Below are 72,089 nucleotides of genomic sequence, written 5' to 3'. Positions count from 1 at the left end.
ATGGTCAGTCCGCCCCTGGGCTGAATGAACATTTTCCTGGAAGATGGTTGGGTCGACGGGGTCCGCATGAGTGGCTGGCCAGAAGTTTACTCTACGAAACCAAAGACTTTAGAAGAACTTGAAGGGCGACTACGAGAAGTTATTTCTGCCATCCCACAAGAGTTCCTGCGAAGATCAGTTGATGCGATTTCCGAGCGGCTTCAGAAGCTGCAGGCGAATGCTGGTGCACATATCGAATTTTAAATAAAACTCCATGTTATGTGTGTTCTTCTCTTATTAATTTTTTGTAAAAATAATGATTGAAAAATAAATTATAAGATTTTTAAAATAAGGAGTTACTTTTCAATAACCCTGTATATCTGTTGATAAAGCAAAGCTAAACAAACACTTGCAATAACAAAGGGGTTGCCCACATGTGCCAAATAATGGATGTCCAAATTAAGTGAGAGAAGCATCATTTGAGTGTTTGCTGTGAACAATAACATTGGTTTGAATATGATCAGCTTAAGTCTTGGGGTCCATTGTAGGACTTTCTGGTAGATTTAATGAACATCATTGAAACTGAGTAGCTGATATTGCAGTATTAAACCCAAAAGCAGATATTCTTTGTATTGCAACTTACGAATCCTACAAATGTGGAGGCTGCATTTGTTTTCTTTATTTAGGCTTTCTCCCTGGTGATCTTCTTGACCGCAACACATTTCCTGTCTTAGGGTGTTGCAAAGAAGACACCTTTGGACAGCAACATTGGCAATTTGGGGAGAGGGTACTGTTAGCAAATATAGATAGGCTTGACTAACAAATTAAAGCTGAACATCTACTAAAATGTTTTAAGCAGATAAAGCAACATTTTTTTACCCTTTTGGATAAAGGTTTTACATGAATTAATAAAAACTGACCATTATAAGGATACAGTATTTATCTCTAACCCTCTAACTGGCACTTCTAATAGAGCGCTTCGTCTGTTTTGGAAAGATGAAAAATAACAGCAGGATCACCAAGTAAAAGTAAAAATATGTCACCAGTTGGTAACCCTGATCACTGCTAGTCATATAATGATGCTGTACTGAACTGGAAACAGTATGTTAAAAAAAAAATTGTGAAAAAAAAAATTATTTAATTTCTTCTTGTGACAAAAAATGACAACTGCAAAAAACTCTCCATGAAACTTACTATATACCTTTGACTGTCTACTTTAAAAAAGGGATCATTTGGAGGGTATATGTCTTGGCATTTTAGGGCCTCAAGAAATGAGATAGACCACTAGGTACCTCGAGATTAATCAATTTTCAAATATATATATATATACCATAGTTTGTAGACTCTGGTAGAAACTGGATTATTTTTACCAAAGAAATTTATCAGGATACATTTTGACCTAAATGTTTGAAGAAAGAGTATTTGTTTGAAAAATTATATAACAAACTAAGAAAAACATGTTTTTTTTCACAATTTTGGATATTTTTTCATTTTTACAGAAAAAATTTTTAAAACCCAGTGGTGATTAAATACCACCAAAAGAAAGTTCTATTTGTGTGAAAAAAATGATACAAATGTCATTTATAGCAGGTTATCAGTTTACAGTTAACCATCTAGATTTTTAGAATTATTGCATTCACTCCAGTGTTCACAGCGTTATGTAACATGTGTGTCACAGTTGCCATATGCGCTTATGTTCTTCTGTGTGTGTACTTGAGGGGGAGGGAGCTTTAAAATATATATTTTTTTATACATGTTACTTTTTGTTATTTTTCTTTACTTTTTTTTTATTTTATTGCTATGGAGCCTAGGTGCTAGCATACAGTAATGGCAGATTCTCTGTCTCACATTAGGGATCCATTAGAACTCTGATGTCTCTCCTGCCCTTCACTGAAGCTAATGAAACATAAATTGTGTTATATTGGTTTATTCTGCAATAACAGCAGCTGGGGAAAGTGACATCCAAACCTAGAATTAATGAACACTTCCATGTTCATTCACTGGAGGGTAGATCAGCAAATGGAAGTTTACGGGTCCCCTCCATTCCACCTACCATTCTAATCCTGGGTCCGCAATTTAGACAGCAAAGCCAGGAATACATGGCTGGGGCAGTTGGGGGGCAGTACTTTCAGTGGGCTGTGAAAGTGACATCACAGTGACTTTCACATGAAATCCCATCACTAGCTCTAAAAATTTAAACAAAGCCTAAAGCAGCAGGAAACTCCTGTCCACCAGCCACCTCAACTACATGTGTACACAAGCCCGAATACAAATAGCTAACAACTCTACTGCTGAACTTACAGTATGTTTATGTGTGAACTGTACTCACATCTGTTGAATTTAAAGTTTCATAAAAATGTTCTTTTGCATTCCATAAAAGATCAATAGAGTTTATACTATATGCATTATACTTAGAGATGAGCGAATTATTCAAAAATTCGATTCGGCTGATTCGCCGAATTTGCGGAATAAATTCGATTCGATGCGAATTTATTCGCTGCAAATTTAACTTATTAAAAGGGTTTCTAGGCTTCAGAGAGCCTTTATATTAGTGCAGAACACTGTACCTTTAATTTAAATGCCCTTGGAGTCTGCTGGGGAAGAGAAATAATACTGTCAGTCAGTATGACATGCAGATGAGTGCCGTCGATCTTAGAATCACCCCACACTTCACTCATTTGGGCAGTCACGGGGCCAAAACCAGAGTGTGGAGCCACAGTGTGGCGGTGGAGGCAGCAGCAATGGGAGGCCATACAGCACCCTATGACAAAATGGAACCCACCAGCAGTGTGAGGAGACCTGAAAGTGGCACATGGCAGAGTGTGGCGATGGAGACAGCAGCAATGGGAGGCCGTACAGGGACCCATGACACACTCTGGACCTGGCAGCAGCATGAGGAGGCGGTACAGGGGCCCATGGCAGAGTGGCGAAGCGTAAGCAGCTTAAATTGAAGGCCATACAGAGGCCTATGTTAAAAAGTCCCCCCAGCAGCAGTGTGGGGAGACGACTATCAAGAGTCCAATGGCAGAGTGGCGGAGCAGAAGCAGCTTCAATTGAAGGCCATACACAGGCCTAGATTAAAAAGTCCCCCCAGCAGCAGCGTGGGGAGACGACTATCAAGAGTCCAATGGCAGAGTGGCGGAGCGGAAGCAGCTTCAATTGAAGGCCAATAGTGGTTGTGAAGCAGAAAGTCAGTTTATTGTACACAATCGGTCAATTGCAGCTTGCCGTTGGCTGGAAACTGTACGTTTGTGTCACTGGAATGCACTAATCACCCAAAAAATATTACCGCCAGCCGGCGTGTAAATGGATTTAACTCTTTGAACGTACAATAGTGGTTGTGAAGCAGAAAGTCAGTTTATTTTGCACAATCGGCAAACTGCAGCACCAACTGTGCACGACAGCCACAAAAAAAAAAAGGGTGTATGTCACTTTAAATTTTCGATTCTTTGATAGCTGTGGCCCTAAGTAACGATTCTGTGTCCCTGAGTAACGATTCTGTGTCCCTGAGTAACGATTCTGTGTCCCTGAGTAACGATTCTGTGGCCCTAAAGTCTCTGTGGCCCTAATGCAGGCCATAGATGGGTCGAAAATCCGCCGATTTTTCGGCCGAAAATAAAATCGGCCTATTTTCGGATCGTTAGTGGGCTATTTGGTCGGCCGTTTTTCGGTATTTTGGCCGGTTTTTTTTTCTGTAAAGTTGGAAAAAAAATCGGCCGATTTTGCCGATCGGCCGATTTTCGCGGCAATAGTGGGCAAATCGGACGATTTTTTGCCGATAAAAAATCTGCGCATGAGCAGTGACCTGCAAGAGGAAGACAAAAAGAAGAAGAGGAAGAGGATGAAGAAGAGGATGAAGAAGAAGAAGATGAAAAAGAAGAGGATGAGGAAGAGGAAGAAGAAGAAGAAGAAGAAGAGGATGAGGATGAGGATGAAGAAGAAGAAGAAGAAGAAGAAGAGGATGAGGATGAAGAAGAAGAAGAAGAAGAGGATGAGGATGAAGAAGAGGATGAGGAAGAAGAAGAAGAAGAGGATGATGGTGAGGAAGAAGAAGAAGAAGAAGAAGAAGAGCATGAGGATGATGAAGAAGAAGAAGAAGAAGAAGAAGAAGAAGAAGAGGAGGATGAGGAAGAAGAAGAAGAAGAAGAAGAAGAGGATGAGGATGAAGAAGAAGAAGAGGATGAGGATGAAGAAGAAGAAGAGGAGGATGAGGATGAAGAAGAAGAGGATGAGGATGATGAAGAAGAAGAAGAGGATGAGGATGAGGAAGAAGAGGATGAGGAAGAAGAGGATGAGGATTAGGAAGAAGAAGAAGAGGATGAGGATGAGGAAGAAGAAGAAGAAGAAGAAGAAGAAGAGGATGAGGATGAAGAAGAAGAAGAAGAAGAGGATGAGGATGAAGAAGAGGATGAGGATGAAGAAGAAGAAGAGGATGATGGTGAGGATGATGAAGAAGAAGAAGAGGAGGATGAGGATGAAGAAGAAGAGGATGAGGATGAAGAAGAAGAGGATGAGGATGATGAAGAAGAAGAAGAGGATGAGGAAGAAGAAGAAAAAGAGGATGAGGATGAAGAAGAAGAAGAAGAGGATGAGGATGAAGAAGAAGAGGATGAGGATGAAGAGGAAGAAGAAGATGAGGATGAAGAAGAAGAAGAAGAAGAAGAAGAAGAGGATGAAGAAGAGGATGAAGAAGAGGAAGAAGAAGAAGAAGAAGAAGAGGATGAGGAAGAAGAAGAAGAAGAAGAAGAAGAAGAAGAGGATGAGGATGAAGAAGAAGAAGAAGAAGAAGAAGAAGAAGAGGATGAGGATGAAGAAGAAGATGAGGATGAAGAAGAAGAAGAAGAGGATGAGGATGAGGAAGAAGAAGAAGAAGAAGAAGAGGATGAGGATGAGGATGAAGAAGAAGAAAGAAGAGGATGAGGATGAAGAAGAGGATGAGAATGAAGAAGAAGAAGAAGAAGAAGAAGAGGATGATGGTGAGGATGAGGATGATGATGAAGAAGAAGAAGAAGAGGAGGAGGATGAAGAAGAAGAAGAAGAGGATGATGGTGAGGATGATGAAGAAGAAGAAGAGGAGGATGAGGATGAAGAAGAAGAGGATGAGGATGAAGAAGAAGAGGATGAGGATGAAGAAGAAGAAGAAGAAGAAGAGGATGAGGAAGAAGAAGAAGAAGAGGATGAGGATGAAGAAGAAGAGGATGAGGATGAAGAAGAAGAAGAAGATGAGGAAGAAGAAGAAGAGGATGAGGATGAAGAAGAAGAAGAAGAAGAAGAGGATGAGGATGAGGAAGAAGAAGAGGATGAGGAAGAAGAAGAAGAGGATGAGGATGAAGAAGAAGAAGAAGATGAGGATGAAGAAGAAGAAGAAGAAGAGGATGAGGATGAAGAAGAAGAAGAAGAAGAAGAGGATGAGGATGAGGATGAAGAAGAAGAAGAAGAGGATGAGGATGATGAAGAAGAAGAAGAAGAAGAAGAAGAAGAAGATGAGGATGAAGAAGAGGATGAGGATGAAGAAGAAGAGGATGATGGTGAGGAAGAAGAAGAAGAAGAAGAGGATGAGGATGATGAAGAAGAAGAAGAAGAGGAGGATGAGGATGAAGAAGAAGAAGAAGAAGAGGATGAGGATGAAGAAGAAGAGGATGAGGATGAAGAAGAAGAGAATGAGGATGAAGAAGAGGATGAGGATGAAGAAGAAGAAGAAGAGGATGAGGATGAAGAAGAAGAAGAAGAAGAGGATGAGGATGAAGAAGAAGAAGAAGAAGAAGAAGAAGAGGATGAGGATGATGAAGAAGAAGAAGAAGAATAAGAAGTAGGATGAAAATAAGAAGAATTCCAGTCCAGTAAAAAGTGTATCTGCAGAGAGCTCCGCTATTTCTGACAGTTCTCTGACAGTTCCTTCACATTTACAGCGGTTGAAACATTGTATCTATTTGTTTCCGAATAAAAACATCTGTATCCTAAATGGAAACAAATAGATACAATGTTTCAACCGCTGTAAATGTGAAGGAACTGTCAGAGAACTGTCAGAAATAGCGGAGCTCTCTGCAGGGACACTTTTTGCCGGCTGTAGAAGGGATGAAAATCGGCCGATTGGGGAAAATTCGATTCGTGCATCCGAAGTTTGCTAATTTTCGGATTCGGCGCGAATCAAATTTTTCCTAATATTCGAAACGAATTCCACTTCGCCAATTTCGATTCGCTCATCTCTAATTATACTAGACAAAATTAAGTATTAATGAAGTAAATTTGATATTAGATAGCAGGTTCTTCTACGTACAATATAGAGTCACTTCTCGAGGCAAATTGTGTTACAGCTATGTAACATTGTCCATTTCATATTCATGTTTATCTCAACTGCTCTGTTCCTAAAACTATTTATTTGAGAGCTAGCTCCATTTGTTATATTTACATATTTGTACATCAGATTACATATGCCTCATTGTCTATTCTAAAAACAGCATTAAGTTCTTAAAATCATTTGAAGTTTCCTTTTATTTTAGGCTTTGAATTGATTTTCTGCTCTATTATGTGCTCTTTATTGGACTTTTATGTGTTTTATGGTATGAATTTTTATATAGTGAAAGCTTTTGTGCAAAGTCAAAGAAAGCATCCATCCCTGTTAAATAACGTTGAATATAAAAGTGATAATTTGCTGATGAAAACAGTATCATTAGTAGTAACCAGTATGGATTTGTTATTTTTGTTCTTGCCAGACAAACCTGTTACCATTCTATGAGGAAGTGAGCTGTAATCTGCATAAAGGAAGGCATGTGGATGTAATGTATGTAGACTTTTCCAAAACGTTTGACACGGTACCATATAAACGCTTAATTTGCAAATTGAGGTCTGATGGCATTGATGATCGTGTGTGTATCTGGATAGAATATTGGTTGCAGGGGCACATCCAAAGGGTGGTGATAAATGGCATAGCTTCAGAATGGTCTGAAGTTGTGAGTGGGGTGCCCCAAGGCTCTGTCCTGGGACCAATTCTGTTTAACCTGTCGATATAGAGGTTGGTATAAACAGCTCAATCTCAATATTTTCTGACAATACATATCTAAGCAGGACCATAACTTCACAGCTGGATATTGAAATGAAACTTTACAAGGAGACATGAATAAAATAGAGGGGCAACTACATGGCAAATAAGGTTCAATGTAGGGAAATGTAAAGTAGTGCACTTGGGGGCTAAAAATATGATTGCAGGCTACACACTAGGGGGAGAACCTCTGGGGGAATCAAGGATGGAAAAGGATTTGGGGGTCCTAGTTGATGATTGACTCTGCAAGAGCATGCAATGCCAAACTACATGGCAAATAAGGTTCAATGTAGGGAAATGTAAAGTAGTGCACTTGGGGGCTAAAAATATGATTGCAGGCTACAAACTAGGGGGAGAACCTCTGGGGGAATCAAGGATGGAAAAGGATTTGCTACACACTAGGGGGAGAACCTCTGGGGAAATCAAGGATAGGAAAGGATTTGGGGGTTCTAGTTGATGATTAACTCAGCAAGAGCATGCAATGCCAAGCTGCAGCAAGCAAGGCCAGAAAAATATTAGCATGCATTAAAAAGGGGATATACTCAAGAGATAAATCTATAATTCTGCCATTCTACAAAACTCTGGTTCTTCCACATTTTGAGTATGCTGTCTAGTTTTGGTCACCAGTCCCCAGCAAGGATGTGTTGGAACTGGACAGAGTCTAAAGAAGGGCAACTAAAGTAATAAAGGGCTGAAGGATCTCAGTTATGAGGAAAAGCTACAGACATTAAAGTGGAACTTTGCTCTCTAAGTCAACAGTGACTATTTTTAATCCTTATGCTGCTAACATTAGTAAATAGGAAAGTATATCATATTTATCTGTTTTAAACAGTTTTTTGCATTTCTTCCATTACTTCTTGGTTTTCATGCCTAGGCAAATTATGTCATACATCCCAGGAGTCTTCAGAAGTGGAGGAGGAGTTTTCTCAGATAAACACGCCCTCCTGCCTGCATGCCTGAGCAAGGGCAGATGGTTTCCAGGAAATAAATACTACATGTGTCATCTGCGCTTACTCAAGATGGCTACATCCACAAATGCTAGGAGGTGTTTTTCTGAGCAAAATAAAGCTTGGAGACATGGATGGATGGCAGGTTTCATGCACACTAGAGCTCCTAGAAGCTGTTATTATCAATTTTTCTGCTATGAGAAGCAAAGTAGTGTTATTCTATGTGTCGATGCACACTACTTTAGGCTATTTGCATTTTGCATTACTAATTTTGTACAATAATTTAGTTGTTAAGTTATTTCTTGAGATTTATTGCATATTCTTTACTAATAACCTAAAGATAATTCTCCCTCTATCAGAAAAAAAATGTAAAGACCTTAAATGGTCATTGCACAACACAGTATGAGACTTGTAAAAACAAGGGGTATGCGAGTGCTACAAACACAACAGCTGCTGGGACACCAAAGGTAACCATAAATCTCCTAAAATGGATGTCAATGTAAACAGGTGCAGAGCTGGTATTTATAAGGATATTGTAAGGATAAACTTTAGTATTCAACCAACCGTATAAATGATATAAGATGCCAGATATATATCTATACAACGGCATAAATGTCATAAATAAGCGCAATAAAAACAATATATATATATATATATATATATATATATATATGTAAATATATCAAGTGCCAAGTAATTATAACCACATTAAAGTGGTAATAGTGATAAGTAAGTCCAAACAAATAAACGTGGGGATCACGGCAGACAACAGCTAAAGTGCTCAAATTCCTTATCCAGGAGTGACTAATGATGTGACTTAATAATAAGTGAAGGGCGCACTCACCAGAAGCGTGCTAAAAACACGCATTTGAGATTAATCCTGTCTCATCAGGTTTGTTCAGGTCGTCTATTCCAAGGTATGGTCAGGTTCCTATTCCCTTCAGGGTGCCTTTATGGGTATCACTGCATTGGGTCACCTCTGAAATAGGCTCTGTCAATGATGGCACTCACTTCTTGTGAAAAACCTTCTGTGTGCACAAACCTGATGACCTTGGCTTGGTATCAAGAGATCCCCGAACTTTCCACTTCTTAATAGGTGATTTAACAGTACTGATTGGCATATTCAAGGCTTTGGACATCATTATATGTCCTTTTCTATCTTTATAAAGTTCCATTACCTTGTTACGCAGGACTTTTGACAGTTCTTTTCTGATCCCCATGGCTCAGTATCTAGCCCAGTAAGTGCTTCCATGTAAGAGTTAACAAACTCATTGACTATATATACACTGACACTAATTGCAATTTAAAAAGCCACAGATGTGGGACATTAATCTCTAATTGGCATTTTAACCCGTGTGTGTCACCTTGTGTGTCTATACCAAGGCCAAACATTCCAGGGTATGTAAACTTTTGATCATAGCCATTTGGGTGATTTCTGTTATCATTATGATTTAAAAAGGAGCCAAACAATTATTTGATAATAAATGGCTTCATATGATCATCATCCTTCAATAAAAGAACATTTTTTGGCATGATCAGTCATATTTTCAATATCAATTCCAAAATTTCATGATTTCTGCCAGGGTATGTAAACTTTTGAGCACAACTGTATATGCATGTACAAGATAAATTGAGCTTTAAATGTAATACCTTCAAGATACACAAGAACCTTCATTAACCTTGCCACCCATATAACGCATATGTGTGGCGGCAAAGAGGGTGGAAGTTAATGCCCACACACTGTACATATACATGTATGAGTGACTCAGGTTTCAGTGCTAAGAGCACACTTCCTTGGCCTTTGTATTCCAGGCTCTAGAACATGACACATTCCATAAGGTATCTAAACCTAAAAATAAACATTTTAAGTGATGTTAAACCTTAATTTTATTAATTTGAATAAAAAAGATGTTATATTTACCTGTCCTGTGCAAGGATATAGCACAGAATAGTGGCTTACCTTTTATTTTTCAGTACCCCCATCACCACCGTCCACTCCTCCTCTCTTACGAGACAACCCATAGCAAAAGCTGTGCTATAGGGGGCACCCATGAAAGAGGGTGTACAATCCAAACGCACACGTTCCTGCGTTAAAAATGGCTGTGTGTATAAGTGGGTGCTGCAGCGACCGTCAGCTGGAACTGAACAGAATCAGCAAGGGAATATGTCACCAGCACACTGAGGATCACCAATATGGGTCCAAAAGTTTTAATGAACGATCACACAGTTACAGCAAGGCAACATTTTGGAGTCTGGCAGGACCCCTTCATCAGGCACATCAGGTCACATGCCTGACGAAGGGGTCCTGCGAGACTCCGAAACGTTGCCTTGCTGTAACTATGTGATCGTTCATTAAAACTTTTGGACCCATATTAGTGATCCTTGGTGTGCTGGTGACATATTCCCTTACCCATGAAAGTGGGACACCCAGCACACAGAGTGGCTCCGCCATACCTCCCACTCCTTCCTCACAGGATTTGACTGACAGCAACAGGAGTCTATGGCTTCCATTTCTCTTAAGTGTTTCCTGTGAGACTAGGAAAAGAGGAGAGTGGTGCGGCATATGGGACTGTACTAGATCGATGGAAGAGTTAGGAAAGTGTTGCGTGGCACAAGTTGTGGGACATTTTTTAACTTAGTGCAGGGAATGCATTAAGGTAAACAAACATTTTACTGTTAGAACCACTAAAATTGAAGTTTAGGCATGGTAATTTTTATATACAGTAGTTACATTGGTCCAGCATGGAACAATGTTGGAATATATATGCCATACCTGTGGGATCCACATGGAAGCTGGAAATCACTGTAGTATGTACCATGACTACAGTAATCTCCAGTTCTCCACATGCTACCAGATCCCTTGCCAAGTGACTGCCGTGCTGCCTACTGAACACAGGAGGTTGCCCACTTAACACAGCCATCATTCAAAGAAAACTTTGCATTTTCTCAATGTATGCGACATGTAATCAGATTGGACAGGGTGAAGATTGTGAAATCACTGATCCACCGTTCCACTCTGTCCAATCAGAGAATTCTTTGCATTCTTTGGCAAAATGCAAAATGTTCCTGAATAGTGCCTGTGTTAAGTGAGAGACCTGTTTTTTTCACAATGCAGCAGGGCAGAAGCTTGAGACCGAAAAGCTAGTGAAAATTACAGTAGTAGAGGCAACTACTACAATGATTTCCAGCTTCCACAGGGATCCCACAGATATGCTACATACATACCTGTACTTACAGACATACCTAGATTGGTCAGTGGTTTTAATAATATGTTTAACAGACCAAAAAGGTGCAAAAATAATAAGTTCATTGTTACAGTTTACATACTCTTTATAGTACCGGACAGTCTTTTCATTTATTTTTTAACAGAAATTCAGTGGAATGAGTTTTGTTGGAGGGTCTGCTCTTCTACAAATCAGGATTGATGTACCGGTAACCATTCATCTTTTCACTACATGCTTCCTTTATGTGCTTGGTCTCAAATTCTAACATTTGTTTTTTTCTTTTAGCTTGTTGAATCCAGAAGTACATGGTTCCCTGCATTTTTATTCAAAGATATCTTCAATTACTATGAATCTGTTGGATCATCTCTTGCAAGTGTACTGGCTTTGTCTTTGACTGGCTTTGCGTCTATGTATATACCTTGGTGATTGAACATCTAGCAAATGCAACATGGCAGAATCCGACCATCCAGGGTATTAATATTGGAGAATATACTAATAAGATAGGACTGTTTCCTGTTTATCTGTTAATATACTTGTTTAATCTAAGAATAGGTCTCTCTTCCCTTTTGCAGGTTTGGTGCTAGAGTTATCGCCCATGATCTGTTTGTGTGCGTGTGGGACACGTGCATTTTCCTTTGCACACAAGCATGGGGGAACGGGGACACTTACATTTTTTTAATTATTTATTTTACACTGTCACTTTAATTTTTTTTTTATCTTTTTTTTGCTGTCACAAGGCATGTGACAAATACTCTTTATGGAGAGATCTAGGGTCTATAAGACCCCAAATCCCTGTTCTGCCCATAACAGCATTTAATCACATCAAGATCGGTGAGAGAAAATGATTTTCATTTTTAAAAATGGTACTGTTTACATCCGGGTTATCCAGAAGTGATGTAAGATCATTGCTTCCAGGTTACTATATCATAGAGCCCAACAAAGCAGATTCGATCTTTGTTGGCCCCTATAATCAGTTGGCAGAAGCCCTGGCTGGTCAATTGGTACTCCTGGTGGGATGGGAGATCCCGGTAAAGCCGTGGAAGCAGGCAGGAGGGAGGACGTCCCCTCCCACTGCTTGTAAAAGCAATCCAGTGGCTAGTTAGCCACTCAGATTGCTTTTACAAGAGAGCCAACCATCAGCTATAAAAAACAGCTGCTGCAGCTGCAGGAGTCATCCTGGTATAACTACTCAAACTCCAGTGATGTACGGGTATGTTGCTGGGGCTCAAGTGGCTATAATAGATACAAATATTTATAGGTAACAGGGGTCTTCAGAACCAGTCAAGGAAAGCTTTTGTCATATATGGAGTGAACACAATTCCATACTGCCAATCATTACCTAATTTGTTATGATTAGTAGAATCTGGAAGAAAAATTTGATTTCAGGACAATCATACTTATTTTTAAAAACATTAGGTTGCAAGTTTGGCTTTAAAGATGAAGTATTGTGTATGATCAGTGAAGTTGCATCTTCCAATTTTATTGTAACAGTAAAGTAAAATAACTCTGAACTGATATTTTATATTTGATACACAGGTTCTTCCAATACTGGCCAGCTGTACACGGGACATCACAACCAGCATCTTTGCTATATGGCTGCTACAAGAAAAATACCTAGAAAGAAAAAAATAATCAGTGTAAGTCTATTAATGTAGCTTTGTCCACAGATAAAGTCCTAATAAAACACAATCACAAAGTAGGAAACACCCTACATAATAATTACACTTAAAAATCAATTATGGCTACTCCCTTGGTGTCAGCAGGATGACCAGAAATTGATATAAAGCAATAGGTAGATAGATAAGTAGATAGATAGATAAATAGATAGATAGATAGATAGATAGATAGATAGATAGATAGATAGATAGATCTGAAAAAACTTTTAAAAATACATAAAATTATTTAAACTAAAGTGCTTTTCAGCCTCACTACAAGCAATAACTCTGATTTCCTTCTCTCAGTACCTTTTCAATTAGAGCATATCAAAATCTATTAGAGAATCTAAATCCATTATTCACATTGAACTCCTCTCTAAAGAAGAATCCCTTGTACCTTATTATACAATAAGCTCTTCAGGGCATGGCCATCACCCTTCTGTTTCTTTTGTATCCTATTTTACACACATTGTGTATTATATATTGTAATTTATTCCCTGTATTTACCCCTTCAGCTAAGAGAAACAGTTGAAGGTATTGCTGCTTTTGACAATCTTTATCTAACAAAGACATTGAAAAATGGCATGATCTTGATTTGCAGAACTAAATTTAACTGGCAACATAACACAGATGATATGTTCAAGGTTAATTATTTTTTTCCTTTTTGGTGACCCTCATACTGTATATCATGTATGTATGTACTGCACAATAATGATCCACCTTTTACGTTTACTAGGTTTTCTTTCTTCCCCTCCCCCAGATCTATTACATGAGAATGTGTGTACTCTAGCCAGGTAAGGTTATGAAAAAATACAGCAAGTCTCCTACATTCAGGCTATCTTCAACTCTGCTTAAAGACCTAAGACTGCCAATAATGGCACATTTTTTGTTAGTGAGGCCACTAATTTGGCAATTGCTAGTGAAAGCATGAGCATATAGGCACCAAGGAGACATCCAGGCAAAATGAAGGGACTAATAGCAAATGGAGAAGGTGTGAAGGCGCTGAAACTTCCCGCAATAATCACTCCGCCTGGTGCTCTGACCCAGAAGTTGCAGATGCCCCCACAGATCCATGATAAAAACAAAGATGGTCGGCACTTCAGGATAAACAACCAATGTCTGCTTCTTTAATAAATAAGCATATGCCAGGCTAAAACATCCAATGATTTTCGAACCCTTAGTCCTTAGTCATGGCTGTTACAACAAAATATAAAATACATTTATATAGTACAAGTGAAGTCGCATGATAGCCAAACACAGGTGAAGAATGGAAATGCTAAAAACTAAAAAGAAAACCCTCATGGATCAGTGTACTGGAATCTTTAACAGATAATAAAGGCATAAACACAAAAAAAGAAAAGATCCACATCCCACCTATGTTTAACGCCTGTGGGGAATAGGTCTGTAGCCTAAAAATCCAGAAAGCCTCAGTTTCTAAAAGTCTATGATGTCTATCACTACCTCTGTCATGGGGCATGATCCTTTCACACCACAAAAAAAAAAGAGGACATATCCCTATTGTGTGTGTGTGTCTAAAATGCCTCGATAAATTAGAAATGTTTCTCTCATTGAGAATCAGTGGAGCAATTTTGCTTGCGTGAACTCCCCCACAGGAATGGCATTTATTGTATGTGAGGGATGGCAACCCATAGCAAAGCCACGGGTTTGCCACGGGTCACTTATACTTACCTTCCCTTCACTCCTCCATCTCTCTGTTCAACTACAGGAGCAAGGAAAAGGAATCTTGTGTAAGCCCCTAGTTATGGGACTTGCACTAGTGTTGCCACATGGGTTGAAGGGGAGTGAGTCCTCATGTTTCCTCATACATGGAAGTAACAAGTAGATTAGTAATTTCCCTGCAAACAGAGCAGTGGGGGAGCAAAATAGAATAGGTTGTAAGGAAGGTCCAGCACAATCCAGTATGAGATGATCAGTTGAGGTGCATGCGCATTTTCTGTGCATAAGGTCAATACCAGATGTGTATTACAACCCATGATAATGCGCACATGTAGGCTTGGCACTGGTATAGGCACCAAATGGCCTATATAAGCTGGAGTGTGACATGGACAGATTGTTGAGTGGTTTTTAACTTACTCCTGATCTGTCTAAGACCTGACCTGTTACTCCTACCTTTCCATGTATGATCCTGCTTGCCTTTGACATGTCTCTGGATCCCTGTCTACTTATTGTGACCTTGGCCTGTGTTTTGGACTCTGCTTTCTGTCTTCTGATTTTGTACAATGCAGCTTTGATAAAATAGAGGACCTCCTGTAAATGGCTCAGCAGCACACATCCTGACTCAACTATTTAAAGTGATAGCAAAGTTGGAGTTAGGCTTTGAGTTCAAATTGAGAGCTTGAAAACAAAAAACAGACATTATGGTAAATTTAGTGATAACTTGGTCATAACTTCATTATGACTGATCGTTACAAACGTATTTTGATTTAAATATATACAGTAAACAAAAGTAATAATATATATTTAATGTGATATATAAGAATTTATGTAAACCAGCAAATACACAAGCCTTCATTTTCAGAGAATAAAATTCAGAGCCATGACAATTTTATTAACTCTAAGGATCTAGCAGGCAAGACAGCCAGAAAACAGAAAGTGAATGTCAGGATGGGTTACTTACTGTAGCAGGAAGACTATGCCCGCTGAGCTTAAACAAAGGCAGTCCTTGCATGTCAAGGTAAAATGTACACATAAAAAATAAAAATAGAAACTCAGTGGACTACAACATATAATACTACGCTTATCAAAAAGATAATTCTTCAGCCACAGCATGTCCAGGAGCTGTATTCTATGACAAGAACTAAAATGCTCATTATAATATATTTTTCTTATGTCCATTATACTTAAATATGCCTAGCCTGAGATAGAGCTGTATGCCTTACATTTACAGATAAACAATTACTTTCTTGTTTTAGATTATCTTCAATATATATATATATATATATATATATATATATATATACCCATGTTAAATATACTTGGTCATAAAACTGTTGATAAATGGCTGCTACATGATATGCCCTATTGCAATCATGGATGAATTCAAGAAAGCCTGTCTTGACAAATGGCATGTCTACAAGAAATGTAAATTAAATGAAGGATATACTCAGAATTTATCAATGAGTCATAAGATATAAATTCTGTAAACGTCTGCAATACACACAATATATTTTGAGATGTTTTGATTTTTAAAATCTAGTTACAGGTATGTAGATCTGATAGGAAGTATTAAACTGAACTTGAAATAAAATATTCCGATACTTCAACCTAAGGTGTTCCTTTTCTTGGGAATTATTTTTATTGGTCATTTTTAGTTAATCTTTATTATAAATTATAATTGCTAGATGTTTTTAGCAGAGACCCAGAGCACTTTGTATTATGCAAACACATTTGCATAATACAAAGCCTTCTGTGAATGGACAGCTGAAGAGAAGAGCAGGCAGAGTGGCTGCTGTGTGAGAAAGCAACATCACTCAGCCAGAATGCCAGGAGTATAGTGATAGCTGTAATGCAGGTGCTCAGTAAAACTGTTAGTTGTGAATAAAAGAGGTAAGCCCATAAGGTGACAAGCAGTTGGCTTAAACCATAGTAAGCCAGTACATTTTAGAAAGTGGCTGAATTCCCCAGAGAGGCATAGCAGCACAGGTGCACACTCACCCAGTCATAGACTGCAGAGGCAACCCCTGCCGATGCATATGTGCAGCTATGGGTCTCCAAATAGCTCGGGCTTGTTTGAGCTCTTGTCTGAACATGGCCAAACTCTTCCCCTGAGTTTTGTGCGCTTATCCCTCTGGCCCTCCTCCCTGATCCAAGGGGCTTGTAGATGATATCATATGGGAGGGTGAGAAGGGATTGCTGGAGTGGATTAGCTCCAGAACATGTAGGTTTGCACTGCAGCTTCCCTGTGCCACTCTGCAGTAAAAAGCAACTTATGTGCCCTCCTGATGCCCCAGCACCATGTCCTTCTGAAATCCAAGCCCTCCTGATCCCCAGCACCATATCCTCCTGACGCACCAGACCTCCTAATCCCCCAGCACCATTCCCTCCTGACACCCAACCCTCCTGATCCCCTAGCACCATGCCCTCCTGACACCCCAGCCCATCTGATCCCCCAGCACCATTCCCTCCAGACACCCCAGTACCATTCTGTTCTGACCCCCCAAATACCATACCCTCCTGATCTCCCAATACCATGCCCTCCTAACACCCCAGCCCTCCTGATCCCCCAGCCTCATGCCCCCTTAACACCCCTGCTCTCCTGATCCCCCAGCACCATGCCCTCCTGGCACCCCAGTACAATTCCCTACTGACACCCAAATACCATATCCTCCTGATTCCCCAGTACCATGTCTTCCTGATGCCCCTGTACTTTGCCCTCCAGACCACCCAGTACCATGCCCTCCTTACCTCCAGCACCATGCCCTCCTGACACCTCAGCCCTTCTTATCCTCCAAAACCATATTCTCCTGCCACCCCCCCCCCCCCAGTGCTAAGCCCTCCTGACACCCCAGCCCTCCTGATCCCAATGTACTGTGACCTCCTGTTCTCCTATTACCATACTCTCCTGACTTTTCAGTACCGTGCCCTCCTGACCCCCCAATACAGTAGTCTCCTGACCCCCCCCGGGAAATTGCACTCCTAAAACCCCTGGTACCGTGCCCTCCTGACCCCCAGTATGTGCCCTCCTGACCCCCAGTACCATGCCCTCCTATCCTCTGTACGCTGCCCTATATCTTACTGACCTCTGTACGCTGTCCTTCCTACTACTGAGCCCTGGACACTGCCCTACATACTACTTACACTAGCCAGATATCAGAGGAGATAACCAGGCCTAAAAATAGTTAAACACATCAGCCTACCTTACTGACTCCTGAACCCCACCTTACATGCTACTGATCTCTGTACACTGCCCTGCATCCTACTGACCTCTGTACACTGCCCTACATCCTACTGACCTCTGTACACTGCCCTACATACTACTGACCTCTGTACACTGCCCTACATACTACTGAACTCTGTACACTGCCCTACATACTACTGACCTCTGTACACTGCCCTATATCTTACTGACCTCTGTAGACTGACCTACCTACTACAGAACCATGGACACTGCCCTACATACTAACACTGGCCATATATCAGAGGAGATAGCCAGGCCTAAAAATAGTCAAGCACATCAGTCTGCCCTACTGACTCCTGTACTCCACCCTACATGCTACCGACCTCTGTACACTGCCCTATATACTACTGATCTCTGTACACTGCCCTGCATCCTACTGACCTCTGTGCACTGTTCTACCTACTACTGAGCCCTGGGCACTGCACTATATACTACTTAGACTGGCCAGAAATCAGAGGAAATGACCAGGCCTGAAAATAGTCAAGCACATCAGCCTGCAGTACCAGATGTTCTGCTTTCATGCTGGACTCCAACATCAGCCTTTTGGGGATGACCAATTACTCCCCAGACATGAAAAAATTGTGAATGAAAATGAATGCCGAGTTTCTCACTGAAGCTAACTTTTCTGGTAGGCTAAGTTTATATTTTTACAGGGACATTAGTTTTAGTAGATTTTTCTAGGTTTTCTTTGTGCCATCTTTACATTTTATTGGTAGCTTGCTAGTTAATTTCTTTAAACAAATAAAGGCACCGAAACCCAGTGATCTTTGATCTCTTACGTGTTTTCCAGGTAAATCTCCACCTCTCAAATGTTGCCTACCTCAGCATTAAGGAATAGCTAAAACCACTTGCATGTTTAGTTTTTGCTGTTGAGGAGATTTCATTTCATGTTCACACAACAGTGAGAGTAAAGCTCTACAAAGTGAGGGGAAGTCTTAGACAGTTGTCACTTTAACAAGTGCCCTCCTTGAGTGTCTCTCTTTCCAATAACCTTATGTCCCAGTAGATGTTCTTGAAGAAGTGTTTGACAGCTGCGGCTCTATGTGTCTTATAGATGCACCAGTGCCCCCATAGCAAATTGCTTGCTATTGGAGGCACTGGTCAAGGGGGAGCACTGCGGGGACCTGAGAAGAGGATTGGGGCTGATCTGGGAAAAACCATTGCACAGAGCAGGTAAGTATGAAATGTTTTTTTTTTTTAAAAAAAAGCTGAAGCTTTAATGTCACTTTAAAAACATCTCACAGTCCAAGATGTTGAAAGATATCAAACAGTGAAACACCTAATAACTGACCAAAGATATATATATATATATATATATATATATATATATACACACTATATATATATGTAACGCCATCCAGGTTAGTTAGATAGCAGTTTGTTGTTTTATTTTTCTAGACAGAGGTTAAGTAGCAGCCTGGGATGAGTCAGCCTATGAGTGAGGCAGGAGTTCACCTAAGTACAGGCTAGGATGGTTCTGAAGATCAGAGCTTCTGGAGCCCTCCCACTTCTCCATAAACCTGAGAGACCTTGACCAATCCCCTGGCAGGAGGCTGGGCATGGTGACCATGGGTGGAGGGAGAGTGTCGGGTAAAAAATGGAATGAGAGGCTGGAGTGTGAAGCCTAGAAGGGGTCCCAGGAAAGAGGCCTACCTACAGGCAGGTGGTGGAGAAGAGGATCTCCACTGTACCACCCTCTTCAAGGGAGATATTTTGAGCAGCAGGGTAGGAACTAGCCCAGCGAAAAGCCTAAACCCATTAAGCTATCAGAAAGACAGTGTGAGTACTCTTACACCCCCTGGACCTCATAAAGGGAGAGGGCATTCAGGTGGGATTCTCATGTGGGGCTGCTGTACTAAATTGGTAGTTTCTGGGCCCCCTTGCCCAGGGAATGCCCTCAGTTCAGCTGGGTGAAGAGGAGGATTCATCTGGGGTCTGAGGAGGTACACCAGAGAGCTGAAATTCTCTTAAAGGAGAGACTATTTTTGTCCACATCTGTACATAGTTGTTAAGGAGTAAATCCTCAAGTTCACAGTTCTTTGGGCATCCCATACACCCCTCAACCCCATCCAAGTTTGAAACCCCTTAATAAAACAACAAAACCAAGCCCAATGACTGTTTACTGACTCTGAATGCAGCGTGAGGAAAAAATGTGTGTTGCCTGGCTGTGCAGAGCTGTAGAGGGACCCAAAACTCAGTGGCTCCTAACGGGGTAGTGATATATATATATATATATATATATATATATATATATATATTTGCCTTAACAGTTCAAAAAATCTAGTAAAGCACCAATAAGCACTGGGGTGTAAAATTATAATGATCATTAATGTAATTACAATATTAAGCCTGGAGACATTAGTTATGATTTTGTACATCTTCACAAAATAAGCTTGTTCAGTACATATCTTAGTCAGTAATTGTTTACTTCTAATTACTGTTATGAGAAATGTTAGGCAAGAGATGTGGAGCAGTGGTCTAGAAATAGCTATAGCAGCCCACATAGCTCCCATGAGGCCTGGGGGTGAAAGAGACCCCATTAGTGGGGCTGCTGAGGCAAAGTATTTGCCTTTATTTAGATATTCTTTATGTTAAGATCGATGACTATAGGGAGGTCACCAGGTGACCCTATCAAAATTTTGGGGACCAATGATCTGTAGTTACACCCCTGGTTTGAAGGGGAGTTTGTACCCTAATTTAAAATATAATGTAGAAAAATAATAATAACAATTATACTACAATTATATTTTTCCCAATTATTCAACACTTTGCTTGTTCAATATTTATTCTTCTAAGAACGACAACAGAAGAAAAGCTTGCCAGTTATTTTAATGAAAATCTATTGATTTTATTAATACCAGTTATTCTTAAACCTAATTTAGATGATAGACATGTTCGGCATATATTTATGAACTCATTTGCATGGTCTTTCTTGGCTTTAAGATGTATATATCCTTTAAACAGAATACGAAAGTCTGCCAAATATTAAAGGTAAATAGAGGTCAAGCTAATCCCTTTTACAATAACAGGATGCAAAATCCATATACAAACATGGGCTTACAATTGGGAAAGAAATAGAAATGAAAGTCACAAAAAAAGTAAAGAAAAAAAAAAACACCTGAACCAGATGGATATATTACTGGATTCTCTAAATTGCTCAAACAGTTTACTCACCCTTCCTTTTAATGTACAGCACACTGCTTTGCTAGCACAAAATAATTTAGAATGCATTTTTAATTTATGTTACAACTTTATTTAGTGTAATATCATCTTAATTGTTATTGTTTCTTGCGGTTTTGTAAGTTGTTGACATATTTGTGTAAAATACAAGGGGTTTGTGTCATTAAAGGAGTATGCAATATTCACAATTAAAGTGATTGTAAAATATTTTTTAAACTGAATAAAAATCATAGTTCCCTGCTCTGTGCAATGGTTTTGCATAGAGCAGCCCTGATAACATACTCTCACAAGTAATTTACTATTTATTGCACTCTTATGGCGCTTCAGTTATAGTGACTCTTGACAATCACAATTCCTGATAATGATACAATCTCACAGTTTCACTTTCAGATCAATTTTCACATACGTGCATACCCCTCCACCAATTCTGGCAATTCTGTCCGTCCAAAATTGAGAGGACCCCTTAATATTAGCAGTCCAGTTGTGTGAGCTGTCCAAGCAGGTTTCCAATATACCCCTCAAGTCAAACTGCTCCTCAAATAACAGATGTTCTAGTTTATCTATTTTGTTTGCCAGGCTTCTTGTTTTCTTAAACATACATTTCAATTGTGTATTAGCATGTATTATTCTATTACTACTCATTTTTGAGCTATAACTGTAATCTGCTATTCCTTTTGTATCGGACATACTGTAGGTGACATACTCTCTAGTTTGTGCCCTGCATCCCCCATTGCTCCACAGTAGTGATGGGCCAAACACCTACCTGTTTGGTAAATGGTTGATCATTCAAACCTAATGAAAGTACGATCGCGAACTTCGAACAGGAGACAATTCACTAAGTGGTATCTTACCACATTCAGTATGCGACAAGATACTGCACAGCTAATAAAACATTCTTTAATGTTTCAGCTGTCGGCGGGTTTCCCCACCGACAGCTGAATATAAAAAGAAATGTCGGCATTGTCCGGCAATTAAAAAAAACAAAAAACAAAACATGCAGGGTCTCCCCCCCCCCGCATCCATACTGAGCCCTTCGGGTCTGGTATGTTTTTTGAGGGGAACCCCATGCCAAATTAAAAAAAAATGGTGTGGGGGTCCCCCTCAAAACACATACCAGACCCTTATCTGAACATACAGTCCAGCAGGTCAGGAAAGGGGGAGAACGAACGAGCACCCCCTCCTGAACCATACAAGGCCACATTCCCTCTACATGGGGGGTGTTTTGGGCAATGCAAGCACCATGTTGATGGGGACAAAGGCCTCTTCTCCACAACCACAGCCGGTGGTTGTGGTGGTCTGCAGGTGGGTGGCTTATCAGAATCTGGAAGCTCCCTTAAATAAGGGGGCTCCCAGATCCTGCTCCACCATGTGAATGAGTATAGGCTACATGGTACTACTCATTCGCCAAAAAAAAAGTGTAGTGTAAAAAATGACAGTAGTCTTTGACAAGTCCTTTATTAAAACATAAACTAAAAAAATGTCTCCTGAACTAGATCCAACATCAATCATAATGTCTGCCGCTATCACTGACGCAAAAAAAAAAAAACCCGCTCCGCTCTCGACACTGGCTCCTGCCATCTGACAGCTGCGCCAGGATGACAAGGTCACCCCCGCCCCCTTGTGATGTCATAATGCACTGTGATTGGCCAAAGTATTGCACCTGATCTGTGGCCAGATGCATTGCTTTGGCCAATCACAATGTACTGTCAGGGCGCAGTGCATTGTGGGGCACGGCAGGCAAACAGCCTGCCGAACACCCTTGCTGTTTGTGTGTTCGCCGAACACAGGAACGGCCCAGTGCTACTCCACACCATCATTTGTATACTGTTGACCCTTGCCCTTGCTCTCCTTGTTTAAAAACGCATCCAAGCTTCTAAACATTTTCTCTCCCAACAGAGCTGCGACCTCCCCATTTAGTTGTAGAACCAGCAACTCACCAAAAAAGTCAGTCCAGTTCTCCAGGAACCCATAACTCTCTTTCTTCTACCAGTTTCTCAGCCACTTTTCCAACTCCCAAAGCTCCCACTGCCTTACTGGTGTGTCAGCAGGATTACTTTAAATCTTTGTCAATGTCATCTACAGTAGATATCTCCTCCTTGACCTATCTATTTTGCCTTCTGGCTTTTCTCATAGAAATTCTTAACATGTCTCTTCTTTTGATCTGTCTAAATATGCTCTGCCTACCTTCATTAACTTATCTTTTAGGTATGCTAAAATGTTTTGTTTTGCATATACTGTAAGTATGTTATTTTTCATTTCTTCTTATTCTCTGAATTCCCCTCTAACTCGCTGTTCCATAGATTTTCCTGAATACATCCCATTCCCATACATTTCAGTATTGTCCCATCCACTTTTATTAAACACCATGTTTCAGACCCAAACATTACAGCTAGGCTAATTACAGTTTCACACAGTTTTATTGTTAAAGTTTTGGAACTATGTTTGATTTTTATACTAAGTGACTCATGAAGAAACATTTAGTTACTCTAGTTCAAATGATCAGCACAGTAAAACATAACTGACATGTTGTGAGAGTTTAGTGTCAATGTAGCTGTCACGAATATAATGTTCCTCTTTTAATTTGTGTTTAAGAGTAACTGAAAGGGTGATCCCACCCAGTGATGAAAATCTGGTGCTGGTTGTGCTAAGCATACACCATGGAAGACCACACTTTTACTCAGTATGGCCATTCCCAGAATGAAACCTACAACCCATGTAAATTCCACTTAGTAGACTGCCACTGTGCCTGTATTCCAATTCAAAGAAAACATGGGAGTAATAACTGAGTGCCCCATAATTGTATAAAATGGAGAAATCAGAGGGAAGAGTTATGGCATAATATGAAGTACAGAGGTATTAGAATGACAAGGGACATAGATTGACCAGAATTAAAGTGGATATCTGGGCTAAAAATATCTCATCTTAAATCTGCTCCCACCCCCATTCTAACTCCTATTCTAATGACCCTGTAGAGGAAAGATGTGTATACTTACTTATTCTCAGCGTGCGCTAGTCTGGTCATGTGATTAGCTCCCAGTGCCAGCTCCAGGAGAGAGGAGAGACAGCTGACAACGGATGCCCCATAGTAAGCTTATGGGTGACATCACAGCTCAGGCCTTGCACCCATTATCACTGCTCTCTCTTCTCCCCCGAAGTCGGATACTGGGGAGTCATGTGACCAGACTGGCGCATCCTTTGAATAGGTATAGATATCGTTCTTCTACGGGCAAGTTAGTATTTGAGTTAGAAGGGGTGTTGGAGCAGATTTACTATTAGACTTAGCCTGAACTTCCACTTTAGGTAAAGAAAAAAATGTTATGTAATGTGATCTTGTGTTGGACAATTGAACATTGAATCTTCGGTATTGGGTGTTACAATTTTCTATAGCTCCAGCTAGATATAAAATTTCAAAATGATTCAGTTCTATATTCATTAATCACTTGCCCTCCTGAGGATTTACCCCCCTTCCTGACAAGACCATTTTTTGCGTTACGGCGCTGCGTTACTTTAACTAACAATTGCACGGTCATGCAATGCTGCACCCAAATCAAATTTACGTCCTTTTTTTTCCATGAATTGAGCTTTCTTTCAGTGGTATTTGGTCGCCTGTGCGTTTTTTATTTTGTGTGATATAAAAAAAAAGATTGACAACTTTGAGAAAAAAAACTATATTTTTGACATTTTTGCTATTAAACATGTCCAGTAAAAAAATGTAATTAAATTTCGTCATAATTGTAGGTCAAAATGTATTCTGTGACATGTCTTTGCTAAAAAAAAAATCCCAATCCGTGTAAATTAATTGGTTTACGTGAAAGTTATAGAATTTACAAATGGCGGTATAGATACTGGAATTTTTATTTACTAGTAATGGTGGCGATCAGTGACTTATAGTGGGACTGCAGGACTGCGGTGGACATTCTGACACTGGGAGGGACAGACTTGGTGTCACTGACATCCCCAGTGACACTAATACATTGACCAATGCTGAAAAAAAGCACTGACACTGTACTCATGGCACTGAGCAGGAAAGGGTTAACATGAGGGGCGATCAAAGGGTTAACTGTGTGCAGGGAGTGCTTTACTGGGGGAGTGGTGTCTGTGTGTTTCACTGTAATCACACTGCTCTGGATGGCTGTGCTATGCACAGCCATCCAGAGCACTGTGCCTGAGCTGACAGGGAGGAGGACTGTTAGTAAACAAAACAGTCCTCCTCCCCGTTGGAGATGCTCGGTAATCACCAGCCACCGGCGGGTAATCACCGGCCAGGACCCGGTGAATGACAGCCGTGACTGTGCACAAGCTACCCGGAAATGCAAAATCACGTATATATACATTATTATGCACACCCCTGCCACCCTGAAGCAGTATATCTGCTATAGGGCGGTGGGAAAGCTATATGTATTTTTAATTGTAAGCTGTGTAACTACCGGACTTGGTATCAGCCTCTTGCAATCATCTGTACCAGCAGAGCTCAGACTAGGATAGGGAGAAGCAGCTCAAGGAGCCAATCTGTTGTGCTGCAGTCCTCATGTGCAAACAACAGACATGCTTATAAGAAGAGAAAGCAAGGTAATAGAGAGATAAGCTCACTTGTCCGATACTTCTCTTTTATTGACCAGTAACAGGCTGACAAAGAGAAAAACCTGTAACTATTTCCAAATTGCAACAGCGAAAAGTCAGGTCTCCTGTCCTGCCAGACAGGTCTGTGCTATGTGGGGGGTAGTATAAATCTCAGGGCCGAGTGGACAGAAATACACATTGTTTGCCAGGTAACACAGCTTCTTCATATGTATTCCATCTGTGTACTTAGCTGTTTGGCTGGAGTTCAGCTCTAATACTGTTTATACCTACTGCTTGTACACAATAAGTGGCCACATACCCCATCTGAGAGACTTATTAGTAAATGTAAAGTGAGGTGAAGTGAAGACAACCTGGGCCTGATTTACTTAAGTGTAAAGTAAGCTGACGTAAGCCTGAGTTCACATCTCAACATCCAGTCATGTGTAGGTGACGCTGAAAAATAGAAAATGTCTTTTTCACATGACTGAATGTTTGAAGGGAACACAGGTTCACGTCACCTCACTTACACTTCAGTAAAACAGATTCAGCCTCACTTTACTGTACCTCAGTTCAGCTAACCTCAACTTTTAGTACATCAAGGTCCTTTTCTTGGGGGCAGCGTGTTTGGCCAATTTATAAAAATATATTTTGTTACTGGTTTTTTTCTGACATTCTTATCAGGAGAAAGTGCTATTAGCAAAGGTTCACAGCAAAAACAGGTAGCTCAATTTTTTTTTACTTTTTTGGTTATATATCATATCTTGTTTAGAAAAATCAGCTCTTTTAACCACTTGCCTACAGGGCACTTATACCCCCTTCCTGCCCAGGCCAATTTACAGCTTTCAGTGCTGTCACACTTTGAATGACAATTGCGCGGTCATGCAACCCATATGAAATTTTTATATGGCATTTCCTTATTTACATGCGATCAGCTGTGATTGGACACATCTGATCACATGACAGAGCCGACGTCTTTGCTCTTTCCATTGATCGGTGATCCGCTGTGTCTGAGGGATACAGCGCACCACCAATCGACTCCCGGAGCCGCGCACACGCAGTTAGAGTGGGAGGATGTCATATGACGTCCTCCAAGAATGAGAGAACCGCCTTGCGCCCATCATTTCCTTATATGGCAGGCGGGAGGCAGTTAAAGGGTACAAAATAGAGGTAGTTCTGAGTGTTAGTGATCTTGTTCTTCAACAGATGGAGCTGCCCCTCGAGAATGTCCAACAGAAGAACTAGGCAGCTCAAAAAAGAATAGAACTGGGTTTTTTGTATGCTAACAGTGCTGAATCATGTGTTAATTCAGGGACAGCAAGTTGAAAATTTTTTTTTTTAACTTTTTTTTTTTAGCTTGCCAAAGTTAGTCAAAATGGAGCTGCATCCGTATTGCTGTGAACCTTTCTAGTTTTGGTGTCGTTTTATCATGCAGCAGTAAATGACCGCTGCTCAGTTCTCCGGCATTCTCAGAGGAAAGAGTTCTCCTCTGAATGCCTTTTTATGAAGCGGTGTAGATCACTTCTCCGAATGAAGGGAGAAGCGATCTACAAATGCTTTGAACGCTGGAAAACGGCTGATGTTATTATAATCTTGCGAGATTACAGTAAGAGATCAATCAACCACTGTTTACTAAGCATCTGTAAATTACCGCTGCTTGATTGTAGTTCCCCCGATTCTCCAGCTCTGGGCTGGAGAATCTGGAGGGAGAACACAGATCGCCAATGAAGGGCTAACATCGCTCCTTCATGTACTGGCCATCTGTGTGCTGAGATGATCATCTCTCTTTCCTAAACCACTAATGATCTGAGATCAGCAACGATCCTCAGGATCGCCCCTGATCTCTGTTTCATAATTCCAATTACTTTGGTCCTACAGTGGTAATATATTTCACAATGACAAGCTGCACTGGCAGTTCTGAACACAAGAGACATGGTATCATCTTGTTGCCTGTGATCTAGTTCTCCTGAATAACACACTTATTTGCAAAAAACACTGGTATACAGCAGTTGCTATATAGATAATATATACTGTAGGAAGGGGATTTCAGCATTGTATTCCAGCAGTGACAGAACATGAAGTCTTGTGTGGTGGACATCATGTACTTTCAGACATGGCAGGGATCGCTCAGAGTTAATGAAATTTGCTTAAAGCTATTGTAAACGTAATTTTTTTCTTTTAAAATAACAAACATATCATACTTACCTGCTCTGTGCAGTGGATTTGTATAGAACAGCCCCGATTCTCCTCTTCTCAAGTACCCCTCACGTGCTCCTGGCCCCTCTCTCCTTTTGAGTGCCCCCACAGCAAGCAGCTTGCTATGGGGGCACCCAAGCAGGCTCGGTGTCCATTGAGATACGGAGCTGCGGCTCGGCCTCATCCCCCTCTCCCTCCTCATTGGCTTACTGGCTTTGATTGACAGCAGTGGGAGCCAATGGCTGCCTCAGCCAATGAAGAGAGGGAGTCCTGGGATAGCCAAGACTCCAGTGCACATCGCTAGATCAAGAGGAGGCTTACGTTAGTATTTGGGGGGGCTGCTGCCCAGAGAAGGTTTTTTACCTTCATGCATAGAATGCCAGTTACCAAGTGCTTAAAATATCTCCGTCCCAGATTCTCCAGACCAGAGCTGGAGAATCTTGGTGAGAAGCTGCTGTGATGTGAGGAAGAATGCTTCTTTCTTCCTAATATCAGTACCACCGGGGTTAAACATTGAAATTATAACTATATATGTTTATCTATATATGTATATTTGTGTTGTGTTTAATATATAGAGTACAGAGTGTGTATATATAAATATATATATATATATATATATATATATATACACACACATACATACAGTATAGTTATAGCGTATTGTCATTTAGAACGCATTCACACCTGAGCAATTTCAAATTGTGTTAAAATACACAGTACGCTTTTGGGTGCCATTCATTGTTAATGGCACCCCAATTGCTGTTAGCAAACATGCATTTTGCCGCACATTTTGTCATTAGACCAATGCACTCTCAACGCATTAAATTTTCATTGAAAAAACACAACACTCCATACCCAAAAAAGGTTCAGTTTCATGCACATTTTGGTGCAGTTTTAACAAACATTTTGCTGCTTTTTTAAAGACAAGTTGAAATTTTTATGTGCATTTTGGTGCTTTTTTAACATATATTTTGGCTACTTTTTTACCAGCGTTTTTGTGTGTGTTCTGGAAACGCATGCTAAATGCATGTCATGTTTGTAGTGCCATTATTTGTTAATGGCACCCAAAAGTGGTTAGCAGATGTGCAGTTTGCCAAAATATGCATAAGAACCAAACCAAAATGCACTTTAAAAAAGTGCCAAAATATGTGCTAAGAAAAGTGCCAAAATGTGTGTTACAAACCACACCAAAATGCATATTAAAATAACCTGTGCCAAAATGTGCATTAAAAAAATTAAAGCATGTTAAAAAGTGTCAAAATGCATATAAATAATGCTAAAATGAGTAATAAATAAAGCCAAAATACACATTTAAAGAATGTGCCAAAGTGTGCATTAAAAAGTACCAGTGGACAGTGCTTATTATTTTCATGTACTTGCATAGTCTTTTTAACTTTGGTTTCACTGTTTAAACTCGGGTGATCTCTAATCACATAATTATCTCACGAGATCACATGCAGCCTTCCCCCTTCTACTCAGATCTCAGCTGTTCTCAGAGGAAAAACTTCTCCTCTCCGTTTCATACACAGGGGGACAGAGGAGAAGATTTTTGCCTGAGAACTACAGAGAACTGAAATGAGATAAAATATCTCTGGTTAATAAATATACACCTTAGATTACTGGTTAGGTCACACAAAGGAAATAAAAAATTTCTCACTACAGGAATAAAATAATTTTAAAAAATGTTATACCGAGACATGCTATAAAAGGGAAGAGGGGAATTTGGGGGTAAATTCTGGTAATTTTTGGAGATCACCACTAAAGCGTTTTTTTAACCAATTTTTTTTTTTAGTGTTGGATAAAGCAAGGAATGGTTAGAACTTCTATTTTTTTTTTTTTTGCTTTTTTTTCAGGCAGTGAAGGTTAACCCTCACTCGTTGTCCTTTTGTCACACCATCATTGTCACCAGGCATGAAAGTGAGAGAAATCTAAAATTTTGAGTTGTCAACAGCCTTCAAATCAGCATATTTGTTCCAGTGAACACTGTTTAAGGCCCGGTTCACATCTGTGTGGGTGGTTCCCACTGCAGGTCCGCACCTGTGCTAGATGCGTGCAGTTGTCATTAACCTCCCTTGTGTTAATCCCGAGTGTGGCTTAGCGTTCATTTTCAGTACCAAAAATGGTAACCCCGAGCCACACTCAAGATTACGCTGTAGTGTAACTTAGGCTGGCCATACACTATACAATTTTCTTGAGATTTTTGGTTTAGATTTACCAAAAACCATATAATATGAGGTCAAACCTAACAACACCTTCAATTGTATCCAATTAGGCAGGCTCTTACACTACATAGTTGAAGATAAATCTAAAGGAAATTGGGAGAAATTGGACAGAAAATTGTATAGTGTATGGCCAGCCTTACCTTGTCTCTGCGATCCCCCGATGTCCTCCCGATGTGTCCTCCGGCTGATGCCAGCATCCGTCTTCCGGGTTCCCTTCCTTGCGAGCGCAGCGACACAGGGGGGCGGAACTAGCGGGAGATTCAAAAAAGTAAACAAAACATGACATACACACAATACATTGTAATCTGTTAGGATTACATTACTGTGTCAAACCATTTCACCTCAGTTTTGTCCCTAGTGCTTTGTCCTGTGCCCTGCCTGCACTTTTACTGTTCTTTCTGCCTGGAAACTTAAGAACGTCCAAAAAGCGTCTCTTTTGATCAAAAAATGTTTTAAACCAGCGAGAAAACAGCGATAGTGCATTAGAATCACTTGAAGAATTAAGTGATAGTGATTCATGGGGAAATTTGTCATCAGACACTGAAAGTGACGACAGGGACAATTCTGCGCCTGAGCTCAGTGATGTGCAAACTTGGTGCTCTATTGACTGTGGTACAGATCAAGCAGTGCCTGATTGTGATGTCAGATTTTGTGCAGTCCCATGTTTCAAAATTTTTCATACCCAGGATGTTTACTAAACCAATATGCAGTGTCTAGTAATATTGCACAATTATTTTTGGTTTGATTACATTATTGAATTAAATTTAATTAAATGTATTATTATTATATTATTAGATTTTAAAATTATTTATTATATTATAATTTATGATTTCATATTTCAAACTTTATCATACCCGGGATGTTTTCTAGACTCTTGTTTGGACAGATTTAAGGGAGTTATTCCTAAGAATTACAGGCCTACAATATAAAGCAACAAATTTCCATGCAATACAATGTACCGCATTGACATTCAAAATTATTGACATAATCAGACTGCCAGGGAGGTTAATCCTAATGGCACACTGCATGCACTGAAAATCGCTCCTGCACTACTTTTGCAGTTCCCGTGCAGGCTACGATTTCTAAAATGCTGCAGAGACCTTTTCTCTGCTTTTCAGGATGCACGGCATCCCATTCAAATGAATTGGCTGCTGTTCTCACATAAAACACGGCTCACAGAGCTGCATATGTGTGAACCTAGCTTAAGAAAAGATTTCTTTCACTTGGGAGAAACATTTCTCTCTTTTCCCTCTATACCTATGAGACAGGAAGAAAAGGTACTCCCTAGTGGGACACTGACAGTAAAAATTAAATAAAAAAAAAACACAACAGGGGTTTTTCCCTTCTCTAGTCTATCCAAAGCAAAAACACACAGTTTTGGTTATATGTGTATATAAGACAATATGATTAAATACCTGAACAAAATTACAGTGGAGTGTAAAGTTTGCATTATGTAAATAACTGTATCATAAATTTTGAAAAGCAAGTACAGTACATATAGGACAAATGTATGGCCAAACTTTATCAATAGTCGGGTCAACATTTACAGCAGTGTAGCAAATACTGATGTATTTTTAGTTTATTGTATTGCACCCTAAGGGGAATGTAAAGCAATTTTAAATACATTTCCTTTATTATGTTCATATATGTTTAAATGTTGGTATTATATTTATTAGATTTAAAATTATTTTTTAAAATTTGTATTATTTTCAGTACATTTGAATGTGCGTTACACATTTAGCAAACCAATGCAGTCAACCTTCATCGAGCTTATTTGCTGCTGTGCTTACATGTTATTATTATTATTAGTATTATTATACGGGATTTATACAGTGCCAACATTTTGTGCAGTGTTTTAAAATATAAAGGGAGACAGTACAGTTACAATACAGATCAAAACAGAAGGATTTCCCAAATTGTATACATTGTGAATTTACCTGAATTCTATTTCACATACTTAGTGAAATGAAAAGAGGAATAAACTCTCCATAGATGATATGAACCATTATCAGTTTTAAATGAAGAAGACATAGTCAACAAGTGAGCAGACAGTGCTTAGCTTTTTTATTAGAAAGTCCAGCATGCTCTGCAAACAAATGTCATGGAAATACCACGTTAGAAGTTTATTTATAAAATTAAGATTTTACACAAATCTGAAAAAATTATATAATTATATAAAATAAATAATATAATAATAATTAGTTTATAAACATAAAATAACCAAATGCCATTATAGTTTATAATTTATCCCCTGCTATTTAATATACATAACAATCATAAAAACACACATTCTCTAAGTCGTATTGAGACAGAAAACAATTGATATCCTTTCTTGTAAAGTTGAGGACACCAAAGCTACCAGATGCCACTGATAACCACTAAATCACCATGTTTATAGAAGATTTTTTTCAAGCAGATCATTGCAGTCTACATCAGTCTGACTTTGGAAGTAATCTTTAATTGAGTCACTTCTTATGAGTCATTAAGCTGTGTAAATCATAAAAGAAGCAAACTAAAAGCCTTTAAAAAATAAAAGGGAAACTAAAGCTCCATCTACTGGCCTAAAAGCAGATAGCAAAACATAAATATACTATATTTCCCGTTGCAATAAAGAAACATTTTTATTTAATGTTTTGTTTAGGTTCTGGCCATAACGAAGAGAGAAACTATGTACAAAACTATTAGACATTTCCTCCAATTTTTTAAGTTCATGCCTTTAGTGGATACAGTTATAACCTGGTAGTTGAGTGACATAAAAAAGAAAGCACATTTATTTTGCCAATTCTTTTAGCAGGGAATAAACCCTTAGAATATTTAACTAGAAAAAACTCAACGCCTCTTTGCTGGATTGTTCAAAAACAATACTGTGATATTTTATGTGCAAATAGACAGCTATTAATTATCACCTTGACAACAAAGTTTATTTGTTGTAAAATATGGTTCCAGGGATAGTAATGCTTGGGATCCATATGCAGTTGAAAGTGACACATTCAAGCAGGACAATAAAATAAGAGAGACACAGCTGATACACAAAAGAGAGTGTCTAGACAGTGCTCTAGCAGTGTGCCTAAATTTGGTACTGCCAATCCCAAAGGGATCATAATATAATTGCTCTGGTGTCTGTGTTCATATTCCTTATCCAATGACATTCCACATATATCACAAAATTTAAATATTCTAGGTTTAATTTTGCTATGAAATTTTCATAGCCACTGCTAATTGTACGTCAAAATCCATTTATTGTAAAATAGGCAATGACAAAACAAACATTAAAAAAGTGTGTGTGTGTGTGTGTAAAAGACAGGGAGGCACGGAGCTTGTGAAAAACAGATGCAATAAAGAGAAAAAGAAGTGAAAAGCAAGAGAGAGATAGAGAAAGAGAGGGAGACAGAGAAAGATATAGAAAACACCAAGAGTGCAATAAAAGGGGGGTGACATAAAGGGAGAAAGCAGAAAAGGAAGAGAAATAGAGCAAGAGAGGAGGAGAATAAGAGATAGTAAAAAGGGAGGGGAAGGAAGGAAGGAAGGAAGGAAGGAAGGAAGGAAAGAAAGAAAGAAAGAAAGAAAGAAAGAAAGAAAGAAAGAAAGAAAGAAAGAAAGAAGGAAGAAAAGAAGGAATTTAAAAAGAAAGAAAAATAAGAAAGGAAGGTAGTGACTGAGAAACAAATAATGGGATTTGAAAAGAGAAAGATGAAATGTAATCCTATTTGTATAAGAGAGCAAAATGAGCATAATAAATGATGTACATATACAGTAACTGGAAATATTTGGGAGAATCTTTCAGCATTGGTACCAGAGTCTCTAATTATGATTCTTAATTGCTTATTTGATTCCTAATCTAATACTAGAAAGCCATAATTGATTATCATATAAAACTATCATTACCCTAGAACATACAGTTGTTATTGGAGTGGCCTATTTTTTTTTACTATAATAACACAAGTAATGGTATTTATGAGTAATGAACAATGGGCTGGTCTTGTTCACAAAAGCTTGCACTTCAGAAAAAATACAACCGTTTTATATGCATATAATTTTTGATTTATATTTACCATAGCAGAGAGATCATAAACTAATAAAGCAAAGCAGTTTCTTTACAATGAACTAGTAGGCCTGAGCTTTGAATCATAAACATTTTCTTGCTTTGTGCTATAAAATTGAATATGCTGAATTGAAATATATATGCTAATGGCAATTTTAATGTATGTGGTAACTATCAGAGAAGGTATTTGTGTTTCTGGCTCCTCTAGCATCAAAGCTGTTGATTATAACCATGTAGGAATAAAATTCTAGTAACATATTTCTCTGAGGGATATTTTTGTAGCTGTTTTGTTACTCCTGCAGGAATAAAAAGTATTTCAAGTTAGGCCAACATAAAAAAGATATGTCAATATGGAGCCTTAGCTTTTAAGATCTTTTCCCTTCTTAGGCAAATCTCAAGAATTATTATACATGGTAAGATATCAAAGAAAGTAAACTTAAAATGTGTGTAGTTTTGTGCAGCCCAGTGGAAAAAGATTTGGATACTAAATGAATCCGAAGGGACAAAGTGTGAAATTATTAAGTAAAGAAAGAAGAAAGGTAGTAAAAATAGGCTCTTAAACTGTGCTTCGGCCTAAACATCTAAGTGAACAAATATGGGGAATGCGGTTTAGCTTCCTTCCAGATCCTGAACCCAGTTGGGAGTCTGGATTACCACTTTTGTACAATGCAAACAGTAATTTCAAAAATGTTTTCTAAAATGCCTCCTCTAAATTGATTGTCTTAAGTGTAAACCTGATTCATCCTAAAAATCCATTTCCTAAAGGTTTACATCTTACAGGACAGTTGCCTGCAGCCGTCTACACAGCTCTAAAAAAAAAGTTAAATAAATATTTTTGGCAATCTTTGGTATTATTTGGTTCTTCTTCAAATCAGAACCTTCTAGATGTTTTCAACATAGTGAATGTCTCACTATGAGGGCTTTTTTTGGTATTAACTGGATTAAAATGGACATATTTGCAAAAAGTCCTTTTTTCAGCTAACTAATGTGCATTTGAATTGATACAAACTTGTTTTTGTGTGTGATAAATTACAATAAGATGTCCTCATGTCTAGAAGGAGTAGTGTGCGTGTGCTGTAAAGGAAAGGAGGAGATACTGCTTGTATCTCCTGAGGAAGGCCGAACTGTTATATTTGTTTTTTGACACTGAGATGTAGTTTTTGTTTTTTTGTGCTCCGGTAAATAGTCTGGGATTCAGAGTTTACACTGAAATACAAGAAAGAAAGTGGTATTTGTGAGAATTTCCTCTCTGGCCCTGTCTTCATATACAGTTCATGGGGGCTTGTCTGCAGCTGCCCCTCTTACAATTTGAATAGGGAAAGGGGGGCTTTTTTAAGGAGGGGAGGGAGTGAAGCTTTGAATACCTTTCCCAATAAGAGATGAGGCATATTGAAAACTATATTAAATTACCCTGATTAACAATTTAGCCACGAACAGGGGAGCTTTGGGAAATCTGTATAGGCAAGACTGGGAGCTATTCATACTAGCAGCAAAGAGGTCGAAAGGTTTCTGAAGTTCACATGCTCAGAGCCTTTGTTATGCTAACAGACAATCTCAAATCAGCTGCCAAGTGGAGTGTAAAATATAAATGATTCCTTGAGAACTTCCAATAAGTTGTCACTTTTCCTAGCCAAATACCAGGACAGTCTGATCGTTTATTGTATGCTGTTTTATCATCATTGGTAGTCTGCTGATTAAGTCTCTAGCTTCAAAAGCAGTTTAAATGGAAATGCCCACCAGGAAAACTATCTCAAAATCCAAGTTTTGATATTAAAAATAATATCAAGTGATCTTAATTTTTCTTTTTTTTAGGTTGTTGGGGGTGGGCAGAGATGCTCTCATTTTGAAGAGAACATTATGCCCCTCCTGTTAGGAAGAGAGGTCATAAAATGTCAGTCACCATCTAGACAGAAACCCAACTAGGTCTAGACTGCATTTTTTCCCATGCTTGTGATTTACAGCATTTGCATACTGAAAAGTATCTAAAAGTTTTAATCTTTTGTACTGCGGGATTTTAGCTAAATATTTTTGGTCGATAGTGTGCAAACAAGAAAACACCTAAAATATATTGTAGTTATTAAGTATTTAAATATGCAGATAAATCTAAACTAAAAATCAAAATCAGCTATATTTCCAATAAGATCATTGCTAACTCATTTGAATCTAAATTTTACTGAATACAGAATGGGGCATGCAGCTAGGAAAGAGTTAATGACTCCTCTAGAAATAGATTGCTCTATTAGAAAGTGCAGTTTTCATTATGGGCTAGTAAAAGAAAAGATGAAAGGGAGAGGCACACTAATTAATTCCAACACTGACATCAGAGAGAAAAAACAATTATGTTTGTGCAATGTTGGTGAAGCTAGGAAAAAATGCAACCTGTCTCAAAAATAAATAAACAAATATTATAAAACTATATATAAAACTAAGATAAATGTTTAAGTATCTAGAAGTTAAAAAAGTTGAAAGATATGTGCTGTCAATATTTCCTTATTGGGCAAAACGTGGACACTAAACGTACAGATAAAAATATATGTTTGTATATAACTTTGCAATTGTGAAATTGAATCTATACTTTTCCAAAATTTTAACATTTGGGACAGACGGTGCATTAATATACAGTGATGCCCACTTTGAGTGTGCCTACTAAATTAGGCAGCAAAGCAATAAAATGATGGTTGTGATAACCACTGCACTGTAGTACTCTTGAAAAGCAAATAATGAAAATCAAGCAATTATAAAAACAAATCAACTTATTTGCCTCAATTTTTTTGTTTGCATGGTCTGTTTTACTCCTAATTAATATCATAACTCAATAACAGCATAAAAAATTTTAATGAAATAAAACCTATTTGTGTTTTACACAAGACACAAAGCAACATGGTATAAATTGACACATGCATGAAAGGACGAAAATATATTTCATTAGCATGTATGAAGATTCATATTCTAAAGTTAATAAAATGTGCATTTTGTTAAAAAAGGCTTTTTAAGTCTTTTAACACTTTTGAGTGGCAAAATATAACTATGTTTATTTTTTTATTAATCTCTGTCCCTGATTTAATAATTGGCACCTATATACAGAGAATAAAAATTGAAATATTTTAATTTTAAAGTTTATGTACATTATCATTTTTCTAAAAGTGTGATCGCTTGTCATGCATATTCTTTATTTGTAGGAAATTTACTCAGTATATATTTACAGCAGACTACATTTTTGGAAGTTAATTGCAATGTAAGCTGGATATTTTGATACTTTTTCTTTTAAAACATAGAGATAGATTTTATCCTTTAAAATCATAGTTTCGGTAAAATTAAAATCTATCAATTGAGAATGATCTAAGTAAATGTGATTGAAAAATGTTTAGTGTGAGAATGTATGTATTTTTGTTACAAGGACAACTTATTTTATATTTTTGCTACTTTGCATAAACATGCATACTCCTATTGTGCATATGCCTTCTATGTATTTCTATCGCTGCAAATAAACAGACTAAAGATAGCTTATAGTGAAACAATATCTGCAAGTTTGGAAAACAAATTAAGATATTTTTCCAATAATAAAATCATGCCAGTTTGTTTTATTTTCCTCTTCTATTTTTCGTCTTTTCAATATAGGCTGTATTTTAAAGCCTAAATTAAGCAACCATAATTTTTGGACATAACTATTATTCAAGTCTGGTTTCTTATGTTTCATTTCTGTAATGACTTATGGATTAAGAAATATTTAAAATCTTTTAAAATGTACATATACTAAGCTGTAAAAAATGCATATTTTTTATGCTGCGATGAAGGGTAAGTCAAGTACAGAGAGATTTATGAGCAGAGAGCTCTAAGAAAAGTAAAATTGTCAGGTTAACATGCAGGTCGACATTGCACCTCCTAAAACAAAAGAGAAGATTCAGTAGCACTATTAGGAAATATTGTAAAATCCTTTATCTGAAAGCCATCAGGGACATGCAGTGAATACAAGTTAACAAGCAGGAACCGATAACACAACATTTATAGGGGGTCAGAAGTCAAATGCCAGTCATCGCCTTTTAACCTCTTGGGTCATAAACAGGAGCGTGTAGTACAAAGAAAGCAAGTCATTCATTAGGTTTTTAAAGGGTGCCTATTTACTGTCCTTACTAAATACTGAACAAAATTCTACCTTGGGATCACCAGTAATGATCTCCACAATAATGACAAAGATATGCATGTTTAAATACCGCTTACAAAATATACATCTTAAAGCAACAATAATCTTCTATTAAACTAGAGGCAACAGTATTTACCATTCAACAAAAATAACTTTGTAAAGCTTCCGTATTTACAGTCAACAGACGCAGATGAACAATAAACCTGCCTGCAGATGTTGATGCCTTTTATAATGTTAATGTAACTTTTTTTTTTTGTAGAGTGTTTTAAAATGGATTTGATATATGCTTTACTACGGATAAAGATGCGCTTTCTGTATTCCATCTGACTAACTTACCATTTATTTTTCCTGAACCCTTATCAGTATATAAATCACTTCTAGAATTTTTTAAAAGCTTCCTACTTTTCCACAGCCAGGCTGTGAGTGTGTTAATGGGAGCTAAACATAAGATGCAGTGTCTCAGACAAACACTGATGTAATGAAGTCAAATTGTATTCTATAGGTAAGCGACTGCTGTAACTCTCAATGAAAGAACTAAGAGGAGAGAAACGAAATGTCGTGCATTTATTCTGGGGCCTTTCAGGGAAGATGGTTTCTTTAAATGTAGTTTAAACATGCACTACACAAATATAAATATGATTTTAAATATTTATTACAAGTATCTTAATGACAGTACTCACCTTTATTGACAATCTGTATTCTGAAGTCCATTTGTTTCACAAAAGCCCCCCAAGCAGGAAGTACAAGGACTTACTGTCTTCATTCAGTTAATGTTTAGTTAAAAAAAACACCAAGCAGCCTTAATCAGCATGCTGATTGCATCGCGAACTAACAAATAATTTACTACTCCAAGCATTGCATTCCATTAAAAGCTCATTAAATTTTCTCTTCTCCAATGGGAGGGTTCTGGCTGGATATGCTTTCTTTTAGCAGAAATTATCTGTTCACTTTCACAAAAAATGTATTTTCTATTCATACAACCAGAACGTTACATGTCTGCAAATATTCATAATCTCAGCCATTTATTTTTCTTTAATCCTGATTTCATAGCATTTTAAAAGAAGGTGGAAATTATGAGATTATGACACTAGGTAAACTCTGTGCATTATGTCAATATGCATCTGAAAATATGCTTGCCACTGTATGTTTGTGTTTTCAGCACTACTATGCATGCTTTACTTTAATATTTGTTATGCTAGTGTATAATTATTCTACGCAGTAGCTCAGTTAAAAAAATTGATTAAAAGGGGGTTGATGTATGCTTTAAATGTGAACCTTTTCTACGGACCACTCCTTGACACCCTATTTGTCTCCCTCCAGCATTTAAAAATTAATTTTTTATTAGCTTGTCTTGACTGATTAAAGCTAAAGGTATGTTCCTGTTGCTGAGGTCTTCTTCAAAAATGGATGCATTAGTGTGCATACTCACACAGTAAAAGCGTGCAAGCCCATGTGTCTGAAATCAGCAAAATCCAGCCTGGCCCTTTGACTTTTTACTCTTTAGAAAAGACTTACCAGGTTTGTCTTCTAAGACCTAAAAGCACTATTAGACATAAACAGACTAAAGAAGTTGGGAATCTTCACTCAAAAATGGTGTGAATATTCACTTCAATTATATGAAAAACATCTAGACATGACTGGGTATTCAGTGAACTCCTTTAGTAAATCAGTCCAATTGTCTTCCCATTCAGCCAAAGTTCGGTGAATTGGAGAAGAATTATGTAATCTTTATGAGTAACTTAGTGACACTAAAGAATATACCTATTCTGAAACAAAATTCCATGCAGATCCACTACTTAAACACCCAGTTATCTATTTTATGAAATAGTTCCCTACTATGTTTTTCTGGCCTCCTTGTAACATTCTTCTTGAGCTTCTGAACCTCTACCTTTCCCCCTCATTTCCGTTTGTTTAGAATGAGCAGTGTGCATTCGTTGCGGTCATGTCCACTGCTCTATGCACACTACAGATACCATAGTTCATAGTTTATAGCCCCTACCTAGGGAAGCAGCGAAAGAGGGTGCGTGCATACATACCTACACACAGTGGGACCATGGGGAATGAACATAGCCACCCTCTAAGAGGAATTTGGATCACAGCAGAAGAAAGAAAAGGAAATAGGAGATTTGGAGGAGGCTAAGCACAATAGAAGGTAGTTATTTTTTGTAGCTAAGGATAAATACTTAAATACATTTTTCTACACCAGACATTAGTGTCACTTAAAGACATTGTGCCTTATTTGCTAATGGATATGTGACTTCACTGTTGCATTAATTCACTTGTAATCCAAAGTAATTCCCCATGTAAACAACATGTGTATCTCCTGTGAGTGTTGACTACATGAATTCTGTACTGATATTACTAAAGATGAACATAAAAACCCCATTAAAAGTAAAAAAAATGAATAGTGCATGCTATGGCCATGGCAAGTACACATACACAATATTGTCATGATAAATAATCACTTATATGTTCTGAGAACATAGGTTAGTATATGGGTTCTTTAACCCTACTCCTTAACTAATTTTTGGTGTCTATACACATGCAGATTATGTGCAGAGAAAGAAAACTGCATACAGCTATAAATTCAAGAAAACTGAAAAAATTAAATTGGGCAACATTGTGGCAAGAATACACCCCCCCCCCAACAATCACTCTTAGTGCCCAATGAATGATATGAGCATTTTTAAACCAGTCAAACTTCCTACATATGTCAGATAAAATTCCCACATATAATATGTCAGGTACTACTACCATTTGCCCATCCTCAGCAATGTTTACAACATCAGATGTAGGAGTATGGCCCTCAATATTATGAGGATCTCTTCCCATCCTGCTTATGGACTGTTTGTCTCCTTCCCTTCAGGTCTGAGATTTTGCAACATCAGAGCTAGAACCTCCATGTTCAGAAACTGCTGATGCTGTGAGATTGATACATTCTGCATCATCTTGAATTATTGCTACTATTATTAGTATTATTTATTTTCTGGGCATCACTGCAGTTTAGGACTGATAACACTGTACTTTATAATTATAATTAGCAATATTGTTGAGGATCCTACTGCTTATTATATGTAGTTGTTGCTCAACTCAAACTCGAACATATTGATATTCATTTAAAATAATAATAATAATAATACTTATTATTATTATATAAGTTCACCTTTTGGAGCATGTTTTACATTACACCCACATTTAGGCTCCATGCACACTAGCAATTTGTAAGCTCCTAGAAGCAATTATCAGCATATTTTTTCTGCTCCTAGAAGCTAAATAGTGTTATCCTATGTGTTCATGCACACTACTTTAGGCTACTAGCATTTTTTAGCTTCAGCGTCTAGGAGCAGATATAATTGTTTTTGTAGTTTTTTAGATGTTTTTTAGATGTTTTTCCAGCAGAAAAGAACTCCAAACGCTCCTAAACACTACTAAAACTTTACTAAAACGCTCCTAACAGCTTTTTTTCTACCTTCTTTTTTCTTTACATGTACTGTAAAAACACTAATAAAACGCTAAGGCACCTACACTGAACACTACTAAAATGCTACTAAAAACGCTATTAACAGGGTTTGTATCCAGCGTTTTTCCTGGTTTTGAGCTTAAAAAGTGGAGCCTAAGGGTGTAATGTGTAACATGCTCCAGGTATTATTATTTTTCACTAGGACCTGAGTATCTTAATTCTTTCCTTTCATGTATAATATATTTTAGGAATGACAATAAAAATATCCTTATTCCTATTCTTCTAAAGCCATCATCAAGAGTGGCAAAATCTATTGCTAAATCAGACCTCTCACTGTGGCCCAGTCACAAGTTTATTACAGTTTTAACAAAGATCTTAAAGACTATAGATGGGATATGCTGGACTAGCTATTTTGAAAAAATCATCAAGATTGTTTGTTTATGATTGAGGACATAAGTTCTGCCCCTTCATGGAAAATATTTCCTTCCAAATGCTATTCTTTTAGCACAACAAAAGGTGGTGCTCAGTTCCAGTCTTCAAGGTTCCACTAACAATGCATGTCTACCCCAAAACCAAAATAAGGACATACATACTTGTAATAAATAAAAAAATAAACAAAATAAGCAAAATTTACAGCTATATAGTATGATATTCTAACCAACAAATCCACTCTGCTGGTATCAGTTAACTTTCTTGATATGGGGGACTCAAGTGTGGCCTTCGACATCACCAAGGGGCTGCATATAAAATTAAATGAATATTCAGTGTCAGAGACAGTGACAGACAACAGAATATAGTCAAAGACTATGGGCACAATACAAGAGATTATCAGAGACTGTAGACATGATAAAAGAGATGGTCAGAGCCTGTGGACATGGTGTGAGAGATGGTCAGAGACTGCAGACCTGATTCAAGAAATGGTCAGAGAATGCAGACACACTACAGAAGATGGTCAGAGACTGCAGACATGATACAAGGGATGATCAGAGATTGCAGAAATACTAAAAGAGATAGTCAGAGACTGCAGACATGATACAAAAGATGGTCAGAGACTGCAGACATGATACAAAAGATGGTCATAGACTGCGGACATGATACAAGAGATGGTCAGAGACTGCAGACATGATACAAGAGATGATCAGAGACCTGCAGACATGCTGCAGGAGACAGTCAGAGACTGTGAACATGCTATAGTAGCTGTTGGAGACTGGTGGGGTCCCTGAGGGCTGCACAAAAAGTGCCTAAGGATTGAGCACCAGGGTGTTAGACTTTTAAATCCTGCAGTTGTTGGTACATTTTGTCAGCCTGTAAGATTAACGAAAGCATTCATTTTGGCTACCTGGATATACATTCTTTCCCCTTTACTTTGCCAATTGGTGTCCATGGTCAGTGAATTCAAACAAACTGAACATCTAACTGCATCTCTCAAATGATAGGAAAAAAAAGTTTTGGAAACGCTGAGATTACTGACATCTATTCCAATTCAAACAAAATTGCAAATGAAACTCCTAGGCTGGGCCCCCTTCTGCTCCTTTTTTCCTCCTTTCTTTCCTAGGCTAAGAAACCCCCTCTGTCCCTTTACTGGTTCAGTTTTCTCCGATCTGAATGCTAAGTATCTTGTCTTTTTATCTTTTCCTTTCTATGATCATCTTTCCTTTCACACATCTACAACAGATCCAGTCATCAAAAAATAGATAAATAAATAAAAACAAGTGTGTGAGGGACTTGAAGACTAGAGATTAGCAACACTCGTCTATATGGCCTGAACAGAACCGTTTTGATATGCTGCTTCCTGTGACTGATGTCTCCAAACACTCTTTATGCTTGTTACCCAAGCTCACAGTATTTGCTAGCATTGAGTTGACCCCTTTGTGTAGTGATGGATTTCTTAGAGATAAAAAAAACATTTATGCTAAAAATGGCTATCATGTAGTGGTTTGAAAACAAGGTAAATGCTTCAGTAAAAATCTCTAGTTCCTTTTCCCCACGTAATCCTAAGATGTTTTTTTTCCCATTTGGAAGTGTGGCAGCTTTGCACCAAATAACGATTTGCATTTATACAATTTTTGGGACATAGAGGACTTTAATGTAGTTTTATTTGGAAGATTTAATTAGGATTAGGCAGGCACAAATTAAAAAAATACTTTTTTCAATCATTTTTTCTTTCAACTTTACATAAATAGTGTGGCCCTGGACATATCCACAAAGATTTATGAACACAATACTAAATAAAATATGAAATATATATATTTATATATGTGTATATAGTATATACTGTGACAGTGCAAAGCCCTGCTGCTGTATTAGTAGGATGGAAGAAAACGCAGGGTTCTGGAGGATACAGTTTGAGGAGCTCCAGAATGTCAGCTCTGAGCAGAGAAAGTTGGTTTTTCATTTTTCTCCGGGTTTTGTAATTTCTGGATTAGGTTCTGGAGCTTAGAGGCTTTGAAGAGCTTTAGGTGGGAAGAAGACTCCAACCAAGTGTCCAGGTCTTACCAGAGACAAGCTGACTCACTGTGCAGCTGTACACATTATATAATCAAGGGCATAGCAACAGTACAGGTACAAGGGGGGGAAAGTCCTCTTTTTTGGTTGGACTTTAACGGCACAATTTTCTTGTATGATAAATTTCAACAATTCAAAGAGATTTTTTTTATAAAAATAGTATGAAATGTTATTTTTACAATCTTCAAAAATAAATATAAAGCTACAATACATATTGCGGCAGTGTCATCAGAGATTGTATTGTAAATCTAATCATGGATCATGCATGGTTCGCACTTGACGCATTTCGAGATCAACAAAAATCTCTTCTTCAGAAGTGCTCAAGAAGGCATGACGTATGATTCCATGTGAGGTAAAAACCGCCAGGAAATATTAAGAACAAATTGTTATGTGAACACAGCCATGTATTTCTCATATTTCTCAGGCAAAAATGATGAAACAAAAATTATTAAAGAAAAAACTAAGACCAGTGGATGAAAAATGCCGCCCAAACGCTTCCTGAAGGGGCCCCGCCCAAATGCAAGATTACCTGCAGGTTGGTGCTGATAGGGCAGTGCTACTATGAGTGCAAAGCGATGACCACAAGGAATTTGCGTGAGAAAGTGTTGTGGACCAGGTCTATCCAAAGAAGCATGCTTGATGGCTGTGAACAGTACAGGTGTTCACCCGGGAGATAGGAGGTCTCTGCACAGGAGTCAGTTGAGCTCCTATTGAGAGTTCAGGGCATAGACCTGTGAGGCACAGAGCTGCGAGTAAGAGAACCAAGGAAGCTAGGAGAGAGATGCAGAGCCTGGGTTCCATTGGGTGTCTTAAGGCAGCAGCCTGGACAGTCAGCTGGATATTTTTGTTTGTTTGAAAATTAAAGGTGACTGCATAGGGAGTCTGAGTAGAGGCCAACTCTTAACCAATGAAGTGTTGATAGTCAGGAGGATAAACATTTTTTTTTAATAAAAGTGGACCAATTTGTCATAGTTCCTGTTCAGACTGAACTCACTTTAACAGCACTACACCATTTGAGTGACATTCTCCAGATCACTTTGCAAAGTGAATGTTCATGGAGCATAGGTAAAGCTAGGTTTACTTTGAAAACCCAGTCTTACACAGGGAACAATACAGGATTTTTGCTTTAACATGACTTGATCATTCATGTGAAAATAACAGGGGTTGACAAACATTTTTTGCATTTTATTATTTTTTCATCTAATTCATTGATTTTTTTTGTTTTCTTCATTGGTGGCTGCATTGAATCAGAGAGGACCTGGTGTTGTTTGCCTCCTTGCTGCTAACTTCATAAAAGTAAAAGTTAGCATCAAGTTTCCTCAGTTTACTGGTGGGCCCATCTCTACTGCTCTGGGTCTAAAGGGATCTGTGTAAAGATGGCCATATATGTAGCATTTAGTAATTTATCTAGGTATGAGCAGTAACACACATGGTATTGTTTTGAGCCTTCAGTTGTCAAACATATTGCTCAAAAATGCATTCAACTGATGACAAATGTACACAATTAATAAAAACCAGTTGTGTAACTGATTGATTCCTTGGCACTCCTTCTGTAGATGTTTGTTTGAGCAGTCAGGAGTGATTGTCATATTTTACCATGACCAATTGACCTGGCAGAGTAAAAATCAATGAAATCAAAAATGTATTTAATGAAGGGTTACTGATTTGCAATTGTTATTCAAATTTGATCTATTTAGTTGCATCAAATGATAGCTTACCACTATGTGTGTGCCCAACATATATTGTCTCAAACAGCAATTTCAGGCAACAAGTGATACAAATTAGTTAACTGTTAATCATATACACCCACTGCAGCTATGCTGAGGGCAAAAGGTTCACTCCACTGTAGCCAGATTTCATAGAGCTCCCATTAGGAAATGCCTCTTCTGCATTTAAACAGATAAGCAGTTCTCCAATGACCAGATTTTTCAACACAGGGATTGAGATGCCCCAATGCTTTACTGCTTTGTCTAGAAAAACTGAGTTATTGAACATGTCATTTTTGCTCCATTTTCATGCTTTACGGCTTACTGTTTCATTTTCACTGGACTGGACTGTGCATTTAAAACTGTGCCATGTAGTCCTTTCCTCTACATAGTACATTAATAGCTTTTCACAGTGTGGCAATTTATTTTGTAAATGTGAGCCTTTGTACACACAGGCCCTAAAAGGGAGCACTGAGTATGCACATGCTTTGTAGCATGCAAAATGACTATAACGTGTAGCCTTCACCTCATGCATTATGTTGCATGTCCATTAACTAACACTGCTCCCCAAGCAGGCATCCAAGCTGAGAGTGAATATGGGTCCGAAAAGGCACACAGGCAATGATGTGAACCTAACCCTTTGCAGATAAACCCTTGGGCTAGAGCTACCACAGTCAAAAAGAAAAGAAAGTTCCCAGCTCAACTTGCCAGCCAGCTTACTAACAACCGAATTAACCTGTCTAACAGTATACATTAAAAACTGCGGTTTAGTTTTCATACATTTTCAAATACATACGTAAGCCACAGAGCCACATCACGGCACCCCGATAATCTATGGTCCTAACTCTACAAATTTTGAGAGCCCCCATAGTAGAGGCACATGCATTTAATGGATAGATCAAGGGCAGGTGAACCTGAGGGAGCCCACCCCTCCTTAAAGGTACAGGAGTGCACTGGACACCCAGCATGTAGCACAATGGCAACCAGGGTGTCCAGTGCACCCACTCACCATGTACTGTAGAGCTACCACAGGCATTTCTACTCTCTTGCTATATTTTTAGCCATTTGTTCATGATCATGTTATTAACCACTTGCCCTCTTGAGGATTTACCCTGCTTCCTGACCAGGCCATTTTTTGCATTACGGCACTGCACTACTTTAACTGACAATTGCGTGGTCATGCAACGCTGCGCCCAAATTAAATTTATGTGCTTTTGTCCCTACAAATAGAGCTTTCTTTTGGTGGTATTTGATTGCCTGTGTATTTTTTATTTTTGCGCTATAAAAAAAAAGACCGACAATTTTAAAAAACTAAACAATATTTTTGACTTTTTGCTATTAAACATGTCCAGTAAAAAAAAAAAAAAAATCAAATTTCATCATAAATTTAGGCCACGATGTATTCTGCTACAGGTCTTTGATTAAAAAAAATCCCAATACATGGAAATTAATTGGTTTACATGAATGTTATAGCATTTACAAATGGGGGTATATATACTGGGTTTTTAAAAAAATATATGTTTACTAGTAATGGCAGTGATCGGCGACTTATAGCGGGACTGCGGCGGGCATTTTGACACTGGGGGGAACTGACTTGGTGTCACTGACATCTCCAGTGCAGGGGTGGACTGACCATTTGGAAACTCGGGCACTGCCCAAGGGCCCAGGGTCAGTAGGGGGCCCCATGAGATGCCCCTGGTACCTTTTCCATAGGCTTTTTTTGAGTTTGGGCAAGGACACAGGGATCCCCTATTGCCCGGGGGCCCCATGAGTTGTCAGTCCGGCCCTGCCCCAGTGTCACCAATACAGTGATCAGTGCTAAAAAAAAAACACTGACACTGTACTAATGGCACTGGGCAGGAAGGGGTTAACATGAGGGGTGACCAAAGGGTTAACTGTGTATAAGGAGTGTTTTACATGTGTCTGTGTCCATATGCTTCACTTTAATCACACTGCTCTGCATGGTTGTGCTGTGCACAGCCATCCAAAGCAGTGTGCACGAGCCGACAGGGAGGAGAACTGTTTTGTTTACAAACAGTTCTCCTCGGTCGGAGATCTTCAGAAATCACTGGGCACCGGTGAGTAATAACTGACTGGTATCCAGTGATTGATAGCTGCAGACCCGAATGGCAGCGCGGGTAGGGACATGCGAAATCACGTATATATAGATGATTTTGCGCACCTGTGCTGCCCTGTAGCAGTATTTCTGCTATAGGGTGGTTAGGAAGCGGTTACTAGAACCTTCCTCTACAACAAAACTGAGGTCAGCATCCAAATATTGGCCCAGGATGATGCAGTAACTTTGCAGTTTTTGGTTGTGTTCACATCCATCAGCTTTTATTACTTGCTGCAAAACAAGTCAAACAGCAACATGCTACTGCATTTCACAAAGTAATGTATATGTATTGCAGTGACCCTGTTGTTAGGATCACCTTTTGTTAGGATAACTTTTTGTAGGGTAGCCAGTCTATTCTCTGCTTCTCAAATTGTTGTTAGCAGTTGTTGCAGGTTACCTAAACCAGTTGCTGACAGACTCTGTTCTTCAACAATTTGAAATTTGTAATCAGTCCAGCATCCAATGCCTCTCACTTCAAATCCTGAGTTAAGGGGTATTCCCTAGCCCCGGAGAGTCATAGCTTTGTGTTAAAGTATTTTATCTTACCTTGGAATACTTCTATAACTGAACGATCAGATTTTGGTGTAGTACTTCTGTCTCAGATTTATTTACACTTCCAAGGAAGATTTACATTTTATTTTAGCCGGTGTGGGAAAATTTTAGTACTAACATATTTTTCACATTGGGTCCCCTATATGTGAGAGACAGCAAGGGGCCTACAATGGTGAGTTTGGGATTTCCCCTTCTACATCATAAGTTCACCAGACTGCTAACAAAAGAGGGTTGAGCGCTACATCTACGTCCATTTGAACAACTGAAGTGCTAAGCAGGTAGGCATTGATCCCTATATAAGTCTCTAGGTTGATGCTAAATTCTATTACAACTTTTTTTTGGGGGGTAGAGGGGGCCATTTTGACCATTGATGGGTTTCAGTCTCTGCCTGTTTCTCCACTGAGAACACAATCTCTCATTTCTGCTTCAGTCTCACTCCCATCACCTGGACAATAATGTCCAGCACAAAGATAGCAGTAAACCTCTTACAGAGGATCCAACCCAATCCAACTCTGCCCATCAGGCAGGACTTGAAAGGAAATCTATAAAATTGAGAAACCACTGGCAAAAAAAAAACAACAAAGTTTTTATCTGGAGTTGCACTTTAATTTGCAATTTTGACCATATTTTAAAAAGTACCTTTAGGTCGCTAATTTTTTTACACTATTATAAACATAAAACAAAACAGCATATCATTTATTTTTCCTTTTTAATGAATTTACATAATCATGCCATTATAATCAATATGGAAAACACGGGAAAAATCATTTTAATTAATATGCAGCTTTGCATTCATAATTGGGTTGACAGGAAATTTGGGTCATTTTGCATGAGTGAATCTAATAAAAGGTTGGAGTTCTTGGCAAACAGCACAGAGTCCTCTAGATTCCCTGTGCTAATCCAGAGTTTAGTGATTGTGTCAGGTGCATTTCTGTATGCTTCAGCAGCTGCCTCATCCTCATCAATGCAAATAAGTAAGTCCTACAATCAGACCCTCATGAGTCTAAAGACTGATTGCAAAGGGCAGACAGAGAGCACCACACAGGCTTTTGCTTTCTAATCACCCACCAACCTGAAAAACATCTACAGTCTGCAACCAGCTCTAAATCAACTCTTCATTCCAGCCCTCTGTGTACAATAGGTGTGTACATATATTACAAATGAATTTATCATTTTATTAAACACTATCCAAAGCGTGTCTGTTCATTGAATAGTAGGAGTATGGTAAAGAAAGAAAAATGTATGAAAAAATGAGTATGGAATGTTTGTGTTTTTGCATATAATACATTTAACAAAATTAATGTACGGTATATTTATAAGTGCTTCACAGATTCTTTAAAAATAAATTCCAGGTGTACCCGGCTGTGGAGTGGGTGAAGGAGTACTAGGCTCTAGATTTACAGAATGACTGACTGGGTTGATTTCTTCCACCCCCTTCCCCTGCAGCCACTGCACTGGGGATCGGAGCGGTTGTGTGTGATCCCCCCCACTTTCTGGCAGCAGTGTTTGAGCCAATCAACAGCGGCAGAGAGGACTTGCTGTGCAACTGCTGAGGATCATTGGATGTGTAGTTCTTAAAGGTTCACTGTGGACTTCAGTACACAGATTCCTTGCACACAGAAGAAGAGAACAAAACTTTTTCCAAGACAATTCACCAGAGCTCTGGGAAGTCTAGTGCTGAAAGCCAGAGAGTATAGACCTGCTGCTGGGGTCTGTAAGCTACACCAGAGAAAGGACAGACCTGCTGTAGACAGCTAAGAGTGGGACTAAGTCAAGCAAGGTTAGTGCCTGTGTGTGGTTACTGGAGCTGGGCAGACATTGGATCTGTGTGTGCCTATGCCAGGGAGAGACTGAGCCCTTCTAAGCACCCAGGAAGCTGAGATACTAAACCACAGAGAGTCTCTGTGATTTGGGACCCAAGCTGGGGAGAACTGTTGCTGTGTGTGTCCACATCAGAGAGGACCTGATTGTGAGGACTGAGCTTTTTGGGACAGCTAACCGCCAAGTGTATTGGACCGAATCCACTGCATACCAGGAGTAGTGAGCAGAATCCCAAGCTTAATTCCTTACTTCCCTCAATTAATGTCGAGAGAGACTGCTGCCTATTTAGCTCATTATCCATACATTGAGTACAGTCTTAAAGGGACAGCTGTCTGTGCACCACCTTACAGACAATTCCCAACAATAGCTGGCTTAGTACTGCTAAATAGGCACCAGGTACTTTATAGCCATCTGAAGGGATACCCCTTATCAGGAACTGAAACACCCACCCGCTATTAGAGCTGTAGCAGCAAAGTGACATCCCAATCCAGCACAGACACATCCCAATATATTCAGCAAAGAGACAGTCCAATGCAGCAAGGAGACATCCCCCATCCAGCAAAGAAACCGCCCCATCCAGCAAAGAGACAGCCCAATCCAACAAAGAAACATCCCCATCTACCAAAGAGACAGTCCAATTCAACAAATAAACAGTCACATCCCAATTCAGCAAAGAGACAGTCCCAGCTCATGCCCACATCCAGCAACATTGCCAATCAATTCACCCACAAATGTGACGTCTAACTACTTGTCTCTAGTCCACAGTGAGCAGTCAATCAGGCAGGCAGGCTACACACAGTGAAACATCCGGTCTGCAGGGAGAGGTGGAGTGCAGATAATATCAATCTACCTTTCCCTCTCTCAGGTTGCCGCTAGAACTAAGTGAGCTGCATCAGTTCACTCTATGGCTGCCCTGCTAAAGCAATAATATACAGAGAGTGCTTCTCCCACATTGTCCCTTATGGAGGTGTCGGAATGCCATTGCAGCACATTCCACCAGAGAGAAAGCGATATGTATATATATATATATATAGAGAGAGAGAGAGAGAGAGAGAAACTCCATTTCAATGCAGAAGGTCTTTGTATAGCATATCCATAGCAAAAAACAAACAAAACTTCTACTTATCCAAGCCATTAACTAAACTCATTTTATTTACTGGCTAACTGGGCGTACCCTAATATATTTACAATATATTTTACAGCACTCAGTCTTTTCAACCAGCAGTAGGCTCCCACAGAAAACAGAGCAATAGAAAGAGAGATCCCTGAGCATCAGTCAACTCATATATGCACAGAGACTTTTGAGGAGATATGGCTTCTAGGTAAGATGTGGACCTAAGGATAAGAACTAATTACCACTCAAAGCTTTACAAAGACTCCAAGACCCAGAACAGGACCTAATAAGATTCTGAGAAAAGAAAGAGTCATAAACCCTGGATCCCTTTGTGTAGAAAAATCAAGGTAACACATATACACTACCCTCAGTTCTGCCAGCTACTCTCTCACTGTGGGAAGGAGCACAATTTGCCAACATACAGTGAGTGTGTAACCATTCATTATCATTCCACTGCTGGGTCCCTGGTCTGTGTCCTTTATGACATTTTAAATCTTGCAGAGCCAAAAACCATATTGTGACCCTTTCATTGTTCCCTTTGTTTCAAGCCACCCACTGTAGTAAAGATTGGTTTGTATTAATCATAAGGTAATATTCCAATGCTTCTAGTACTCACTTTATTGCCAGACATTCTATTTTCATTATAATTCTTCTCTGCAGGGGTTATTTTACACCTGAGGTATGCTACTGAATGTTCTTATACCCATTAATTTTCTTTAACAATACTTCTCCCAGGCCAAAATCAGAGGCTTTTGTTTGCATAAGAAACAGAAGTTGGTGGTGGTTAACACAGGACCCCTACACAATATTGCCTTCGTCTCCTTCAATTTCAGCATGGAGAACTTGCTCCCTTTGGTGCGATTAATAAGCTTAGCAGCTATAGTAGCAAAGTTAGGTCAAACCTCTGGTTGTATCCTACATATCCTATCATCCCTAAAAAGCTGACTTTTTTTTTTCTTTTTTACAATGGCTGGGACAAACTTTATGTTTCAATATTTTTATTACATTTTTCAGAGACAAACAAGGAAATGAGATATGGTTCATTCATACAATATTGCAATGAACGTTATACAGTTGAGCATTTTTGTTGTTATTCCACTCACTGGGCGGTTGTGATCTTGTTTAGCGATATCATCAGAGGTATTCATATGTGTATGATGAACCTTGGTGAGGAGCTTAGGATGTTAGGGGGGTATTGGTGGGGGAGATGGGGCAGGGGAGGATTAGAGGAGGAAAGATATAACTGGGTGAATAAGGATATACCAGTCTTGGTTTAGGAGGTAATTTTTACTGTTTAAATGTCATCAGGGTTGTACAGAACATTTTGGGTGATTTAGTCATCGGGGCCATTGCTGATTAAATTTATGGTGAGAAGAAGTGTTGATTTTGGATATTTTCTCCATTTCACATTGGGTGTTGAGGGTCTGTAATTAGTGAGGTAATTGAGGGGGTATTATTTGTGTTCCATAATCTGGTAATGTTTATTTTGGCGGTGAAAAGTGTGTGGGTAGTAATTGTTTGGGAGTGAGGAGGGAATTTCTAGATCCCGATATGTAGGAGTACTAATGAGGGATTCAGGGTTATCAAAATTTTGGTTATGTCAGATATTAATTGGAAGGTAGTATTCCAGAAGGATCTAAGTGACTTACATGACCAAAGAATATGTAGTGTTGAGCCTGTCTCACTGCATTGTCTCCAGCATGTAGGAGACTGTTTTGGGTAGTAGAGAGAAAGTTTGACCGGGGTCAGGTACCATTGGTGGAGTATTTTTAGTTATGACTCATAGTGGGAGCTGCATCGGATAGCTTTATAGGTAATGTTGAAGGCATTTTCCCAGCATTGTAAAGTTATTTGTCCTGATAGGATTTTTTCCCAGTTGGTTAGGGAAGTTGTTTGTAGTGTAAATTGTAAGTGTGTGAGGTATGTATAGAAAGTGGAGATGCCTTTATCTGGATATTGAGGTTTGGTAAAGAAGAGGTAGGCTGTAATTGGTATCTTAGTGGTGTGGGGTAAGATTGTTTTTTGTAGACAGTGAGCAATTCTTAGGTATGTGAAGTTTTCAGTAGTAGGGAGATTATTTTTGCTTTGGAGAATTCGGAAGGGGCATATAGATTGGTTGGTGTAGAGGTCTGTTATATTAGTTATACCTTGTTTTGTCCAATGAGATAGGTCTAGCAAAGGAATAAGAAGGTGTAGTATATTGGTTGGAGTAGGTATATGTTTGATGTCCTTAAATTTAGTGGATAGGAGGTCACGCCAAGCTTGTAGGGAGGCTTGAATGAAGGGATGTTTTAGTTGGAGTTCTATTTGGTTGGTTGGTGGAGTTAGGATTATATTTTGGGGTTTAAGTGGGTGAAAGGAAAGGGTTTCCATTGTGGACCAATTTTTTTCTTTTGATGGGTTCCACCAAAAGTATATTTGGTCTAAAAGGGTAGCGGTGTAGTAAGACTTGAGGTGTGGGAGCCCTGCTCCTCCTTTAGCTGTAGGGCGTATTAAGAGATTGGTGGTACATCTGGGCTTTTTCGAGTTCCATAGGAACTTTGTGAGGATTGTTTGTAGACTAGAAAATAATGAGTTAGGGATTGGTATAGGGAGTGTGCGGAATATGTATAAGATTTTGGGTAGAATGTATATTTTCAGGGTTGCCACTCGACCTAGTTTGGAGAGTTCTGAAGTGTGGAGTGTGGTTAGTTCTCGGGAAATAGTTTCAAGTAATATTTTATGGTTTGCGGTGTATAGTTGATCTGTCGTTGGTGTGAGTCTGATTCCTAAGTAAGGAATGTTGTTTAGCTAGAAGAGTTTGGAGTTGGGGTGGGATATGAAGGTTTAGTATGGAAGATTTGGGTTCGTTAAGCTTGTAATATGAGACTGTTGAGTAGGTATATAGGTGTGAGCGAATTGTTTTAAGGGACGTTTTTGGGTTGGTCACCATTAATATAATATCGTCCGCAAATAGGCTAATTTTGTGTTCCACGTTGAGGTGTGTTATTACTGTAAATGACCTGTCCTCTCTGAGTTTGGATGCTAGGGGTTCAATAAGGAGTGTAAATATTATCGGGGAGAGTGGACAGCCTTGTCTGGTTCTGTTGGAGATGTCAAAGGGGTCAGATAGTGTGCTATCTGTCAACACTCTGGTGGATGGATGCGAATATAGTGATAAGATGGCATTCAGCATCCAACCTGTGATACCGAATTTTTGAGGAGTGAGTTGCATGAATTGCCAATGTATCCGGTTGAATGCTTTCTCTGCGTCCAGAGATAGGAATAAGGAGGGGCTTTTGGTGTTTTCTAAGTTGTGTAGGAGAAAAATAATTCTTCTGGTAGCATTGGGTGCTTGGCGACGGCGACCTGGAATGAAACCTACTTGGTCTGGGTGGATTAGGGTGGGGAGGTATGGGAGAATTCTTCGGGATATGATTTTCGCATACAGTTTAATGTCGGTATTAAGTAACGAGATTGGCCAAGTTGAGGGTCTTTGCCGGGTTTTGGTATAGTCGTTATGATGGATTGCAACATGTCTTTGGGAAATGAGCCTGTGGTGGCAGCATGGTTGAAGAGTTTGGTCAGGTATGATAGGTCTGTGGAAAGGTGTTTATAATATTTGTTAGTGTATCCGTCATTTCCTGGAGATTTGTTGAGTGAGAGTGTTTTAATGGTTGTTTCTATTTCCTTGAGGGAAATTGGGATAGAGATGGTGTCAAGTTGGTCTGAGGATAGTTGAGGGAGGTTGGTCGTGTGGAGAAATTGTTGTATGGAAGCGATTGTTGGTTGGGTGGTGTCTGGGTCGTTTTTGAGGTTGTATAGGTTTTGGTAATATTCTGCAAAGGCGTTAGCTATATCTTGCGGGTTTTTGTTTAGGGTATTCGTGGATGGGTGTTTAATTAAAGCTATTTTGGATTTCAGCCGTTTTTCTTTTACCGTTTTGGATAACAACGAGCTGGCTTTATTACCTAGTGAGTAGACTTTTGCTTTCATTTTTTGGAGATTTAGATCATATTTGTAAAGTAGGAGGGATCTTAATTTGTTTCTATCTGCTGTAAGGGATGAAGAGATTGCTGGGTCTTGGGATTTTTTGTTTTTTTCTTCATTTGTTTTGATTGAGGCGAGGAGTTTATCTATTTGTTGGGTTCTATTTTTGGTGATGCGGGTGTTTAGTTGTATCAAAATACCTCTCATGTATGCTTTATAGGTTGACCATAGAATGGGTATGGATATATCAGGTGTATCATTAAGTTCAAAAAATGTCTTGTGTGCATCTAGTTTTGTTGCTTGTAGTCTTGTTTCAACAAGGTCGCATTCAATCGCCATATTCGGGGTATCAACCAATGTTGCTTGCTGTCAAGGCAAATAGTGATTGGAGCATGGTCTGACCATGTGATGGTACCAATCTTGTAGAAGGTGACATGTTGTAGAGTCCATTTATCGGTGATGAAGAAGTCGATTCTGGAATAGGATAAATGGGACGGAGAGTAGTAGATATAGTCCTTTTCTGTACTGTGTTGGCATCTCCAGATGTCATAAAGATCATTGGAATGAAGGAATTGGTTGAAGGACTGTTTTGAAGCTCTTTTATTGGATGAGGAGTCCAGAAGAGGATTAACGATAATGTTAAAGTCCCCTGCCTCTTCTGTGTTGAGTTATGATGGAGTTAAGTTTGTTGAAGAATTGGAGTTGATTAGTATTAGGACCATAGACGTTCACCAATGTGTATGGAGTATCGTTGATTTTGCAAATCAATATGTGATAGCGGCCTTGTGGGGACCGTCACTGGTAGAAATAACGGTTTAGGGATTCGATGTGCTCGATCTATGGCCAATTCTACCTCTGTGAGGGTAGCGATGAGATTTTTCATATATTGTTATATATATGGGACTATGGCGTCTGTAGTGACGGATTCCGGGATACCACGGAATTTGATGTTGTTTCGCCTGGAGGGATCTTCTAAGTCTGCCAATTTGAGATTGATTTGTTCGATGTCTGCCTCATGGTCTGTGTGTGCGTCTATGAGGTCATTATGTGCGGTACACATTTCCCCTAGTTTGTTCTTGATATGGCTGATACGTTTTTCTTGTTTTTGAACCGTATTTGAGACAATGATGCCGTCAGGTCATTATGTAGTGTTTGTCGCAGAGAAAGGAGCATGTTTTTCATGGAAATCTCTGTGATAGGTTGGTCAGAAGCAGGATAGGATTAGATTAAAGCTGGAGTATTAGCTGTTAGAATGGTAGCTGAGAGAGAAGGTTGTCTGTCAGGAGGTGATCCTGTGTCCAGTCTGGGCCTGGATTTTGCAGAGCTGCTGGATGTAGGAGACGGGGGGAAGAGAACACTCACCCGGATCCCCTGGATATAGTGATCCCTTCAGCCTGGGATCTGGGTTGTATGCTGCCGGGTGATCTGTGTTCTCCCCTTGCTGTGCTGAGAGGCCGTTCTACGTGCAGCCAGTGCCATCTTGGCTGCAGGGGCTGATTGCAGGGAAGAAGCTGGTCATCTTTCCTGGATGACCCGGCGTTTTGCGGCGGTGGGTCATAGCCTATTCGGATGGCGAGGGGTTAATGCTTCTAATAATGTAAGTATTATTCCCTGGGGTTGTAGTGTGCCGCTATCGCGCTGGCGGGTGGATGGAGCTCACCTCACTGAGCGTCCATCTACGGAGCCGGCCGCGCATGCGCCCCCCTGGGACAAACTTTAAATATTAGAAGTTTTATGACCACCCACTCAATTCTGTAGCTCACATACTGAGCTTCTTCCAGGTCTTTTGCACATTTTTTTGGATTAGCTGTTAACCCAGCCTTATGAATGACCTTTCATTTTTCTGCAAGAACTTGCTCACTTCCTGAATCTGAGTAACAGACAGGTGGGCTGATTACACTCTCAGAAGAAACAAAGTAGCCAACATTTATTATAAAAACAAATCTACACTTACATTCAAGCAAAGACAGTGTGCAGAGATGGATTGCCTATAGCTGCTGTAGAGAAGCCACTATCTCTCATGCAGAGCCATGGGGTGGGCGGGAACAGTGCATTTGCGAGGTTCTGCCTCCTTTTTTTAAGTTGCCCATGGGTTAGAGACCAGCTTTTAAGCCAGTGGGTAGGACAAGTAAATATCACCAAGTTCACATGCAGCTGCCTGACTCGTAGGACTACAAGGTAGTTACAAAGGGCAAAAACAAAATATATTAAACATTATTACAGTAATGGAATCTAAAATTGGGTTTTACAGCACTACCTACAATTTATTCCTCCATCTTTAAACTCTGTTTTCTTCACCCCTTTTCTCCACCCCACAGCTTATATATACTGTATCACCCTCCCTTTTGTCCTGTCCCTATTACTGCACTAACCAACACCTGCAAATTCTAAATTCACATGCTAATAAAGTCTCCAGAACACTGAGGCATGTCCACTCATATAAATCTCACTTCCATATTACCTCTTTCACCCTTCTGCTTCAACTAAACCACTGGAGATATATCCCCAAACCCTGAGCCTCCATCATTTAACTGTGCCTAATGCTCTCATCACCCCACTCCCCCTGGCAGCAACTGCAATCCACAGAACCTTGTCTCCATTCCTCTTCTTCCCAAAACCAGCCTCCCCTTTTCCTACGCGCTCTGGAATGCCAGCTCTGTCTGTAACAAATTCACCTCCCTCCACAACCTCTTTATCACTAATTCCTTTAACCTCATTGCCATTACCGAAACCTGGCTTCATGAACCTGACACTGTTTCCCCTGCTGCCCTCTCCCATTGTGGCCTTCTCTGGACTTACTCCGCCAGACCCAGTGGAAAGAAGGAAGGTGGAGTAGGAATCCTCCTAGCCCCACAGAGCACCTATCAGGTACTTCACACACCTCCCTCTCTGACTCTCGCCTCTTTTGAGGCACATTATATTCATTTATTTTCTCCCATTTCTCTAGGAATTGCTGTGATCTACCAGCCCCCTGGCCTTGTACCAACCTTTCTTGATGACTTCTCTGCTTGGCTACTTTCTCTTTTCTGAAGTCCCCACAATCATTCTCAATGACTTTAACATCCCTGTTAATGCCAATACTCTACTGCTACTTCTAAACTTTTTAATATAGCCTCCTCTTTTGACCTGAAGCAAAGGATACAGGCTTCTACTCACTCTGATGGCAACACCATTGACCCTGTATTCTCCTATCTATGCACTTTGTGCAACCTCTCCAACAATCCTCTCCCACTCTCTGATCACCACCTTATTAGTTTCACTGTCTCCAGGTCTTCCGCTTCCTTTCCTTTCAACTGCCTAATAGTTACCCATAGAAACCTTTGCCACCACAACCCTTCTCTTCTCTACTCTGCTACTGACCACCTCTGTGACAAAATGTCATCCCTGCTCTGCACCAATATAGCCACTTCTGTCTACAACAGCTCACTGTCATCCTCCCTAGACAAGCTTGCCCCCTCGCTACACACAGAATCAGGCCCTGACCCCTACAACCTTGGCAAACACATGACACCAGAAGTCTGAAAAACATACGAGCGCTTAAGCGCCTGTGGCATAAGACTAAGTCTCAGACAGACTTCAACCTATATAAATCTGCCCTCCAGAAATACTATTCCTGCCTCCTCACTACCAAGCAAACCTATTTCATCACTCTCATTAATACCTTCTCATCCAGTACCTGTCAACTCTTCTCTACCTTCAACTCATCCTCCACTGCCTCCACCCACAATCTAACTCACTGCCCAGCAGATCGCCAGTCACTTCAAAAAGAAGATTGATACAATTCGTGAGGAGATCTCTGATGAGCAGATACTGTACCTCCCCCACTAAACACTCCCTATTCACAGGTACAATCACTACTTCCCACATTCAACCACACTACTATAGACAAGGTTGCTAAACTTTTTTCTAACTCCCACCTAACCACCTGTCCCCTGGATCCTGTTCCATCGCAAATACTACGGTCACCCTCTGGCTCTATCCTGCACTCTCTAACTCACATCTTCAATCTCTCCCTCTCTTCCAGCATCTTACCCAACTCACTAAAACATGCATTAGCCCCCCCCCCCCATACTTAAAAAGCCCTCACTAGACCTCACCAATCTTAACAACCTACAACCCATCTCCTTATTCCCATTTTCCTCCAAACTCCTGGAACACCTGGTCTACAACCGAGTTACTAAATCACTAAGAAAAACATTCTTGATCCCCTTCAATCCGGATTTCTCCCTCAACACTCCACAGAAACTGGTCTCCTTAAACTCACAAATGATCTGCTAATGATTAAAACCAATGGACATTATTCTGTACTCTTACTCCTGGACCTCTCTGCTGCCCTTATACAGTGGACCACTCCCTCCTCCTCAAAAAACTTCACGCATTTAGTCTTCACAACTGTACTCTTTGCTGGTTCTCATCCTACCTATCCCACCATATCTTCAGTGTCACTTACAAATTTACTTCCTCTTTCTCCATTGGGGTTGCCCAAGGTTCTGTTCTTTGACAGCTCCTACTATCAATCTACATCTCCTCCCTGGGTCAGTTGGTTGCCTCCCATAGCTTTCAATACCATTTCTATGCTGATGACACCCAAATCTATCTCAGCTCACTCCATCTACCCTCACCGCATCAGTCTCCTCACACATCACTAATCTACTAACAGAAATATCAGCCTGGAAGTCACACCAATTTCTGAAAATCAATCTATCCAAAACCAAGCTCATAATATTTCCACCACTATGTGTCTCTTCCCTGATTTTTCTGTCAAAATCAACAGCTCATCCATTAACCTGTCCCCGCATGCCAAGGGAGAACATTACCATGTGTTATGATGCATTGGTAGTGCATCTGAGCTGCATTGCCTTAGTGTGTTGGGGTGGCATTAACCGCTTCCCGACCACCCTATAGCAGATATGCTGCTACAGGGTGGCACGGATGCGCAAAATCACGTATATATACGTGATTTTGCATTTCCATAGTGGGCGCACGCACACCCTACCCGCGCCGCCATTCGCTGCCACGCCTGTCAATCACCAGCTCCCGGCCGGTAATTACTCGCCGGCGCCCGGTCATTGCAGAGCATCTCCAACGGGGTGGAGAACTGTATGTATACAATACAGTTCTCCTCCTTGTCAGCTCATGCACACTGCTTTGGATGGCTGTGCACAGCACAGCCATCCAAAGCAGTGTGATTACAGCGAAGCACAGACACAAGTTAAACAGCACACAGTTAACCCTTTGATCGCCCCTCATGCTAACCCCTTCCTGCCCAGTGCCATTAGTACAGTGTCAGTGCTTTTTTTAGCACCGATCACTGTATTGGTGTCACTGCGGATGTCAGTGACACCAAGTCAGTTCCCCACAGTGTCAAAATGCCCGCTGCAGTTCTGCAGTCCCGCTATAAGTCGTTGATCGCCGCCATTACCAGTGAAAAAAATAAATTCCAGTATCTATACCGCCATTTGTAAACACTATAACTTTCACATAAACCAATTATTTACATGTATTGGGATTTTTTTTAGCAAAAGACATGTAGCAGAATACATTTTGGCCTAAATTTATAATGAAATGTGATGTTTTACATTTTTTACTGGACATGTGTAATGGCAAAAAAAAAATTGTTGGTCTTTTTTTTTATAGCGCAAAAAATTAAAAACGCACAGGCAATCAAATACCACCAAAAGAAAGCTCAATTCATGGGAAAAAAAAGGACGCAAATTTCATTTTGGTGCAGCTTTGCATGACCGCACAATTGTCAGTTAAAGTAACGCAGTACCGTAATGCAAAAAATGGCCTGGTCAGGAAGGGGGGTAAATCCTCAGGAAAGAAGTGATTAAAAATTAATGACACCACAACGATCTAATACATGTAGCGCGCATTGCAGTAATGTGTGCACACCACACCGCAAAAGTATGTTTCAGCCCTTAATTTTGTTTACATTTATTTTCCTAGTTTTAAACTTTTTTTCTAATTATTTGCATAAATACGTATTTTAAAAATAACATATAATATAAGGTACACCCTGAGATGAAGAGTTTTTAATATGCTTTGGTGAACTGGCATTTTTAAGATGTTGCCATTACTGCTAGATAAAGGAAAGGTGCATGTATCTCCTATGTTTCATTCAGTTTGCTTGCAATTTCTTACCCTACTATCCAGATCTTTTTAAAACATAGCAGTAAGTTGGTAAAAATGTGGTCTTCTGCCTCTTGCTTGACACCTACTGGCTGCAATTGGTATATATGAAATGCTCATCTTCAGTATTTTCTATTTATATGGTTAAAAGAAATGTAAAAATATTTGCACAATTTTTGTTATTAAAAAAAAAGTAATAGTATAGGGAACCACTGGTAACCATGCTGTGTCTTCCCCGTACAGCTGACAGCTATGCTGTGCTGAGAACAAACAGCTTCTATTTAATTTAAATCTTTTCAAATGTGGATGACTAAAGGGCATTGGAATCCCAAAAACCTAAACTGATTTCTCATCACTTATATTTTTTTCCTGAAATTAAATAACTCAAGTTTAAACGTAATGCTTAGTCGAGCTCTGTTTTAAGTAAACAAAAAATGCAGCATCATGTAAAAGGCCACAGGATTACAGCACCATCAAAATTCTGAAAAAAAAGCAAAACTTCAGCTGAAGTCTAATGTCAGCTTACATAATAAATTTCAGCCTCCAAAAGACATTCTTAAGAAAAATGGACTTGTTAATTCAAGTACAGACAAATAAATAATGATATTTACATTTCTTTATATGCTGAGGTGTCATCTTCAAAAGATCAAAATCATCACCCAAATCCATATATTAATAGAAATGCACAATTGTTAGTCCTCAGTCTTCCTTGTAGTTCCTGGTCCGGATGTATACCTTCATCCTTTAGTCTTCTCATCCCATGTTCTTATACAAAACAAATCCACAGCCATTTCAGCACTAAGACATCTTATTAATTGCTACATGCCTTTGCTTCTCAGTTCTGCAGAACAGAAAGGCAAGAAAAATAGCAAGCAATAAACCAGAAAATTTGAGGTGAAATAACAGCATAACTACAATAGTAAACAATTTTGTCACACATTGAGAAAAAAAGTAGCAGTTGCAAAGTGAATTTTGAGTTATAAATTTGTCTTGCTAAATGTATTTTTACAGTAAATGCAGTTAGTGGAGCTATACATATTGCAGTACAATATCTTTTAGCTTGAAAGCAATCTGGGCTCTGCTGATATATTATTGATTAGTAAATCAAAGTCACTCCCGTATCTGTGTGATAATTTCAAAAGTCATTGCGATGGCATGTAAGAATTATTTCATGATAATTTGTCATTGCATGGCAAGGTTTTGCTGCCGTCAAAGTATGCATTTTTTTACATTCATGGGAAAATCAGTGTTGAGTTTCTCCTTTCATTAATAAAACATGTTTTAACGTAACATTGCAGATTATGAAAATTATAGCTCTTTTTTCTTTTTTTATTAATTGCAGGAATACCTACTGGGCTCTGTTGAGAATTTTCTGTCTATTTCTTACTGTTCTTTATATTTAATATCCCAGTAAGCCACAGTTCAGTGGTTGACATTCAGCTGTGTGATGTGCAATTATTAATATATGTAAGAAAGAAAAAAATTCCCTAATGATCAGCCATCATGATATATACTGCTCTAGTGGCACGTAGCTCTATGTACAGCTAGGCAGCTAGCTAAACAACTTGAACTCTTCAATAAAGCACAAAAAAACTTAGCTTTTTGTAGTTGCATTTACTGAATTTGTTCATTATGTGGTGAAACTGCAGTGCATACTTCTCCATATAAACACCACTAAGTACAATGAACAGTTATGAACTGCTAATGGAGAACCTTGTTGGTAAGTATATCCACTGCAGAGTCCTATGCTAACTAAACATTGCAACATCTATCTGAATATACACATAGAATCTTGCTAACAAGCAGTGTAGTCCCTTACAGATAAGCAGTGTCCCAGGCCTGAGTGTTAAAGTGGTTATAAAGCCTTACATATACCCAGAGAAGTGTCTTGCCTCAGGTGATGCACAGAGATTAAACAAATACTTTTATATAAGTTGTACCTGTTTATCTGAGGTCTTCTGTTCTCTACGTATAAACTGAAAAGGCCGGTATCCAAATATTATAAACAAAAATTGTGAAAATTATACAAATAAATGTGCAAGAATTATGACTATATTAAATAAATGTGAAAAAGTATGAAAAATTAATACCCTATCCCTTAACACTTAAAAGTCCCACTTTCACCCCTGAAAGTCCAAAGTATAAATCATAAATCCTCTTTAGTGTCAATAAGTCCCTTCAAATAATCTTCAATGTGATAATCCAAAAATGAAATCCAATATTGCCGTGTACCTCAAAAAATACAAAAACTAAAATAGTGTATTATCCTCAGTGTAACAATAATCACGTGTTCTCACACAGTGTTTATATTGTGTTTTCACAATTTTTCACATATGTATATATGGTTGTGATTATTGTTACATTGAGGATAATACACTATTTTAGTTTTTGTATTTTTTGAGGTACACGGAGATATTGGATTTCATTTTTGTATTATCACATTGAAGATTATTTGAAGGGATTTACTGACACTAAAGAGGATTTATGATTTGTTCTCTACATACATTCAAAGCTCAGAATTCGTACAGCTTGTCTGAGCTTTCAAAAAGCAGGGGGCGGGAGCTGAAGTTATGTTCTGTACAGCTCAGTGAGGAGAGCTGAGAGCTGATTGGAGGGAAGGGACAACCCCCTCCCTTCAGACAGCACACAGGAACAGAGCTGAGGTTGTAACTTACAGTCCCTGTGCTGGAGCTCCCTCCCATGTCTCCGACCGAATCACCTGCCTACTGAACGACATATCAGACTGGATGTCACACCACTTCCTCAAATTAAACCTTTCCAAAACCAAGCTCCTAGTTTTCCCCCCAGCCCGTGCCCCCCCCAACCTCTCCATCACGACCAATAACGCCACCATCAGTCCCACCCCGCAATCCAAAGTTCTAGGTGTCACTCTAGACTACAACCTATCCTTCCAGCCCCATGTCCAATCGCTGGCATATTCATGCAGGCTCTACCTCCCCAACATCTCCAAAATACGTTCGTTCCTAACCCCAGACACTACTAAACAACTCATTCACTACCTTATTATCTCACGACTCGACTACTGCAACTCCCTCCTCACCAGCTTACCTCATCACAGACTCTCCTCACTTCAGTCCATCCTGAACTCAGTGGCCGGAATCATCCACCTTACCAACCGCTCCGTATCCGCCACCCCCCTCTGTCACTCCCTCCACTGGCTTCCGATTGCCCAACACATAAAATTCAAACTACTAACATTGACGTACAAAGCTATTCATAATACTGCCCCAAACTACCTCACCGACCTGATATCCAAATACCACCCCACACGTACTCTTCGCTCCTCACAAGACCTCCTACTCTCCAGTTCCCTGGTCTCCTCCTCCCATGCCCAACTCCAGGACTTCTCCAGGTCTTCCCCCATCCTCTGGAACTCACTACCCCAATCCATCAGACTTTCATCTACCCTCCTCACCTTTAGGCACACCCTGAAAACCCATCTCTTTAGGGAAGCCTACCCCGCCCTCACCTAACAGCCGATCTCCTCCACTCCTCCTACCACTCTATCCCCCACAGCCATTTCCACCTATACCACTATCCCCTCCTTCCTAGATTGTAAGCTCCAAGGAGCAGGGCCCTCTAACCCCTCGTGTATTGTATTGTTACTGTATTGTCTCATGTGCTGTCCCCCACTATAATGTACAGCGCTGAGCAAACTTTTTGGCGCTATATAAATACTGTATAATAATAATAATGTTACCTTTTTACTTTTTGGTGTCAGGAAAATTTGTCAGAAGTGACAGATAGCAGAGGAACAAGGCAGCAGACAGAAATTACACTCACTGCTCTGGAATGAGACAAGTACACATTATTGAGGGATATGCGTTGTTCATATTTCATGTCAGAGGTTTAAAACCATTTGGTCATAGACAGCTCAAAATGTGTCTGATTCCTTCTGAATCAACCATATTATGAGCCATGGGTTGCCCTGCAAGCAACACCCAGGAGTGCATCCTATTAGATGTATTCACTGTTTGGCTTTGCCACTGTAATAAGGTAGCCACAGATGCCACGGCTGCTTGAATACAATAGCTGACAGTGAAGATTTAATTGATTTTTGAAAAATGTATGGCTGCCCTTTGGAAAAGGAACAGAAAGACACAGGCAAGCTATTCTTACTACTGTACTTGTGCAACTTTCTGAAACCTCTCATGTGTTTCCTGTTGAATATGGTGCCAGAGTGAATAAATGATATGTTAGAAACATAGAAATAGACATGTGCATGTTGGAAAATTTTGTTTCACATGTCTTCGTTCATTGAAGAATTTCGTTTCATTATAATCATTATGTTGACCAGATTCGTTATTCGTATCTTCGTATTCATTTTGTATATTCATTGGTTCGAGTGGATCTGAAAAATGTTGCAGATTTTCCAGAAGATTGCTATATACTTGATATATTATCGAATCAAACGGATTTGAATTGGAAGGATTCGATATTTGTGGGTGATAGTCCAACCCAACTACAGAAATGGCATGAGTTGATTGGACAATATCAACTGGCGTCATGCGCATCCACATTAACGAATGGAACTAAATTAGGATCCATTAGTTTCCTGAATCTGAATTTGAAAATTGAATTAATTTCCTCATGGGCCCAAACTACTACTGCATCATGTGACATCATCCAAATGAAATGAATGAAACAAATGCATTTGTTAATTTTGTTATAACTTTTTTGACATTTGTTACCATTAGAGATGAGCGAATTATTCAAAAATTCGGTTCGGCTGATTCGCCGAATTCGCCGAATAAATTCGCTTCGAGCCGAATATATTCGCTGCGAATTTAACTTATAAAAAGGGTGTTTCTAGGCTTCAAAGAGCCTTTATATTAGTGCAGAACACTGTACCTTTAATTTAAATGCCCTTGGAGTCTGCTGGGGAAGAGAAATAATACTGTCAGTCAGTATGACATGCAGATGAGTGCCGTCGATCTTAGAATCACCGCACACTTCACTCATTTGGGCAGTCACGGGGCCAAAACCAGAGTGTGGAGCCACAGTGTGGCGGTGGAGGCAGCGGCAATGTCAGGCCATACAGCACCCTATGACAAAATGGAACCCACCAGCAGTGTGAGGAGACCTGAAAGTGGCACATGGCAGAGTGTGGCGATGGAGACAGCAGCAATGGGAGGCCGTACAGGGACCCATGACACACTCTGGACCTGGCAGCAGCATGAGGAGGCGGTACAGGGGCCCATGACAGATTACGGGCCTGGCAGCAGCATGAGGAGTCGGTACGGGGGCCCATGGCAGATTACGGGCCTGGCAGCAGCATGAGGAGGCGGTACAGGGGCCCATGGCAGAGTGGCGGAGCGTAAGCAGCTAAAATTGAAGGCCATACAGAGGCCTATGTTAAAAAGTCCCCCCAGCAGCAGCGTGGGGAGACGACTATCAAGAGTCCAATGGCAGAGTGGCGGAGCAGAAGCAGCTTCAATTGAAGGCCATACACAGGCCTAGGTTTAAAAGTCCCTCACAGTTAATTCCAATAACGAACTCTACTCCTCCGTGCAATCTACTTACGAGACCCTGGGCAGGTCTGGGTCCAATTTGTGGTAGAGACTGGTTTTGTTCAGCCATGCTTGAGCGAGTAATAACAGGTCTGTGCTGCCCTTTGGTGTCTGGCTTAATGCGCACAACACTGAACGTCCCAGCGTTTGTCAACGATTTGCCGTTAAGTGATGCAAACCCGCTGAACCACGTTCATGAGGAGCCGGTACAGGGGGCCATGAATCAGTATGGACCTGGCAGCAGCGTGAGCAGACGACAGAGGCACATGGCGCAGGGTGGCGGTGTAGGCAGCATTATTCTGAAGCCATACACAGGCCTAGGTTAAAAAGCGGAAGCCGTCAGCAGCGTGAGCAGACGACAGAGACACATGGCGCAGGGTGGCAGTGGATGCAGCAGTATTCAGAAGCCAAACACAGGCCTCGGTTAAAAAGCGGAAGCCGTCAGCAGCGTGAGCAGACGACAGAGGCACATGGCGCAGGGTGGCGGTGGAGGCAGCAGCAATGGAAGGCCATACAGCACCCTATCACAAAATGGAACCCACCAACAGTGTAAGGAGACCTGAAAGTGGCACATGGCAGAGTCTGGCGATGAAGTCAGCAGCAATGGGAGGCCGTACAGGGACCCATGACACACTCTGGACCTGGCAGCAGCAAGAGGAGGCGGTACAGGGGCCCATGGCAGAGTGGCGAAGCGTAAGCAGCTTAAATTGAAGGCCATACAGAGGCCTATGTTAAAAAGTCCCCCCAGCAGCAGTGTGGGGAGACGACTATCAGGAGTCCAATGGCAGAGTGGCGGAGCAGAAGCAGCTTCAATTGAAGGCCATACACAGGCCTAGGTTAAAAAGTCCCCCCAGCAGCAGCGTGGGGAGACGACTATCAAGAGTCCAATGGCAGAGTGGCGGAGCAGAAGCAGCTTCAAATGAAGGCCATACACAGGCCTAGGTTTAAAAGTCCCTCACAGTTAATTCCAATAACGAACTCTACTCCTCCGTGCAATCTACTTACGAGACCCTGGGCAGGTCTGGGTCCAATTTGTGGTAGAGACTGGTTTTGTTCAGCCATGCTTGAGCGAGTAATAACAGGTCTGTGCTGCCCTTTGGTGTCTGGCTTAATGCGCACAACACTGAACGTCCCAGCGTTTGTCAACGATTTGCCGTTAAGTGATGCAAACCCGCTGAACCACGTTCATGAGGAGCCGGTACAGGGGGCCATGAATCAGTATGGACCTGGCAGCAGCGTGAGCAGACGACAGAGGCACATGGCGCAGGGTGGCGGTGTAGGCAGCATTATTCTGAAGCCATACACAGGCCTAGGTTAAAAAGCGGAAGCCGTCAGCAGCGTGAGCAGACGACAGAGACACATGGCGCAGGGTGGTGGTGGATGCAGCAGTATTCGGAAGCCAAACACAGGCCTCGGTTAAAAAGCGGAAGCCGTCAGCAGCGTGAGCAGACGACAGAGGCACATGGCGCAGGGTGGCGGTGGAGGCAGCAGCAATGGAAGGCCATACAGCACCCTATCACAAAATGGAACCCACCAACAGTGTAAGGAGACCTGAAAGTGGCACATGGCAGAGTCTGGCGATGAAGTCAGCAGCAATGGGAGGCCGTACAGGGACCCATGACACACTCTGGACCTGGCAGCAGCAAGAGGAGGCGGTACAGGGGCCCATGGCAGAGTGGCGAAGCGTAAGCAGCTTAAATTGAAGCAATATATCATAAACATGCAGCGCTATGGGTAGATGAGGAACTGATACATATATCAATACAATAAATAGAGGAATTAGTCCATGTAGCAGTTAAAAATGATATAAATATAAAGTGACTTCAAGTGCTCTCCTTTAATTCGTATTCAAGCGTTGTGCGGAATGGTGCAGAAGAAATGCACACTCACCAGAACGCACAGATAAATGAGCGTTTGTAAAACATATGTTCCCCTCTGAATCGTTAGGAAAAGGTCTGTGATGCGATAACCTCCCTCCAGGACTCCTGGGTGCTCCTGTCTGTTCCCTCACAAGGTGGCTTGCGGACTTCTCCTTACAGCACGCCCCTTGTCCAGTAAATGGATGAGTGGCTGAAAATTGATGCTCCCCAGGGGAGTCAAGACAAGGACATACCCATAGTGTAGTAAGTGGTAAAAGAATTTATTCGCATATCAAGCTACTCGATGGTATACAGCGGTATGTAAAAGCAAACTGTGGACTAACCGTCCAGATTAAAAGATGGCCGCCGGAGCTCCACGATGCTCCGACGGCGTGACGTCACGGCGTTCTTGGCTCCTCCTACGCGTTTCGTGCACACGCACGTCATCTGGGGGGAATTGCCAATGAACGCCGAGCCGTGCGTCGTCCTTATATATGCTAGGCGCATGCGCATTACAACGGCGCCATATTTTGGAGGTCTAAGCCACAGACGGCTGGGTACTGGAACGGGCGCCATTTTTCGTTAGTTCTATTCTCTACATTCACTGTCATAACAACAGTGCATGTAGTCGGCCAGCTTTCATTGTTAAATGTACAAATATGGTTCCATGACAACCTATGCTAAGTATTTTGGAACCCGGGGACCAATTAGTATATACTCTAGTTAGCCTAATAAATACGGGGAACGAATTAAACAGGGTGTAATGTCTTATATGTGGCACTAGCATATAAAACGCGACTAAGGATATATATACAGTACAAAAAATGCAAAATTCAATTTGTTAATAAAACATATACAGTCATGGCCGAAATTGTTGGCACCCTTGATATTTCTCCAGGAAATCATGTATTTCTCACGAAACGTATTGCATTAACACATGTTTTGCTATACACATGTTTATTCCCTTTGTGTGTATTGGGACAAAACAAAAAAAGGGAGGAAAGAAAGCAAATTCGACATAATGTCACACAAACCTCCAAAAATGGGCTGGACAAAAGTATTGGCACCCTTTCACAACTGCGGATAAATAAGAATGTTACAAGCATGTGATGCTCCTGTAAACTCACCTGGGGCAAGTAACAGGTGTGGGCAATATAGAAATCACACCTGAAAGCAGATAAAAAGGAGAGACGTTCACTTAACCTTTGCATTGTGTGTCTGTCTGTGCCACACTAAGCATGGACAACAGAAAGAGGAGACGAGAACTGTCTGAGGACCTGAGAACCAAAATTGTGGCAAAATATCAACAATCTCAAGGTTACAAGTCCATCTCCAGAGAACTAGATTTGCCTTTGTCCACAGTGCGCAACATTATCAAGAAGTTTGCAACCCATGGCACTGTAGCTAATCTCCCTGGTCGTGGACGGATGAGGAAAATTGATGAAAGATTGCAACGCAGAATAGTCCGGATGGTGGATAAGCAGCCCCAAACATGTTCCAAAGACATTCAAGCTGTCCTGCAGGCTCAGGGAGCATCAGTGTCAGCGCGAACTATCCGTCGACATTTAAATGAAATGAAACGCTATGGCAGGAGACCCAGGAGGACCCCACTGCTGACACAGAGACATAAAAAAGCAAGACTACAGTTTGCCAAAATGTACTTGAGTAAGCCAAAAGCCTTCTGGGAAAACGTCTTGTGGACAGATGAGACCAAGATAGAGCTTTTCGGTAAAGCACATCATTCTACTGTTTACCGAAAACGGAATGAGGCCTACAAAGAACAAAACACAGTACCTACGGTAAAATATGGTGGAGGTTCAATGATGTTTTGGGGTTGTTTTGCTGCCTCTGGCACTGGGTGCCTTGACTGTGTGCAAGGCATCATGAAATCTGAGGATTACCAAAGGATTTTGGGTCGCACTGTAGGGCCCAGTGTCAGAAAGCTGGGTTTGCGTCCAAGATCCTGGGTCTTCCAGCAGGACAATGACCCCAAACATACGTCAAAAAGCACTCAGAAATGGATGGCAAAGAAGCGCTGGAGAGTTCTGAAGTGGCCAGCAATGAGCCCAGATCTAAATCCCATTGAACACCTGTGGAGAGATCTTAAAATTGCTGTTGGGAAAAGGTGTCCTTCCAATAAGAGAGACCTGGAGCTGTTTGCAAAGGAAGAGTGGTCCAAAATTCCGGGTGAGAGGTGTCAGAAGCTTATTGATGGTTATAGGAAGCGACTGATTTCAGTTATGTTTTCCAAAGGGTGTGCAACCAAATATTAAGTTAAGGGTGCCAATACTTTTGTCCAGCCCATTTTTGGGGTTTTGTGTGACATTATGTCATATTTGCTTTTCTGCCTCTGTTTTATATTTGTTCCAATACATACAAAGGGAATAAACATGTGTATAGCAAAACATGTGTTAATGCAATACCTTTTTTGTGTGAAATACTTGATTTTCAGGAAAAATATCAAGGGTGCCAACAATTTCGGCCATGACTGTATAGTGTATCCCATGTTATGCAATTAAAACCTATAAAACATGTAAAAACATTTTTACTAAACGGTACCTATGAGTGTACACATTATACCAATCCACATTCGGTATTGGTCTGTCACAATATCTGTCAAAAAAGTCCTATTAATACCAAATTAAATATACATAGATAGAATAGAATCACATCATCCTAACCCACTCTATCCAAATAGCGATCAAAGTATATAGAGTCCATAGACTTTTAACTGTTGTTGATGAAACAATTTAAGTCTATGTCTATATTATGACCTTTTGGGTATAGGGTCTGGAGCTCATATATCCAGCGTGTTTCAAGTCGTGAAACCCCCCCGAAGTCTATTTATCCCCCTCCAGTGGGGTTGTATTGTGTCTATTCCAACAAACCGTAAAGATGAAGGATCATTATTATGTTTCCTTTTGAAATGATAAGATAGAGAGTGGTCTTTGTACCCCTTTTTAATGTTACTAACATGCTCTCTCAGTCTATCGCGTAAACGTCTAGTAGTGCGTCCCACATACTGGAGTTTACAAGAGCATTCAAGAAGATAGACCACATTTTTACTGTAACACGTAATACATTTATCTATCTTATATGTTCTTCCTGTCGTGCGTGAGGAGAAATCATATATTTTCTGTTTCCGTACATTATTAGTTTTGCAGATAACACACTTATTGCATGGAAAGAAACCTTTAATGTTTGGTGCAATAGAGATATTGTTT

The 72,089-nt window shown here is 39.9% G+C and overlaps 1 long non-coding RNA gene across 1 annotated transcript; it reads right to left on the bottom strand.

Moving 5' to 3' along the window:
* Window positions 1-12,648: 12,648 nt before the first annotated feature.
* On the bottom strand, window positions 12,649-38,984 carry LOC149460470 (uncharacterized). Its single transcript, XR_016313063.1, has 3 exons — window positions 38,781-38,984; window positions 30,058-30,165; window positions 12,649-12,803 (listed from the first exon to the last, which is right to left on the bottom strand). It is a non-coding gene; the product is annotated as an uncharacterized LOC149460470 (long non-coding RNA).
* Window positions 38,985-72,089: the final 33,105 nt, after the last annotated feature.

The sequence above is a fragment of the Staurois parvus genome, unplaced genomic scaffold, assembly GCF_062004578.1.
Source record: "Staurois parvus isolate SC_StPar_1 unplaced genomic scaffold, SC_StPar_1.0 ptg000229l, whole genome shotgun sequence".
Classification (NCBI taxonomy): domain Eukaryota; kingdom Metazoa; phylum Chordata; class Amphibia; order Anura; family Ranidae; genus Staurois; species Staurois parvus.
This window is presented reverse-complemented; position numbering and strand designations above follow the sequence as displayed.